Source organism: Physella acuta, unplaced genomic scaffold (genome assembly GCF_028476545.2).
Source record: "Physella acuta isolate Inbredline_101_S28 unplaced genomic scaffold, ASM2847654v3 ptg000250l, whole genome shotgun sequence".
Classification (NCBI taxonomy): Eukaryota; Metazoa; Mollusca; class Gastropoda; family Physidae; genus Physella; species Physella acuta.
The window spans coordinates 33,844-93,880 of NW_026731769.1; the positions used below are offsets into that span (position 1 = coordinate 33,844).

The 60,037-nt window shown below is 32.3% G+C and overlaps 3 protein-coding genes across 9 annotated transcripts; 2 read left to right on the plus strand and 1 right to left on the minus strand.

Annotated features, from left to right (window-relative positions):
• Window positions 1-529: 529 nt before the first annotated feature.
• Window positions 530-16,931, plus strand: LOC131938580 (ankyrin repeat domain-containing protein 36B). Of its 3 annotated transcripts, XM_059296678.1 has the most exons (24): window positions 530-870; window positions 3,181-3,295; window positions 4,035-4,208; window positions 4,567-4,673; window positions 4,849-4,943; window positions 5,243-5,359; window positions 6,063-6,175; window positions 7,265-7,351; window positions 8,553-8,639; window positions 10,478-10,540; window positions 10,646-10,738; window positions 10,851-10,946; window positions 11,052-11,147; window positions 11,931-12,026; window positions 12,132-12,227; window positions 12,341-12,436; window positions 12,542-12,634; window positions 13,266-13,361; window positions 13,467-13,559; window positions 14,034-14,129; window positions 14,242-14,322; window positions 14,463-14,522; window positions 14,976-15,077; window positions 16,430-16,931. In XM_059296678.1, the coding sequence occupies exons 1-24, from the start codon at window positions 635-637 to the stop codon at window positions 16,466-16,468; spliced, it is 2,427 nt and encodes an 808-aa protein (XP_059152661.1). In that variant the 5' UTR covers window positions 530-634; the 3' UTR covers window positions 16,469-16,931. The 3 variants fall into 3 exon arrangements, with proteins under 3 accessions (XP_059152661.1, XP_059152662.1, XP_059152663.1); XM_059296679.1 differs by lacking the exon at window positions 13,467-13,559; XM_059296680.1 differs by lacking the exon at window positions 12,542-12,634.
• Window positions 16,695-25,791, minus strand: LOC131938582 (zinc finger C3HC-type protein 1-like). 2 transcript variants are annotated; one of them, XR_009386309.1, is made up of 9 exons: window positions 25,548-25,791; window positions 21,094-21,217; window positions 20,767-20,917; window positions 20,357-20,440; window positions 20,147-20,274; window positions 18,809-18,915; window positions 18,519-18,675; window positions 18,030-18,151; window positions 16,695-17,900 (listed from the first exon to the last, which is right to left on the minus strand). XR_009386309.1 is itself a non-coding variant. In XM_059296681.1 (9 exons), the coding sequence occupies exons 1-9, from the start codon at window positions 25,637-25,639 to the stop codon at window positions 17,811-17,813; spliced, it is 1,158 nt and encodes a 385-aa protein (XP_059152664.1). In that variant the 5' UTR covers window positions 25,640-25,791; the 3' UTR covers window positions 16,695-17,810. The 2 variants fall into 2 exon arrangements, 1 of the variants encoding a protein (XP_059152664.1); XM_059296681.1 differs by having other exon boundaries at window positions 18,030-18,254.
• A 1,713-nt stretch (window positions 25,792-27,504) lies between these two features.
• LOC131938583 (ankyrin repeat domain-containing protein 26) lies at window positions 27,505-59,113 on the plus strand. 4 transcript variants are annotated; one of them, XM_059296682.1, is made up of 53 exons: window positions 27,505-27,783; window positions 28,103-28,217; window positions 28,322-28,495; window positions 28,835-28,941; window positions 29,133-29,227; window positions 29,522-29,707; window positions 29,921-30,030; window positions 30,434-30,487; window positions 31,404-31,476; window positions 31,727-31,971; window positions 32,369-32,428; window positions 32,789-32,885; window positions 33,205-33,219; window positions 34,612-34,811; window positions 35,416-35,487; window positions 35,624-35,728; window positions 35,874-35,969; window positions 36,750-36,836; window positions 37,265-37,384; window positions 38,121-38,306; window positions 38,578-39,324; window positions 39,459-39,494; window positions 39,712-39,758; window positions 39,976-40,117; window positions 40,565-40,731; window positions 41,110-41,291; window positions 41,526-41,658; window positions 42,033-42,113; window positions 42,735-42,833; window positions 43,152-43,236; window positions 43,516-43,635; window positions 43,910-43,987; window positions 44,152-44,256; window positions 44,701-44,835; window positions 46,030-46,109; window positions 46,348-46,432; window positions 46,533-46,589; window positions 46,988-47,107; window positions 47,288-47,334; window positions 48,130-48,265; window positions 48,854-49,042; window positions 49,348-49,563; window positions 50,353-50,472; window positions 51,312-51,383; window positions 51,808-51,840; window positions 54,449-54,499; window positions 54,586-54,659; window positions 54,860-54,929; window positions 55,334-55,453; window positions 57,457-57,642; window positions 57,977-58,155; window positions 58,489-58,652; window positions 58,907-59,113. In XM_059296682.1, exons 1-53 carry the CDS (start codon window positions 27,566-27,568, stop codon window positions 59,026-59,028), a joined length of 6,693 nt encoding a protein of 2,230 aa, XP_059152665.1. In that variant the 5' UTR covers window positions 27,505-27,565; the 3' UTR covers window positions 59,029-59,113. The 4 variants fall into 4 exon arrangements, with proteins under 4 accessions (XP_059152665.1, XP_059152669.1, XP_059152667.1 ...); XM_059296686.1 differs by lacking the exon at window positions 55,334-55,453; XM_059296684.1 differs by lacking the exon at window positions 33,205-33,219.
• Window positions 59,114-60,037: the final 924 nt, after the last annotated feature.

The window sequence follows — 60,037 nt, forward strand, 5'->3', positions numbered from 1 at the left end:
GTAATGGTTTCTCGTGTTATGTTTATTTGTATGTCTTTTTATATTTATGTAATTAATTTTAAATACATTTCCTTTCTATACTATGTCATTGTTTAGTATGTATTTAAAACATTAATTAAGAGAAGGAATTGCTTTTTAATTGTTTAGTACAAACCTATTAAATGAGCTTATGAGCACCCCTATTTGACTATTTAAAAAAGGGAAATAAGTCATGGAAGTGGTTTAAACGTTTGCCTATCTTTCACAGTGGTTTAAAAAAGAATAATTATACAAGAGCGTGGAATGGTTCCTATAGAATAAAGATAATCCAACCGCAGGTACAGTATTCTTTTAACAAAACAACCATCAAGTAAACCCCGCATTGTGGGGTCTGGTGACACTGTAGTTTCGCCCCTGAAGACAACAATACTTCTATTAGAAGTTTTATTAGGCCTATCCTCTAGCTTAGGGCGGGGAGAGGGGGTGGAAAAAATTGAGTTAACTCCCCTAGCGGCTGTAACAAAACATTGCACTACTAGGCCTAGGTAACTAGATTTCTAGATCTAGAGCTAGGTCTAGAATAGATGGCGGATGTGTTCAAATCAAGTTTATAGGCGGAAGTTTATTTGAATTCTAAGCATTCGTAATTTCAAAAATGAAAAAGTTATGGCATGCAATAAAAAAAGATGACGATGGGCATTCATCATCGCGTGCAGCGAGAAGTATATCGATACCATACCCTTCTTTTGGTATTAACCGTGACAGATCAAAAAGCATTGAAAATATTGCTTCTTTAAGTAAGCTACATATGGCTGCCTGGAAAGGTGATCTAGCCACAGTTTTAGAACTTGCCAAAGACGACCCCAACCCAATCGATAAAGAATTAAAAAGGTAAAGAAAGAGTAAAGCGTTAATCTGAGAGAGAATAAATTACTAAAAGTAAATTAAAATAGATCTTGATCTAGAGATCTAGATCTAATCTAGATATTTTTTAGATCCAGATCCCAGTCCTGACTAAATAATAAAAATAAATATTATTAGATCTTTAAACTTTAAGAACTAAGGTAATCTAATAAATAAATTTTTAAATTTAGATAGATCTAGATCTAGTAGATATCGTTTAGTCATTAGTGGTGTTAGGACGTAAAATCGGCGGAGACTAGATATAGATCTAGAATCTAGATCAGAGTAGATCTAGATCTAGAGATCTAATCTAGATCTAGAATCTAGATCCAGAACAGTAATAGATCAGTTAGATCTAGTCTAGATCTAGACTCTAGAATGTGAAAAAAAGGTGACTCATTACATTTTTAAAATTATTTCACATTTTTAGGAAGATTTTACCATTTGAAAGACAAAATGTTTGAAAGACAAAATGTTTCAAAGTTTCATTAAAGTACCTGTTTTTAAACAATTGTATTAAAACTTTTCAGTAAAAAATAAAGACTAGTGATGCAACCAAGCTCATTCACTTTAGACTTTAGCAGCCACCTTGTTTAATTTCTTTTTGATAAAATTATTGTTCGAAATTCATGGGAAACCACTCTAACTTACAGATGGCCACTGTTTATATCGCAAACACTGCTGTTTAAAGTTAATTTCTGGCCTAAATTGATATAGAGGTTTATATAGTCATTGATTTTGGTTTATTATTCAGTTATCTATAATATTTGACACAAATATATCACAATATGCTTCTATTAAAGCCTTAACAATGAGCAACTTTTTCGCACATTACTAGCTTCCGCAGATTTTACACACCTAAAACGATAGATTACCTTTGATTATTATGAACACCACACAGAACAGAGTATTGGAAATCAGTCTGCAAGATATATCAAGTATCTAGTCTAGTCTTATTTTATTTATTATATATATATTGTAATACAGTGGTACCTTGATAACTGGGTAAACGGAAAAAAAGTCACAGGAAAAAAAAACACAGAAAAAAGTCACAGTTTTTGCTAGGAAAAAAAATCACAGAAAAAAAGTCACAGTGGAAAAAAATTTTTGGAAAAAAAGTCACAGAAATAAAGTCACAGAAAAAAAGTCACAAAAATATTTTTAGAAATATTTTTTTTATTTGTTTAGAATTGTAAAATTTTGTATGTTTCTTGTTGTGGGTTGTATTTTTTATAGCATAAATTATTTATAGACGTTAAAAGCATTATGGTTTATAACAATTGTAAGTAAAAATACTCTAATATAATTTACACAACAATCTCAACTTTTGTTACGTATTTAGTTAAAAACGCAGTAGAAAATTTAACTATAAAAAAAATTTAGGCACATTTTGCCGTAGGCTATTCTCTGGTCGGCCTCTCCTCAGTAGGCATTGTCCGAACATATTTTGTGTTGTTGACGTCATGCGTCAATGACAGCATTTGAACCTTGTCGGCTTTCTTTTTTTATCCTAAGTGTTGTTATGTAATGAGCGTGATAAATGTGGGCAGTAAAGGTGGTTGAACTAAACATCTAAACATAACTATTGTGGCCATGAGTTGAGGGCAGCAAGTCAGATGAACTTACCATTTCACGGTAATTTAATGTTGGTATTTTAAAAAAAACAGATTAAAACCGTGGACTTTGGAGCATTCTATTAAACGCTACTAATCTAAAGTTTAAAATAATTACAATCTACATACTTCATACTAAATATTTTTAGATGAATTATAAAAATTCCTATGCGTATACAGCCTACACACATTACATTACATTTAATTAATCCTAAGTTAATTTGCACTCTCTGAATATTTAATACATAAAAGTATTAACAAGTATCATGCAAATATATATTTGTGACTTTTTTTCCTGTGACTTTTTTTCCTGTGACTTTTTTTCCTGTGACTTTTTTTCTGTGTTTTTTTTTCCTGTGTTTTTTTTTCCTGTGACTTTTTTTCCTACAATCGATAACTGAGCACCCAGACATACAAGATTTTTTAGAAATGAGCTTTTGAACAAATGATTTTTCACTTTGAGCAAAATTTGAGATAAAAGCCTCACGGGTTTCACAGTTCATTGAAAAAAGCAATCTTGAAAAATGTGCATCTAATTATTTAATGACACTTGTTTAACTCATTTTTGCTAAATTTTGAATGGGAGGAAGAGACAAAACCTCCATAATTACATAATTATTATAAGAATACCAGACTAAACCAGCAAATTAAAATAATAAATAACAAATAATAAAATCATTTTCAGAAGCCCATTGCATTTAGCTTGCATTCAAGGACATGCTAAAATTGTGGAAGCACTTCTCAATAATAATGCATTACCAAACCTTGAAGACAAACAGAGCAAAACTCCATTGATGCGAGTAAGATGTGCAAAATATATCTATAATATCTTATTCCTTTTATGATGTAAAAATAAATGCTGTTATTTCCTTCGAGTAAAATCAATAAATTTATTTATATGTGAATATAGTGAGTATAGGATGGCATAGCTTAGCCATAGAGAGCTATACAAGTAAAAAAGTAAAGTTTTATTTTCAAACCTGACGGTCTATAGGCCAAGTGAAGTAGAGTTCACTTGTTTCTGTGACCTTGGCATATGAAGAGATAGTGTGGTCAGCACTATGCCCAGACGCCTTTACTTTCCCTAATGTGAGTTCGGTACCCATCAAAGTTGGGTGGACTCAGGGATGGTCTGCTGACTTGAACCCGGATTCGAACTCGAGACTAACAGGTTAGCAGTCCAGCTCTCTACCGCTAGACCACTCCGTCACATAGAGAGCTATACTGCTAAACCAAAAGTCTTGAGTTTGAATCCCGTTTCAAGTCTGTAGAACGTCCCTGAGTCCAACAGCACTGATGGGTACTTAACTAAGGAAAACACAGGCACTTGAGCATAGTGCTGACCACACTACCCCTTCATATGCTGAGGTCTCTGAAATGGATGAACTCTACCTCATCTGCCCCATGTGTCTAGTGCAGGAACAGGAATATATGATATAGTGCATTTTGTCCAATTTTCAAATTACAAAATATATTTAAAATATCATTTAGTAAACTTCTTTTCCCTATATGTATTTGACTATTGTATTTTCTTTTTAGGCTATTGAGTTCGGTCATGAAACATGTGTTGATCTGCTTCTGAAGAAAAATCCTGACGTTAGTGGTACTGACTTTCAGGGATTCACTCCTCTTCATCTAGCCATAATAGCAGGAAATGGTAGCATTCTTAAAAAAGTTTTGAATTTCAGAGCCTCAGTAAATGCAGTTTCTAAGGTAAATGTTATTAAAAATGCACTTTAAAGAGCCTGCAAAAAAGAACATTTTATATATTTTGGAATTTTGGGTTGGTTTAGACACCATCAATTACTTACAAAACATATAAACTATAAATGTTACATAATATAACTATAATTTTTGTGTTTGCTACTACTGGGTAACTTCTTTGTCAGTTTGCTAATTTTCAGCTGGGCCACATTAGTGTATCTAAATAAGCAACTGGCCAACCATTGCTATAAGAAATTGACAAGTGAATTGTAGGAAAATGGGAATTGAAAAGAAACAAAGAAAATAAATTGTTGTGTTTCTTGTGTATCATAGACTATGTGATAAGTTGAAATTCATTAAACTGCAGGATGGCTTTGCCCCTATTCATTTGGCTATTGTCAAAAAGGAGCTTGGGAACTTTACTGAACTGGTGAAGAGACATGCAGATATTAACATTAAGGATCCAAATGACAGGTAGAATTATAAGTATATTTCTTAAAGGTTTTCTGACCTTTTTTTTATTAAAAAAATAAAAAACACTGTATACACTTTTTTTCTGAAAATGTAATAAAATATTCTTTGAATAGATTATTTTTCCCTTTACTAGGAAGATCAAAATTTCTAAAAATGATTGCAACTTTTTTTTCAGGACTCCTCTTATTTTAGCTTGCAAGGAGGGCCTGCTTTCATTTGTCAAATTGTTGTTGCAGAACAATGCTGACATTTTTCACAAAGATAAAAATGGTGGATATTTCACTTTTGACCTTTTTCCTTTTAACATATTAGTCTAGATGCACAATAGTTTGTTTAGTTATTTTTTTTAGAGATGCCATGAAAATTAATGAAGTTATAATTTTTGTGTACATCTATCCTATTAATAAAATGTTTTTAAAATTTAGATTATTTTTTTCTTAATCTCTAATTTGAATTAGAGCCAATGGTTTAATGTACCCTAACATTTTAGGCTTCATTTAAAATTATTAGTAGGATAACCGATGGTATTAATTCAATTACCTGCATTGAACTTTTGTCCATTTTGTAAGGTTTCACTGCTTTGGATTACGCTGCAGCTCACCCTGAGATTAAAAGAGTGATTGCTGACTTTCTGAAATCATATGATACATCTCAGTATTATGGAATGCAACACAACCTGTCTGAAGGTGAGGGTATTTAAGTTTATTTCTAGAATTATATGCAGTTGATGCGCTACTGTAATAAACACTTTACTATGCTTTACATTCGGCCCAAGACACATGATGGAGATGAAGTAAAGTTCATGTGTTTCAATGACCTTGGAATACAGCGAATAGTGTGGTCAGCACTATGCCTAGCCGTATTTGTTTTCTCGAAGTAATGCAGGTACCCATAAACAATATTCCCTCTAAGGGGGAAAAGCTAGTGTGCAAAATGTATTTCTGTGCGCACTGTTCTAAGTCTTTTACAAGGATTTTTTTTTTTACAAAATAACTGCGGCAGCTCAAAACTACTGTGCGGCCGCACAACTGCGCAGCTAAGAGGGAACATAGCCCAAAAGAGCTGGCTGAACTCAGAGATATCCAACAGACTTGAGCCCATGATCCAAACTCCAGGCTTTCAGTCTAGCAGTTTTAATCTTTACAATCCGACCGCGCTGTTCTTTGCAAAAAAGAATGCTTTATGTTGATTGAAATTAAATGTTACCTTTTTTAATGGTAAGGTAGCACGACATTTTGTCCAGGTATATTTTCTCTGTAAGTGGCTCTGTAAAAGTCAGGATTACGGTTAAGGTCTCTAATAGTAAAAAAAAATTACTGAAAGTAAATCTTGCCAATGTTAAATAAGTACCATATTATGTTCTTAAAAAACATGACTGTTTCTAATCAGGCAGAGAAGATTCAAATGAGGATATCAGCATCAAAACTCTTAGTTCAGATTCCTCCAAAGTTACTCCTGGAAGTCAGTCAAACAAAATTCAAAACCCTTCTCAGAGACAGAAGGTAACATCAAATTTATTCATAGTATGAAAGTCATGATGAACGACTTTTACCTAAACCTAATGTTAGAATTTTGTCCAAGTCTGCAGCTCTTCTGCCATTCGCAGCCAAGGCAAGGGATAGTAATGTAATAAAAGAAGAAAAGGAAACTGATAAGGAAACATTGGCGGAACTTTCTGCAAACATTTCTTTTGGCACTATATATATATTTAAAAAGTAAAATAAAAGAATCCTTTTTAGACCTATGGATCTACTGGGTGGATGAAGTAGAGTTTATAAGTTTCTTGACCTTGGTGTATGAAGGGAAGGTGTGGTCAGCACTTTGCCCAGCAACCTTTACTTTCCTTAACATGAGTCAGGTGGGTGGACAACTGGCTTGGACTCGGATTCGAACTCGAGACTTCCATGCCGTCCCATCCCAAGAAATGTCATTTATTAATAGTAATTGAATAATGTTCAATCAATTAGTTTAATAATGAATAACATTATTTTAAAAAGATTAAAAAAAACTTTCCTTGTTTTGTGTCTATGCAAGTAAATTAATATCTGCTGACTAGTGTCTGACAGAATGTGCAGAAGTAATGAATGCATGGTTGATAGTTCACAAACAATTCATTTATCTATTTGCTAATTGTGAGGTTAAAGGAAGGGGGGGGGGGAGCTGGGAAAAGAACTTGAAAAGGTTAACAAAGCGTCAATTTTGTCAACATCAATAGTGCCGAATTTGGGATGGGTGAAACTTTTCCAAAAACCCAAAGGTAACACATCTGTTGATTCTTGATTTATACTTCATACTACAAACTTCCGCACAATTGGCTGATCCAGTTTGGTCTCTTTTACTCTTGTTCATTATATATCTTCCATAAGCAATGAAGTGTCCCAGTTAGCTCTTTCTTTTCTAAATCTCAAGATTCTTACCATCAGTTATACAAGACTTTTCAAGAAGAGTGAAACAGATAAAACAACTGAGAGATAGAAAATGTGACACTTAAACTGAAGAGATAACATTTTATAATGTGTTCATTGTTTCATGGAAAGATAACTATCTTGAATAACATCCCATTACTAATGCTATATTTTTCCCTCTTCAAGTCCCCAGGCCCTAATCTTGATAAGGGATTAAAATCTTCTTATTCTTGGGGAAACGATGTAAAGAAAAGTGACAAGAAATCTTCCGAGGTAATTTTATTTTAATATTCTGCTTAGTATCTACCAGTGTATGATTAACCCCAGTCCTTCCACGGATACTTCAAGACTTGGTAAATGAACAAGATGACTATTGTACTCACTGTAGACATTTCAGACAACAACGCCTTTGCATTGTATGATGGCAAGTCAGTGAAAGTGAAAAATTGAAGGTGAAATCCTTTCAAGATTCAAGAGAGCATTATCACAAACCTGATAGGTGACAAATAAATCAGATTATACAACTATGTTAGAGAAATTACCTATTACCGTAACTTACAAAAATTTGACATCAACCAGTTTCATGGAAAAAAGCTTCAGGATAATTACTACATACACTGCACACAACTAGAGAACAGGAAGCCCAAAGCTTCAAGTGGGTACAACCAAGGTTACCAAATGGCAAGCAAAGTAGAAAACAAAAACCCAAAAAAAAACTCATTAGGAGGGAAAATGTCTACCCTGAGAAAACCATAGACATTCAACATTAATTTAATTGAATTACAAGGAAAAAAGCAATAAAGATGCTTCTTGCCACAAATCCAAATAACTACAGTAACACCCAGGTGAGAGAAAGAGGCAAGACTAGCAACAGATAGACAGAAGAGAGCAGCCATACCACAGCAATTATTCTAGAAGATGAGAGAAAGATACAAGACCAGCAACAGATAGACAGAAGAGAGCAGCCATATCACATCAATTATTCTAGAAGATGAGAGAAAGATACAAGACCAGCAACAGATAGACAGAAGACAGCAGCCATACCACAGCAATTATTCTAGAAGATGAGAGAAAGATACAAGACCAGCAACAGATAGACAAAAGAGAGTAGCCATACCACATCAATTATTCTAGATGATACATGGCACCAAAGGAAAGAGACAATCATAAAGTGATAAAAAATAGATAATAAAAAAGACAATAAAGTGTAGAAAAATTTCAAAAATCAAAGCATGTAAAAGAAAACATTGTAAAGAAAAACACAAAAGTTTGTTAAATAAATTGTCTTAAAGTTGCCCATTAATATTATGCCGTTAAAAATAATTTAAAAACATTTTCTAATTAAAGAAACAACACTCATAGTACAAAGGTTAGGATTTATAGTACTTAATCATTCCCGTAAAATATTTCTATTGTAACCAGTAAATATGCACAGGATCTTAAAACTAAGTTGGTTGAACATTTTATTTCCAAGTCTGCAGTTTCACTACCAATACCATCATCAAAATCTTTTAGCTCTACCGGTGTTGAAGTAAAGAAAGATGAAACCAAAACAGAAAAGGTAACTTAACTTTAATTTGCTCATGTTTTTTGTTGATTCCTTAAACAAATTTTTATGTATTATATTAAATGTCAACAACAAAAAAGTCCTCTCCTTTACAAGTCTACAGCCTTTTTGCCGTCAGAGTCATCAAAAACAACGGAGATTAATATTGATAACAGTAGAAAACAAAATAGTGAAGCGAAAGCTGAGAAAGTAATAGTTTTTTTTAAATGTGCAAAGGCCTACCGTATTAAAGGCTGTTTTATGTATCATACCTTATTACAAACTTTTATTTAACTTGCTTCCTCATAACTGGCGAATGAAATTTCGACCACTTTTTAAAGTTTCTTATATAAAGCACTATTTACCGCTCTATTATTCACTGCCTAAAAAGTTTTATTAACAAGCCTTTATTTGATGCACTTAAAAGAAGAAAATAAATGATTTTCTTTAAATGTTTAAAAACGAAATGCAATTTAAATAACTAAAACAAAAAGCGTGGTTCGCTTCTTAAATTCTAGTAAACGTATTCAAAATATAACTTAGTGACCCATTGCTTTTCTTTTTAGTTATTTAAATACATGTTCAATATTATTGTAAGGGGAGGTCAGTTGGTTACCTAGAGTTGAGAGAGAGAAGTAATAGTCTTATTCTCTCCCATCTGTGCATCCTTGTTGGTACAAGGAGGTTTACCAGACATGTTCAATGACAATGAAACAATACAAATCATACATGGCCCGTCTTTCATATTTAAGAAAACATCACTTGAATTTCTAATACAAGTAAAAAAGACAAAAATAATTAAACTTACGTTTCAATGCGGAATTATTCACCTTGGCTACTAACATTAATTCACCTGTATGTACACAACTCAGAATTCACACAGGTAAATGTCATCATCCCTAGTCCTAACTTCACTACTTGCACTGCTATGTAATCTAAGAATCACAGGTGTAAATTTTATCATCCCTAGTTCTAACTTCACTAGTTAAATCACGGTTAAATCCTTTCAATGAATACTCATTAGTACTTTCAATGATCGAGTTAGGCACATAAGCGGCAGGAAGATTTCCAAACACAGGAACAAAACATCGGGCCTTTTGTACAAACATCAGCCACATGTATAAACATCAGACCACAGATGCAAATATCTGCCACAGGTATAAACATCAGGATCAGGCCACAGGAATAAAGCACCTATTTACAGGAACAAGACTTTTGGCCATTGGTATAAACATCAGGCCACAGAAGCAAGACGTCGGTTTGGCCAATAAGCCAGCCTTAGGGCTGCCACCATCCAAGGCCTATACTGTAGTATCTAGCCCCAGCTATGTATCTTCCCCATAGGCACCCTTCCTCATATATAGGCTAGTTTTGCCCACCACTTATCTCCCCAGAGCCATAGGATCACGAGTCGGGTTCCATACCATCACTCGACATTTGAAATAACGCCTGTCACTATGTACTCACGCTTTTCACACCCAATAATTGACCGCTATAGATCTTCACGTTGTCTCAGATCTAACGATCGTGTCATGCGCCGCTCGAGATAATGTGGTACTCCCGCCGTGCATCCCACTGACAACTGACCACTACAGGTCCTCATGCTGACTCGCATCTAATGAACCGGCCCAGGCGATAATGTCTCCTTGTGGTCATCAGAATCATGTCTGGCGTCCACCTGCAGGTCATGAGTAATGATTCTGGCTTGATGTCCAGCGGCATGACCGGACTCCACCTCATCATTTTTCTCTTTTTTTAGTGCATAATTACATAAAAGCTTGTTATTAAAACTTTTCAAGCAATTTTTAAATAATATCTAATAACATTTTCTTTCTAATGATATGCTCTCAAAGCCTGCAGGCAATAAATCTTCCACTGGGGCTGAATTGCAGAAACTTGGAACCGTAACTGAAAAGGTACCAACTCTTTTTATTGGCAGCCAGAAATATTATTTATTACCTAAATCTAATTTGAGATGTGCCCATCATTTAATTTTATTATAAAATAAAGTTTTCTCCCAGTCCACAGCTTCTCAAGCTGCTGAGTCAAAAGCTGCTGCAGCTAGTGAAGCAGAGAAGAATGAGGCACAGAAACATGGAACCAAAACTGAAAAGGTACTAACCCTTTTTTATATTAATAGTCAGCTAGATGTATTATTTATTACCTAAATCTAATTCGAGATAAGCCTATCATTTAATTTTATCATAATATAAAATTTTCTCCCAGTCCACAGCTTCTCAACTTGCTGTGGCATCAAAATCTGGTACCACTATTGATGCTGGGAAGAGTGAAGCACAGAAACAAGGAACCAAAACTGAAAAGGTATCAACCCTTTTTTCATAGGCAGCCAGATATTATTTATTACCTAAATCTAATTTGAGAAATGCCTATCATTTAATTTTATTATAAAATAAAGTTTTCTCCCAGTCCACAGCTTCTCAACTTGCTGTGGCATCAAAATCTGGTACTGCTATTGAAGCTGGGAGGAGTGAAGCACAGAAAAATGGAACCAAAACTGAAAAGGTACTAACCCTTTTTACTTTCTCGTATATACGAAGTATAGAGAAAGTCTTGTAATCAAGCAAAAAAAAAAAAAATCGAGATTTTTACAAATCTTGACGTTTTACATCTCACTGATACGGAAAAACATAATTTTGCAATCTTGTCTGTGTGTAGTGTGTCTGTCTGTCTGTGTGTGTGTAAACACGATAACTTGAGTACCGTTACAGCTAGGTTGATGAAATTTCATATATAAGTATTTTATCAAAATCGTAGAGCAATTTGAGCAATTTCCGATAACCGGAAGTGGTACTTTTCCTACTTTGAAATTTTCAAAAGCCTATAACTTGAGTACTATTTCAGATAGATAAACGAAATTTCACATGTAAGTAAAAGATCTAATTCTCTACCTTCTGTTAAATTTTGAGTCATTTCCGTTGACCGGAAGTAGTAATTTACGCTACTTCCGATTTCTCAAAAAACGAATGTAAATTTTTATAGTACTAATAATATTGCGCACTATTATGCACTTTTTTTATTTAGCGTTCACTTAGTGTGCAATTCTTTTGCCTACGAGATTTTATTCTATTTTTAAAACTTTAAGTATTTAAAATGGATTAAAAATCATGTCTATAGCCCGAGTTCCCATCCCCTGTTATTTTATATAAAAATATTCGAGAAAGTTTTGGGGAGATCACTTCCGGTTTATTTATATTTATAGTCAGCTAGATGTATTATTTATTACCTAAATCTAATTCGAGATATGCCTATCATTTAATTTTATCATAATATAAAATTTTCTTCCAGTCCACAGCTTCTCAACTTGCTGTGGCATCAAAATCTGGTACCACTATTGATGCTGGGAAGAGTGAAGCACAGAAACATGGAAGCAAAACTGAAAAGGTACCAACAATTTTTTCATAGGCAGCCAGATATTATTTATTTCCTAAATCTAATTTGAGAAATGCCTATCATTTAATTCTATTATAAAATAAAGTTTTCTCCCAGTCCACAGCTTCTCAACTTGCTGTGGCATCAAAATCTGGTACTGCTATTGAAGCTGGGAAGAGTGAAGCACAGAAAAATGGAACCAAAACTGAAAAGGTACCAACCCTTTTTTATATTTATACTCAGCTTGATGTATTATTTATTACCTAAATCTAATTCGAGATATCCCTATCATTTAATTTTATCATAATATAAAAATTTTCATCCAGTCCACAGCTTCTCAACTTGCTGTGGCATCAAAATCTGGTACCACTATTGATGCTGGGAAGAGTGAAGCACAGAAAAATGGAACCAAAACTGAAAAGGTACCAACCCTTTTTTCATAGGCAGCCAGATATTATTTATTACCTAAATCTAATTTGAGAAATGCCTATCATTTAATTTTATTATAAAATAAAGTTTTCTCCCAGTCCACAGCTTCTCAAGCTGCTGAGTCAAAAGCTGCTGCTGCTAGTGAAGCTGAGAAGAATGAGGCACAGAAACATGGAACCAAAACTGAAAAGGTACAACCCTTTTTACTTTCTCGTATATACGAAGTATAGAGAAAGTCTTTTAATCGTGCAAAAAAAATTTAAAAAATCGAGATTTTTACAAATCTCATTAGTATTTTATCAAAATCGTAGATACGTATCAACTTTTCAGCGATTTCTGATAACTGGAAGTGGTACTTTTTCTACTTTGAATTTTTCAAAAACCTATAACTTACGTACTATTTAGGATAGATAAATGAAATTTCACATGTAAGTAAAAGATCTTATTCTCTTCCTTCTGTCAAATTTTGAGTAACTTCCGTTGACTGGAAGTACTAATTTACGCTATCTCCGATTTCTCAAAAAAACGCATGTAAATTTATAAAGTACTAATAATATTGCGCACTGTTATGCAAATTTTGTTTTGGCGTTCACTTGGTGCGCAATTCTTTTTTCTATGAGATTCTATTCTATTTTTAAAAGTTTAAGTAATTAAAAATCATGTCTATATTCCAAGTTATATAAGAATATTCGAGAAAGTTTAGGGGAGATCACTCCCGGTTTATTTATATTTATAGTCAGCTAGATGTATTATTTATTACCTATATCTAATTCAAGATATGCCTATCATTTAATTTAATCATAATATAAAATTTTCATCCAGTCCACAGCTTCTCAACTTGCTGTGGCATCAAAATCTGGTACCACTATTGATGCTGGTAAGAGTGAAGCACAGAAACATGGAACCAAAACTGAAAAGGTACCTACAAATTTTTCATAGGCAGCCAGATATTATTTGTTTCCTAAATCTAATTTGAGATATGCCCATCATTTAATTTTATTATAAAATAAAGTTTTCTTCCAGTCCACAGCTTCTCAAGCTGCTGAGTCAAAAGCTGCTGCAGCTAGTGAAGCTGAGAAGAATGAGGCACAGAAACATGGAACCAAAACTGAAAAGGTACCAACCCTTTTTTCATAGGCAGCCAGATATTATTTATTTCCCAAAATCTAATTTCAGATATGTCCATCATTTAATCATATTATAAAAGTTAATGTTTACGTTTGTTTATGTTTGCGATACGTTTACGTTTGTGTGTTTGTTTGCGTTCGCATTAGCTTTTATGTTTGTGTTTTTGTTTGCATTTGTGTTAATGATTGTGTTTGTGTTACATTTACTTTTGTGTTTTAGTTTGTGTTCTGTTTGGATTTAGTTAGGCTTAAGTTTACATTTAGAGTTAGGGTTATGCGTCCATATTTGCATATAGGCATTTAATTGGAAAAGGAATATATTTCTTAAACTCGGGCAATGCAGGGCATATCCTTCTTAAAAAACACACAAGTCATGGTCCTTTACAGATAGGTTTTTCACAGAGGCTTGTGCAGGGCCTGGCCTCGATGGCTAGTCTTATTATAAAATAAAGTTTTCTACCAGTCCACAGCTTCTCAACTTGCTGAGTCAACAAAAGCTGCTACTGCTAGTGAAGCAGAGAAGAATGAGGCACAGAAACATGGAACCAAAACTGAAAAGGTACCAACCCTTTTTTATATTTACAGGCAGCTAGATGTATTATTTATTACCTAAATCTAACTTGAGAAATGCCCATCATTTAATTTTATTATAAAATAAAGTTTTCTTCCAGTCCACAGCTTCTCAAGCTGCTGAGTCATCAAAAGCTGCCCCTGCTAGTGAAGCGGAGAAGAGTGAAACAAAAGCTGAAAAGGTAACCATAGATGTTTCATTCTATCCAAGTCTGGAATGTTGGTTACTTTAAACAAATTTGAATTAGATATTTTTAAAATATGGTTTTTACGGAAAGTAAAACTAACTTTTTTTTTCCTTCTCGGTTCTCTGTCTTCACAGTCAGGAGCAGAGTCCTCAGGGAATGATAAGGCGGCAAGCAGTGACACTAATAGTGAAAAGGTATGTGTATGTTTGAATTTGAAAACTATATGACAGTCATTTTTAAACCTGAAATCTGAATGTGAAAGTAAAAGCGTTGTTGCAACATGGGTTTGAGAAGTGTTTTATTCTTCATCCTGTTGTAATCTGTCTTGCTTAAGAGCCTTGCTTGAGCTGGATATGCTTGTACTAGAGTGATTCATTATCAATATCTTTAGTCTGTAAGTAAAATTAGTTCCTTTTTTTAACCTGACAGGGGCATATGGAAAGATAGTGTGGTCAGCACTATGTCCAGCACTTTACTTTTTTTCATAAAGGGAGTTAGGTATCTATCAGAGCAGGGTGGATTCAGGGATGTTCTACTTGAGACTTTCGGGTTAGTCTAGTGCCCTACCACTAGGCCATGCCGTACCACTTAGTCTGAAAGATATTACTTAAATCTGTCTTAAAATAAATTACTCTTTCTACTCCAAGACTTCAGTTTCTCAAACATCAGAGCCATCAAAAGAAACTACGGTTGAACCAGAAAAGCATGAAGAAAAAGAAAGAAGAAAAGAAACTAAATCTTATTATCCGGTAATATTATTTTATTACATTATTTTAGAGCTTGAATTTAGTATGAATGACTATCAACATTCGTACTTTCTACACAAATAATAATCATCTCTTGTCACTCTTAACCCTTGGTTCTCAACTTAGGACTAAAAGTGTTCCTTAACTGGCCTAATGGTAGCCAGTCTGCCGTCAATGGTCAGATTAATCATTCCATCTGCTGTCTGTAATGGACTAGCAGCAAAATGTTAAGTTATATAATTAGGTCACTTAAAATAATAGAATGTAGTTGCCAGTCACCTTATAGATTCCCTATGTAGGTAGTGTCTAGATTGGATTCCTCTGAAGCCATTGGCCTATTAGAATCCCATTAAAACGAAATCATCATATATTTTCTTATTATTTCTATATACCTCATCAACATCCTTGATTAAAAAAATAGACAGTGTAAGTTGTAAGTCATCAGTCTCATACTTTCATAGAATCAATAACATACATTATGGCCCTTTTAGACACAATGCTTTCTTTTACTGCAGTGCTCTAATAAATGAAAATAATTTTCACTTATTGATTGGTGCATAACTTTAAATAAACCGGAAGTGATCTCCCCTAATCTTTCTCGAATATTCTTAAATGAAACAACAGGGGATGGCAACTCGGGATATAGACATGATTTTTAATCCATTTCAAATACTTACACTTTTTAAAATATAATAAAATCTTGTAGAAAAAATTGCACACCAAGTGAACGGCAAAAATTATTATTAGTACTTTATAAATTCACATGCGCTTTTGAGAAATCAGAAATAGCGAAAATTACTACTTCCGGTCAACGGAAATTACTCAAAATTTGACAGTAGGCAGAGAATTAGATGTGAAATTTTGTTTATCTATCTGAAATAGTACTCAAGTTATAGGCTTTGGAAAAATTCAAAGTCAAAAAAATTCAACTTCCGGTTATCGGAAATCACTCAAAAGTTGATATGGATCTACGATTTTGATATAATACTTATATATGAAATTTCATCAACCTAGCTGTAACGGTACTCAAGTTATCGTGTTTACACAAACACAAGCTTGCAAAACTATGTTTTTCCAACTCAGATAGCTGTAAAATGTCGAGATTTTAAATCTCGATTATTATTTTTTGCACGATTACAAGACTTTCTCTATACTTCGTTTATATGAGAAAGTAAAAATTTGAAAGCTACAGAAATATTTTCCATACAGATGATTGCAAATTTTATATATGTGTGTGTGTTTGTGTATATATATGTATAATGTATATATAAATAATATATATAAGATAAAAGTAACAACTTCACATTAAGTATTGAATATTTGTGCTCAATTATATGTAAAATAATTGTTTATAGGAGGTCAAGGTTTGCCATATAAAGAGCCAGTATCTTTGATCAAGTCAATGCTGAATAGCTGGTGAAAATCAAGATAACTGTTGACATTGTACTCATCTTTCTTCCAATGCTCTACACTACACATAACTTTGTAAATTGTAAATATGCATGCATGCTTGGATCTTGTGCTCTTACATCAGTGAACACAGTTTTATTTTGTACATTTGCTATATATAGGATTTTATTTATGAACATACAAATACATCTTTAAAAGATAAAAAATGTAACAATTGGAAGATTTTATTAAAAGAACTACTACAACACATACATTTAACCTTATTCATTTCCATGAAAATGTATGGTTCAATACTTAAACAATAACTTTGTGCAGTTTTTAATTATAATACAAAAAAATTAACATCATAAATTATGTTGAAAGGTAACAATGCTGACCATTCATGTAAATATGCCATTGTAACATTTAACAGACATAATTTTAAAAAATACAAACTGAGTGCTTTAACTTTTTGGTTTCAAGTTTTTCTGTGTGAATTAAGTAGCTTTACATCACCGCAAAGTGTTGCAGCTGATTACATTGTGCCTAAACTAAAAATGGCTATCTTGTCTTGCTACTTTTTTTCTAAAAACATGGGTTATATGTCTAAGATGAGGAGAAGGGCTTAAGTTAATGTGTATGAATAAAGGAAGTGCTACATTAGCACAGCTGAAGTCAATAAGGTGAAAACATTTTTTTTAACATCCATGGATATTTCCAGGGAACATCTGCTAAGTATCCATAGCCAGGGTTGACTGACTAAAGAAAAAGCTTTGACGTTATTTTGAATGCACCTTTTTAATTTTCAACCAAAAAAAAAACCACCATGAAATACATTTTTTTTTTACTGTTAGAAACTAAATTTGTTTCCAGGGAGAAAAAGTAGTCTGTTACACCTGTATATTGAAGCCTTTATGATTTGTATCATATATAAATACACAGATTGTGTACAATATAGTACTGGTGCCTAACTTCATTGGGGAACAAGAAAGGCAGGTGGGGATTGCTCTAAACATGCAATCACTTCAATAATCCGAAATAATTACATAACATTACTGTTATTGCTATGATTAATTAAACAAAGTATGGTAAATAAGCTGTCACAGAGATACCATTTAACCACCTTTGAAATGTTTCAGACTCCAACTAAATTATGCTAGTTTTTACAGAAATGGCCGTGTGCTTCATCTTATGATTCAATTAAAAACAGAAATCACAATATAAAAGCATAATTTCAGAAGATAGCTTACATTTTTTTTAATATAAAACCCAAATAATACAAATACTTGAAAATAAGAATTGGTGTGATGATTAACAAATCTAGTAATTTGTCTGATGGAAATGAACCTAGGAGAATGAAGATGATGAATTTACTTTCGGTGATGACCACGTGTTAATAACTCTCCTAAAACAACGCAGCCCTTCAATCATCGGACTCTGAAGGGAAAAAAATAATCACATATTTAAAATTACTACAAGAAATTATACATACGAGGTATTAAGACTTAGTTTATTCAAATTTGTTGGTCACTTTACAATACAGTATAGTAGCAGTAATATACTAACAGTTTTCATGGCTGTGGCCAATCCTGTATTATTGTCCATTAAACCAGGGGCAATGACTCTAAGAGCTAATAGACATGCTGGTAATGTCCTTAAGCCTTGAGCTTGGGTATTCTGTTTCTCAGCTGAGGCAGAAGATAATGGCAATACTGAGAGAGGTATATGCTGGACCCATGGACACCAGTGGTGGTGTTCACTGAGAGGATCTAAAGACTGTTTTATCCCCACCTGCAGTGGCAAATACTCTTATAAATACACATGGAAAATTAATATGGTTCATACAGTTTTAAATCCAAGAGAGGACTTTTCACCAAGAAGAGAAAATCATGTACATTAAAATATAAGTTAATACATTTGGATCAAGTATTTAAAAAATAGACCCTAATAGAGTAAAAAGAGAATAAATCGCTCGTGAGAAAAAAAATGAGGACTTCTAATTTTATTTCCTGTAATTTACTGTAACTAAAAATAGATGTGACAAAAACAACTTACTGATACTCTTTTCTTCTTGGTTGTTGGTTCTCCCTCTTCACACTCATCTTCATCACTTTCTGTGGATAACCTATTACGTGAAGCAGAGGAAATATAGTTCCATAGACCTATTTGCCTGCGGCACATTGAGCACATCAGAACATCTTTGTTTGAAGGGCTAAAATCAGTTTATAAGACAAAGAATAATTAAAACATATTCCAAATAAACTGGTAGCTTAAAGCACAATTAATTAATTTACCAATAAGATGCCACAACCTGCTGTATCATTGAAATAGCAAAGCAACTTTACCTGCAAGTCCATCCAGTGAAAGCTAAAGTAACAAGCTGTGGCGACACATCAGCATCTGGCAGGAGATGCCGCTTACAATATGCACCTCCCTGTCCCTCATCATAACCCTGAAATGTTAGCAGCGAGCTGTTGTAGTGTTTTTTCAATGAGAGTACACAATATTTTTTGATACTTGAGAAGGTCAACTAAAACAATGGGGGAAAAACAACAAACAGGATAAAGAACCAAAATCCAAACTAAAATAAACAGAAGATTGATAGGTTTGGTAATATTTGACAAAGACTTCCATATAGACATAACCAGAAAAAAAAAGCCTATAGTATTATTATAAGATACTCAAAAATAAATAATGCTTTCTTTAATTTCCTGCATTATACTCTGTAGTCATAGCTGGGGACAGCCGCTCTTCTAGGAGAGACAACTCCAAAATTAAACAACTGCTGCCTTGTAGTTTGTTCTTGGTTGGACAAAGGCTATGGAAGCAAATCCAAAAAGAAAAGCAGGCTGAAATCGGAGTCAATGGCCTCAATGGCGCATAAACAGTTGACATGTAACGCTTAATTGTGTTGGAGGCGTGGTCGAGTCGGCAAAAAGCTCATGGTTGATAAATTCGAACAAAGTCTCGAGTTCAAACCCACTGGCAGATAAATCTCGATCCCCCTCAACACTAATAATTAAGAACGAAGAAGAAGAAGATAGACTTCTATAAAGGTAATTAATATTTTTTTATTTTTCAATTTAGGCAACCTACAAAAGGGCTTAAATACACTTTTTGTAAAAAATGAGTTACACCTGTTAACCACATACACAGTTACCATCTTAACACTAAATGTTACAGCCTCCGAAAGGGTACAAATGTTAAATAAACAACATATATGCTATACTTTTGCAAAAGGGCTTAAGTGAAACTGAAATTAACTTGCAAAAGGTTTTAAGCACATATGGACCAATGATATCTAATCTAAGTGTTGGTGGAATCCAATCATTAATTCTCTGATAACCCAAACTTGACACTGAATTCTAAACTGTGTTTATAGAAACCAGATGAACACTCAGGACAATTATTTCACAGATATTGGACCCCACCCTTAACAAAACCAGAGAAAAATGAAGCAATTACACAATTTAGTAATGAGAAAACTACTTTTAAATAAAAAAGCTATTTAAAATTTTTACGGTCCACATTTGACAAAGGAATTTCCAATATCAGCTCAATCACATTGGTGTTTTTTTTCTTTCAGAAAACGATTGTGAAGGTACTTAGGCCCCTTTGCACTTTCCCTCCTCAAATATTTATTCAAAAAACAAATTAGTATAAATTTTGTATGAGCAGTTTACCAATGAGCTTAAATTTTTATTATCAATGGAAGGTAGTCTGTCTTTCATATGGGTCAGTTCTGTTACTCTGTTATTAAAGTCTGTTATCAAATATGCAGGGTCATCAAGCGGTACATGACAAAAATGTTCTGAAAAACATAAGAAATAACAATTTTAAAAAATTAGCTTATTTAAAGATATTGATAGTTTTACTGATAAAAATGTTTATACCTGGACAAGGGTTTGCTGCAAGTACACAAAATTTATCATGGGCTGATAACAAATTTTCTTTCAGTTTATTACAGCTTACTTCATCTGAAACCAAACAAAGAATGTCAGATCCAAAAAGGCAATTACTGTAATTTTCTTAAGAAAATAAATTTGGTTGGTTATAAAAATAAAATTAGATAATATCAACAAAAAAAATTAATCAATTTAAATTTAGCACAAACTGCATACCTAATTGAAAAAAACATTGGGATAATTGAGAAAATAGAATAGAAAAGTGACTACAAACATGTAATATTTACCCTATTATTATAATAAAATGTATTACACAGTATTTATTGTGTGCATAAGTTGAAGATTATTTCTTGGAACTAAAAGAATATGCAAACAAAAAAGTTAAGATTTATACTCACAAGCTTGAAAATCTGTTTTACTTGGAAGTTGACCACTGAGAAAAGCTTTACAACAAACACACTGTAACATATCAGCATCTACATTCTCCCAACCATAACGTGCACATATTAAAGGGCTCAGATCAACAGGGCGTGCAAACCAGGTTAATGAATAAAGTATGTTAAAGAAAAGCAATACAAATATTTCAAAACAATTTTAATAATTTCAATGTTTGTTTTTTAAATCACCAATCTTTCCTGGCATCTGCTCAAAAAATGAGTGCATAGCACTAGCAGTGGTGAATTCAAAATAATACTAAGTAAAAGCTTATTATAACAAAAGGATACTGAAAAACTATCAAGTCTTTCTAAGAAACTAGCATGGCTTCTAAGGACAACAGAACTTGTGCTAGCTTTTGGGACCTCACTATCTTTTCCACTATCTGAATTACTCCCAGCTCCATCAGTTGATCTGAAAATATTTTTTTCAAAAGACTAATAATAAATTACATATCTCAAATGAAAAGAAATAAACCTTCACGATCATACATACATTATATATATATATATATATATATATATATATATATATATATATATATATATAAAATATATATAATATGGCTACATAGTCTATTAGTGTATTAGACCATTGGATGATGCACATTGGAAATCCAAGCATAATGCCTGGGTGATAAGATGAGGTGACAGATATTGTTCATATAACAGACCCCCTCTCTCCAGTTATGGACCCAGGGGACAAGACGTTACCTATACAATTTGGAATCAGCAGTGTCAAAGGAGCTGCAGAAAGTTGGTAATAATAATATTGCTTGAGAGACCCACTCCTATTTGTTTTTGGAGTTATCTCTCCTGGATGGATTGCAATCCCCTCAAACTTTGGACTTATGGGTTGGTAACCATGGGGGGGGGGGGGAATACTTACACATCTACACATGCCTATTAATACTACACATGTAATAAATTGGTTGGGAGAATGTTTACACCAGTGTCCAATAATGGAATCTTCTTTAAAAAGGGGTGTTAGGTTACTGGTAGTTAACTTAAAAGTTAATACACACATGGCTGATATCAATATGTTAGGCTTTTTGATGAGAATTACAGAATGATTTTTAATTAAAAATGTATCAATAATAGCTAGCACACTAGTAAACTAAGCCAATTTAGCATATTTTAACTTTCTGTGCAAAGTCATTATTACTGAAAAAAATTCCAAAGTCAGGTCAGCCTCTGGCACCCTCCACTGAACTTGACAGAAGGAAAAAAAACTTGACCTGTGACCGTCATTAAAACAGAATTTGCATTGGGGGTGATCGTTTGCCCACGAACATATCTCATTAACCCCATAAATTATTACCAGTTAATTGTAATCTGTGTTAAATTAATACTTTAAAGTTTATGAGCCACATAAGCTGGTTTAAGAGTCAAGCGATATCTCAGAGTTATTTGATTTAAAAGACAAGAATACATAGAGTCATAGAGCTATTTTCACTTACGCGCCGCTTGCAAGACAATCAAAGAAATTAGGTCAAAAGTACATCTGGGAATTCTTAAATAACAGACTGAAATAGAAACGGATAGTTCCGATGTCTAAAATTAACGATGGCCTCGTAATTATTAGTTTTATCCTTCTACCGTTTAGTGAAAGCGAAACTGGTCGCCATTTTAGTAAGCGCATGAGCCGTGCGATGCCACGAAAATGACAAACCCGGAAGCGTTGAACCGAACGGCCTACAATATGTCAATGACTCAATGCTAACCCTGTCCCTAACTAGGTAAAACTCCATTTCAGCGTATTTTATTCTCCGTTGCTTGTTTACCTCCAGTTGAGCGTATTTTATTATAACAACCGAAACACACCAAAACATTAGGAAAACACGATTTATTTTTTGTATTGTATTTTTGTTTTAGCAAATGAATAAAAATTAATGAAAACAACAATCAGGCTGACTGAAATGCTACACGATTTATTTATTTTTATTTTGTTTTAACAAATGAATAAAAACAACACAGAGACTGACTGAAATGCTTTGTTTGTTGGTTACAAAAAATAGAAATGCACAATTTGTACAAATAAGTGTTCAATTTCAACTAAACTGAATGAAAGGCATAATAATAATTAATAATGCTGCCGGAATGGGGGAAGTGGGGGGGGGGGGGGTAATTTTGTGATGATGTGTGACGGGGAGGGGGGGGGGGGGTAAAATCGTCCAAAAAAGCGTGACGTCATTTATGGATGACCCCACAATACAAATTTACAAATTTATTATATCAAATTATGACATTTCTTAAAGTTTTAACTAAACTGACAAGTAAAAAAGCACAATTTTTTATTTACATTTTAATGATTTTATTTTTAAGTCAGAAATTTACTCATACAAAAAAAACATACATGATAATTAAACCAAAATATTGGGAAGGATGGTTCTATGAATGTAAATAACATAAACTATACAGTATAAATATTTTTCAGTTTTTTTTTGTAAAACTGTCAAATAAAAAAAAAACACAAAGTTTGTACATTTAGATGAAATACAAAAATCATGAAAAATGTACTCATACAGAAACATACTTGATAATTATATCAAGATATTGGAATTGATAGTTTTATGAATTTAAATAACATAGTAAGATATAGCATAAATACAATACAAAACTATAATAAAGAATAATTAACAGTGTATCAGTTTCACCAGGAGACAAATGCCTTTTTTTTAAAAAGTAGGCCTACACAAAATAACTTGTGACAGGTTACTAAGCGTGACGACACACGTTTATGCAACAGAAATAGTTCAGCAATTCAAGTAGGAAGCCATTGGTCACTAGGTAGAAATCAGCAGAAAGATGTATAGCCCAACCAAAGAGAAAGTAGAACACTTAGATAGCAGTTGAAGTTTAAAACCGATAGATTTTTTATTAGGTTTTAGAAAGTAGTATTGAAGAATAGTGGATGATAGTAGAGTTAGACTGGATACAATTCAGCCAGCACCAAAAGGAATGAGCTGAAAACATTCCCCCCTACAACGGAACACCGAAATTCAAATTCTTTTAAGTACGATGGAAACAGAATTCGGCTGGTTCCGAATTGTCGTTTTAGCTTCCTTTTGGCCCTCATCAACAGATTTTCTATATTCTGAGTGTGGATGTCGGCATCGTCAGGGTCCACAAAATGGCGCTCATGGACCACCACTGAATGCGTATATATACCGTTCCCCAAATTGCCAATGTTATTGTATGAGGCCCAGCCATCAGATATGATATGACTTCCAGGCAGAATATGGTCTAATATGATTGGCTACAGAGTGGCAGCTGTCCGGTCCGGAACCTCTATCAAAAAACACTAGCCCGATCCTCTTTCTACCCCTCCAAAAACCCAATGGCCCTCATGCCATGCACCGCGATGATATTTTCTATGAAAATATTTTGACTCGTCTATCTCCACAATTATTGGATTTCCATCCTCGTCCATGCCTCCAATCTCAGTTCGCCGCCGCTCCAAAAATCTCGCCGAATCTTCCCGGCAAAAGTTAAACCAATCAATCACAGTTTTTTCATTCTCAATTTGCGCCTCATGTCTGCTAAGACTTTGGGGCATATCCTGTGCAAAGCAGTAAATCATCATTATAATCTGTTTCAAGGTCAAGTGGATTTTTGTGAAGAATGAACCTTCACGGACACTTTTCCTAAATCCGCATGGTTGACACGCCCACCTCTTCTCATCTATTCCTTGGCGATATGTCATTAGTTTGCATAGTTCTTTGCAGCTATCACAAATCATAGTATTGCGAAGCAACCTACGCTTGGCTAGCCATATCAAGGCAGACTCTGTCTCATTTAGGATTAGTGCCAGTGATGCGATGCATCAGATTTCATTTTCAACTAATGCGGCATCTAAAATTTCGGCAGGATCTACAATGGAAGTACGTTCTACTTTTGGTCTACCTGCCATGTTGCATAGTTCATAACAATTAAATAAATTATAAACAGAACTGATACGAAAATCAACCACAAATGTTAATATATATATATTTTTAAATACAGCACTTTTTGGATTTTTGAATAAGATTGGAACACTAAACAAAAATTAACCGGAAGTTACCGGGAGATCGGGAGCATGGAAAAATATATTTTGCCAACCCATTTGGGGTTTGACGTAACTGGATTCTACATGGCGAAGATGCAGATATATAACAATTTGAAATTAAAATCATCATTTTATATTTATTTATTTTTTGTTAAAAGAATATTATTACTATTACTTTTTGCATTGAATTGAATTTGTGTGACTACCTTTTTTATTATTTGTAACCAACAAACAAAGCATTTCAGTCAGTCTCTTTGTGGTTTACATTCATTTTTATTCATTTATTAAAACAAAAAATACAATACAAATAAATAAGTCGTGTTTTTTAAATATTCATTTTTAATAATTTGTTAAAACAAAAATACAATACAAATAAATAAATCGTGTTTTCCTAATGTTTTGGTGTGTTTCGGTTATTATAATAAAATACGCTCATCTGGAGGTAGCCGAGAAGCGGAGAATAAAATACGCTGAAATGGAGTTTTACCCCTAACTAACCCTAACCCTGGTCCTACCATACGGCATACACGCCTAACCCTAATTAACCTAATTTCTAATCATAAAATTAGTCGAGATTACAATACTACTACTAACAACTAACAAGTACCCAACACCCCTTTTTTAAAGAAGATTCCATTATCGGACACCGGTATCTAGATCTAGAGATCTAGTAATCTAGAAAAATCTAGTAACTTACATATTTTTTTCAGCAGAATTATTTGACTTGGCAAGAAAAGACGATAATAAATCTTTTACTTTCTCTGGGGTGACTATGTTAGTATGATCCATATTAACTACAATTAAGTAATAGGCCTAAATCTAGTAAAGCTCCAATTATATTTTAAAACCTAATCAATGACTGAAAATCTGAGCGAATCCTTAACTTCAGCAACTTGTAGGTCCTAACTGAAACTATTTATTTTCGTTCACAACTTCTTCCTAAATTTCAAAATAGGTATTACTAAATGCCAAAGATTAACGAAACCATCATAAATATCTTGGTTAAGAAAGGAAGCAGGCCGAGTTTGGGACGTCTGCGAACATAATCAGGGTTTCCGTATAAATAAGACATAAGACATTTTTTCTCCAGAGTGGGCGGATACTGGTTAAAGAATGTATTTTCTAAATTAATTTTTTTTCTGTTTCGTCCAAAGGACATTCTTCAGAGGGGGGGGGGGGGGGACGGGGGGGGGGGTCATTTGATACTTTTACTATCCACACCCCACCCCCATGATGCAATTCCGCAAATTTGAATTTATTACTATAACGTCTATAATGTCCACCTCAACGAAAATTGCCATGTTTTTTTCACATTTTAATTCTTAAGATAAAAAATGGCTTACCAAATACACATAGTATGACATAGGCATATGGCCTATACTCTATACTGTCTATACTCTATGATATTTTGAATTTTTAAAATCTCCCTCCCCCGCACATCGTTATAGTTTAAATACCTGAAAAAAAAAACCAGCCCTTAAATTTTAATTATATTTTAATTTTTAAAATTTGTGAAACATTAAAGTAAATTCGTATTTGATCAACTTTTTTTCATTGGCCTCCGTGCCTACTATTGTTACCGTAATTGAATAAATAAGTCAATAAATGAATGAATCACCTTATTATACCCGTTTGGGGTCGTCCATAACGTCACACTTGCAGGGGGTAGGGGGGTCCGTAATTTTGTAACGGTGTGTGATGAGGGGGAGGGGGTTCAGATGGTAGGACGTCACACTTTTGAAATTAACAAATAGTAAGGTAAGAAAACAAATTTTAGCCGTAATTTCGCGTTTTAGAAAACTGTTTTAATAAATTGTAATAGGAATCTATATATATATATATATATATATATATATATATATATATATATATATATATATATATATATATATATATATAATTCTCTTCTGGGAGCCGTTAGAAAACAAGCTGCAAGCGCCTCCTTGCAGTCCCCTCTCTTTCTATCTATCACTATCACTATCACTACCACCCCACCCCCACATTGTCTGGTGAGCTGTGGTCATACTAAATGTTTACAAAGCTAAATGTTTACAAATCGTAGAGCCGTAGAGCCGGGTTTCTATTAGGGGCAGATAATTTAATTCGATTTTAAACTTACAGGAGGTAACCAAGAAATAACTAAGAGGAGGCTGCTTTCACGGGGGGGGGGGGGGGGGTTAGTAGGGTCGGGGTTAGGGGAAAGGGGGGGGGGGGTAGTGTTTTAAAGCAAATATTTTCAGTGGCAGCATTGGTACTGTCGAATTCACAAATTATGAATTACTGAAAAGTAGAAAATAAAACAACTAAATGGCGGTGTATGATACGCTGCGGGTCGGCTCGTTGATTAAAATACTCTATGTTGAGAGAGTTCAGACAAGATTTTGGAAAAAAATATCAATGTTTTAAGAAAAAATCAACTGCAATTTTGAGCGGGGGGGTGTAGGCTGAGGTATGACGTCATTTAGGGGGTCTGGTTTTATGTGTGACGGAGGGGAGGGGGAGGTAAAAATCGTCAAAACCAAATTTCTGAAAATAAAAAGAACTTTGCAATATCATTTGTTACTTGAATATTTGTGGTTGTTTTCGGATGTTTGAGAAAAAAATTGTGAATTTATATTTGTTCGTAGCAAGTGAACTCCCTTTGCGGTAGCAACAAATGCAAAATGGCGGATACGGTATTCTTGTATTAAATAGACAGCGTTCATAGTTACGAGAATGAAAAAGCTATGGAAAAAATTAAAAGGTAAAGACAGAAGCGGCGAAGCATCTCCGAAATCCGGCTCAACTCGTGGATCAGTTGCTTCTCTTAACACCAACTTTGATGTGAATGTCAAAGAACTAGGTAAGCTTCATAAAGCTGCTTGGACAGGTGATCTGAACAAAGTTAAGCAACTTGCCAAAAAAGATCCGAATCCACTTGATAAAGAAAAAAGGTTAGCAAATATTACATTTTTTTTTTTAAACTATATGCTACATCCAAATACTTCACTTTGATATGAATGATATTCCGCTACTTTAGAAGGTGTTAGGGCTTTTAAATTAACTTTTTTAGTTGATAAAAAAAGCCAACACATTCTAGTAATTTTTACCTTAAGCTCTGTTCTTTTAATTTAAGTATTCAAAATCTATATCTGAGTTTGAGCTTAGTAAATTTTTTAGGTGGAGTTAGCAGCCTTGCATATATTCTAGTTTTGATTTTTGCCACCAAGCACTGTTATTCCTGATAACATCTTATGTTAAAATGCATTTCAGAAGCCCGCTTCATCTAGCTTGTATACAAGGATATGACCAAATTGTGCAAGAACTTCTTGAATGGAAGGCAAAACCTAATATTGGAGACAGTCAGTCAAAAACTCCACTTATGCGAGTAAGATATGATGTTTTCTAGTGTTTAAAAAAAGCTATTAAAAAAATTTGTATTAAAAACTAAACAAAGCACTCTTAGCACCACATCATAATCATTTATTTCAGGCTGTTGAGTTCCAACGTGAAGGTTGTGTTGATTTACTGTTGGATGAAGGTGTGGACGTTGACACCACAGACTTTCAGGGATATAGCCCTTTACACCTAGCAGTTGAAACTGGAAATCTTAATATTATCAAGAAGCTACTTAGTGCTGGAGTTTCACTAAATACACTTACTAAAGTAAGTTAAAGACCTATAAGTTGAGTCATTTTGGTTTGAATGGATTTAGAAAATGTTGTTGGCAAGCTAATTGGTCTTTCTTGCCATGTATTACAAACTCACTACTACTATTTTGACCATTTAATTTAGCTTCTATTAAAAGTTCAATTTTTATTGCTAGGATGCATGTAATTATTTTAAATTCAGATTTGGTTGATAAAGCTTTTTAAATATAGAAGTGCTATAATTAGTGTAGTTATTTAATCTGTGATAAAGAAAGAGCATTACTTAACTTTCTGTTAGATATATGGTTATAATTATTAAAATATAAGTTGAAATAAAGACTTTTTTATACCACAGGAAGGTTTTGCTCCTCTTCATTTAGCAGTAAAAAATAGACAACTTGAAATATGCACTTTGCTGTTGAACTCTAGAGCAGATGTCAATATAAAGGATGCAAATTCTAGGTGAGTTGTATTCACGCAGAATTGTAATGTTTTTAGTATGTATAATTCCAAATATGTTCATATTTTATTTAGTGATTTGAAATTCAGTAAAAAATTTCGTGCCCATTTTTAATTGTTTAAAAGTTTGATTTATTTTCTTGTATAAATCTGTGTGTGATGCACAAATGAGACATTTTACTTAATCTTTTCAGGACTCCACTCATGATTGCTTGCCAAGATGGATCTATTCCATTAGTCCGATTGTTGTTGGAGTGTAAAGCAGATGTACTTCATAAAGATTCAAAAGGTGGAAAGTTGATGCTTATTTATTCAAATATTAGAAACTGTTTTTCAATTAAAAAAAAGTTGTTTTGAGAATATTTGATTTTCTTTTTAGTAGTAGTAATCAGTACCACTAGATGCATATTTTTCTTCTTTCACAATACTTCAATTTTGTAAATAGCCTTATTTTATGTGATATTTTTAAAAGAATATGTTTTGAACATCCACAGTGAATTTGAGCTTTTATTACTTAGAAAGTTAAATTTTTTATTTGTTTTTAAAAAATCATTTTTAATTTGAAAGTTGTCAATGGTTACAGGCTGGTCAGCTGATGACCATGCTGGGATTAAAGGTCACCATGCATGCAGTCAGCTAATTTCTGATCATCTTCGATTGAGTTATGGAACCCCAGCCTCAACCCCGAGATCAACATCTCAACCCCCAAGTTCACTAAACACCCCAAGAGAGCTTGATTTGATGGGGCTTCCAGTGGCAGATGGTGGAGGTCCTTTATTTATTTATTATTTATTGGATTATTTGTTTCAGAATAAAAACTAACTTTTACATAAGTTGTACAGGAACTTGTCAGTTACTTAAAGTCTCAAAGAGAAAATTTGTTTTATACAAAAATGTAATTTAATCTTCAATGGTGATTTTGGCAAACAAGTTAAACTAATCAAACAAACATATATTGAACTGTTCCATTTTTAATAATCAGGTGAAGATTCAGACAATGAAACTATCAGCAAAGCCTCTGGAGCTCCTGGCTCAGATTCCTGGGCAGATTCACCAGATGTTTCTATTGGGGATGAAATAAAAAAAGGAAAGGTAAATCAAATTTCTTTTTTAAAATCACTCATAGTATATGCTAGTAACTGCTAGTAACATATCAAATTATTATGTTAGTCTAATATTTTGATTAACATTAATTTATGCAGCAAGAATAATCTACATAGTTTAACCCATTGATTGTAACCAAGAATATTCTTTCTATAAACACTTATGTGTATTTATAGAATACATTTGTCTTTTATGCTATATTTTTAGTTTTTCTTCCTTCTAATTAACTTTGTCATTTGTTGTAATATTTTAGTACTTCAATAATAATGTTAGGGGCTGGTGGTACATAGTTTTCCATGGCAGCGGTGTTTTAAAAACATACTGTAGCCTGATAATGATAGGATATGTTTTTATTACACATTTATACTATTATGCCACATTGGCCTCTCAGAAAGAAGATGATGATGGAACGGATGTAGGTGAGGAAATATTTGATGAACCTAAGGTTGGTGATGGTAACTATTTCAATCAACGTTGGCTTTACATGTTTATTGTTTTTGGTTCAAGATAAGTTCTTGTGTGGGCCTTCTCTGGGGATTGCATTGAGCTTGTGTTTATTTGAGCTATGTATTCAAATAAAACAGTTATCAAACAAATTCACTAAAATTATGGTTAACTAATTATTATGATAAGTAGTAATTATTTGAACCAGGACATGAATATATTGTTTTCCTAGGGAACACTTAACTTCAGGTTTATAAATTTTTTATGTAAAATATTAAGTTGAAAATAGAAACTTTATTTTTGAATATTTTTAGATGTTGCAAAAAAAATATCTTTAAAGCATTCTTCTATTTTTAGATGTTTTTAAATATTTGTATACATAATTTGCACAGCTTGCTTTCTTTTCAATGAAGTACTATTTCTTTTCATCTATCCTTTCATGAAAAGTTGGTTTTGCACATCTTTTATTATTAATGCCAATGAATCTGAGTATTACTGAAAATTTATTTTAGTTCGAATTTTTCACATTTACAAGCATAGAAAGTAATATAATAGATTTAAATCATACTGATAAAACATAAAATATAATAATAAATCTTGTTAAAGCATAAATATTGTTTTATTATTATTCCCGATGAATTTCTCTAATTTATACCCTTTTTCCATCACATTTTTTGTTTTGTATTTTCACTTGCTTACCCTTTTTTTAGCTGTAGCATAAAATTTCAAAAGCATTTATGAAGTAATAATTCAGTTTTAAAAAAAAATCATAAGGCTTTACACATATTTACTTCTGTTGAAATTTTATTTACTGCTGATAATATATAAAATAAATTTTAAAGATTTTTTTATAATAAGGGAGGTACTTACAAAATTGTATAGATCATACAATCAGTTAGCAAATTTTTGTACCCTAGGTGAGTGCACCGAAAATCAGTCTTGCCAAGTTTGCCACAAGTATCCACGTGTCTGAAAGTGATACTGATGGAGGTAAAGGGAGATCATTGTTATTGTTTGAATACATCACATACTTTAGTATAGATCTCATTTTCATATAGCTAATTGCTTATATTTGTAAATTCAGTTAATTTATAGAATATTCACTGTGGAAAAACATTTATCTCACTAATATTTTTCTGTTTTTAAATCTAGAAAATATATTTCAGTGATTTTTTGTTTTTTTTTGAAAATTTACCCACTTTGTCATATTTTAATAAAAGATACACTTTATTATTTAAAGAGTCAGTCAAAAGCTCAACCCCAAGAAGGAAAGTTTCTGTTGTTGACAACCCTATGGACCATCTGAAGGAATCTCTACACACCACAGAAGCAAAATTAGACAACAGGCGCCAGATCTCATTACAGTCACAAGTGTCTGGGGAAGATAACTCATGGGGAGATTCACCACAGACCCCACGCAAAAACATTTCAGCGCAAAGAGTTTCTTTCAAAAAGGATGAAGAACTCTCAGAGATTCATGACATTGTTAGTATCTCTCTGCTAAAAATTGATTTAGTTTTCAATAAGTATAGAATAGTTTACAATTAATTACAACAATAAGACTTAAGTAACTACACTGAAAGTCATAAAAATATTTTAATCTGTTGTTAAGTCTAAACTACAAGATAATCCTTAATATTACCATAATATAAAATGTGAATATAAATTTAGTCATTATTCTGTTATTGGAAAAGTTAGTTAATGTAAGTTATCAGATGTTGTAGAAAAGTAAGACATGGTTTTGTGTGACTAAGTGAGAGTTAATTTTAGAATTAACATGTGAAATTTGTTATCTAGCATTGCAAAATAGAACAATTCAAGATAACAAGATAATACTAAAATGGGCATTTAAAAAAAAAATTCTATTGTTTTTAATTTTCAGACTGTTTCTGACTCAGAATCTGATCTACCTGACAACAAAAATGGCGCAAGGAAGCTTGTTGTAAGATACTTAATAACAGTTTCAAACATATTTAAAGCTCCTATTGATAAACAAATAATAACAATGCTAAATTAGTTAGAAACTAAGCTTGCTCAAAAAGAAAGAAAATTATTCTAACTATTAGCCCTTCACTATTATTGATAAATATAAATGTGAAGTACTTTTCTTCCTCAATTTTCAACTGAACTCTTAATTATTAAATTTAAAATAGTCAATAAAAATATTTTCACATTATTGATACACATTGTTACATAACATTGCTTTGTTGGTTATTACATTCAATAACAATTTTCTTTACTTATCAATGATTCTTCACTTTGAAGAAAAGTAATTTTTTTTTTTTTTTTAAAATGCAATTAGATTACCTCTACTCCAATCAAGCCTGAACTCCAAGGTTATGTACCTTCTGCATCTGCAACTTCCAACCCTAGTCTTCCTTCCATTGATAAGATGAAAGGTAGTTGTTTTTTTTTTAATTACTAGAGCTATTAATGCAATAAAATTATTAATAATTCTCTTGTTTGTTGGAATCTTATATAAAATGAGATTAAAATTTTTATACAGTTAAAAAATAGATATTTATTTACTTTTAAAATTCTTACATGTAATTAGCAGGTAAAAATCTCACTCAAATAATAAAAAAATCTGATGGGTAGTTTGTAAAAAAAAAAGAATATGCAGCAACAAAAAACAATTTTTGCCATTTCCCTATTACCCCAGCATGTATTACAGAATGTCTGTGTGATACTTTGTGTTCTATATTTCCTTTAATTTAGGGAGTGTTGACCCAGGTTTGTAAATTGATCATTCAATAACAATTTTTTTTTTTTTAAATTGAGTTTTAAGAACATTTTAATATTTGTGTTTCTATTCTAGAAATATTATCATTTAAAAAAATATGTTTTGCTGTGGTTTTTTTTTGTTATATTTTTTTATTACTAATCTTTGTCACTGACATCTAGATGTTGATCACTTGACAAAACTCTGTGTGTGTGTGTCTCATTGGTTATGATTGCCGTTACTGGTTTACAAGTGTATAGCATTATTATATTCATACTTCTTTAATTATTGCAGTAAATTTCTTTTCCTTTTTTTTATTTATGCCTTGTATCTTCCTAGTTATGAAAAAGAGCTTTTAAAAAAAGTAAAATAATTAATATATTCCATAATCTAAAAATGAGTAAAATAAACAAAATAGCTATTTTATGTTTTTAAATGAACCATTTTTTATATATTTTTTTTTTTTTGTTGGTTTAACTTTGTCTGATTTTTATCTTTTGTTTATTACCTGCTAGAAAGATCTATCATATGTATATTTGCCTGTGTTAGATAGAGCTCTCATTTCACATACTTTTTAGCCATCCATCCATCCATCCCTGTGGTGCTGCAGCCCATGGAGGGCTTTTGCCTGCTTCACCACCCATTTGCCCTCGTCCACTGTCTTCTTCTTCTTCCATGCCACTTTTAAAGTTAGCTGTCAAATTAGTTTTTTTCTTTAAGTAGTTAGCTACACAATTTTAATTTTTTTTTATCCCTATATAAGCCCATTTTTAAAAAGCTTATTTATAAAGGATTTAAAAGTGTTGGATTAGGGATTTAAAAATAGATTCAATTTTTGTAAAAATGTTTAGAAATAAAATAAAGGCCTCCATAATTTTATTTCAAACAAATTGATTGGGCATATTTTATGATACATTTCTAGTTTCCAATTTTAAAAAAATAGGCTTAAATTAACTTTAAAAAAATATTTACAAATGCAATAAAATTAATTGTCAAGTCCTTATAATTAAGGCTTTTAAAATGTTTTAAAAATTATGATTAACTGTAGAACTGTAATAAAATGTGTGTACATTTAAAACTAACCTTGCAAAATATTTTCTACGCTACTATTCTAATACAAATACTTAGTAATCCATATTAAAAATGCAGTAAGTATTTTTATATATCGTAAAACTAGTTCTCTTCATAAGTTAAGTATAGCAGAACCTAATGATCCTTTGTTATGTGCATGCAAAAACTTATTGCCAGAAGATAACAATAAAAACAGAATGTCAACCTTCACTTTGAGGACACTCTTGTTGTTTCTTTTATTTCACAAAGTCAAATATCTTGATTGTATTATGTGATGATTATTTCACCAAGCCAAATATCTTGATTGTATTATGTGACGATTTTTCTTACAGCTTTGATGGAGGAGCTGGGCATTGGTGATGTGGACGACATCAGCGATGTATCCGATGCCTCTCCCCCACCCCCTCTGCCAGCATCCCCTCCCCCTAATGTCACACATGTCAACCAGAAGGAGGCTGACAGTGACTGGGATACATCAGTGGTTTCAGACTTGACCACACCCAGGCCTGGTATCTTAAAAAACTGGAGTTCTGTAAGTTGGCAAACTTTTTGTATATTTTTCTGGTTTTTATACAACAGAGAAATCATAAGCCTCATAGGAGTTGCCTTGGTCGAGTCGGTAAAGCTCATGGTTGCTAAACTGAAAAGTCTCAAGTTCAAACCCTTGGGCAGATGAGGCTCGTTAGGAGAGACAACTCCAAAATCAAGCAACTGCTGCCTTGTAGTTTGTTCTTGGTTGGACAAATCCAAAAAGAAAAGCATGCTGAAATAGGAGTCAATGGCACATCAGTTGACACGTATACTTAATTGTGTTAAAGGGGTTCCCTTCCAATACTAAAATTAAGAATGAAGAAGAAAAATATAAGCCTTATCTCCTTAAATTATTTTAGTAATTATTATAGTATTAATCGAAGAAGAAGAAATCATTATGTAAACCATCCGAACCATTCAGCATTCATTCCATTTTTTTTCTCCAATTTTCTCCATGTTTTTAATTTTCAAGCACAATTGTATATTGTTTAGACTCAGATGCTCATTACTTTTTAACTTTGTATGTTTTAACTGTATAATAATTTTGTTAATTAGTACCTTTACAATTTTCATAGTTTTTAACATTTTCTGTTTGCTATTTTTAGCCTGCAGATTCTGGCAATGCAGGCCTCAAACTGAAACCACAGACATCCAATCATGTACTAAAGCACTCTGCTGTAAGTTTGTTGCCTTTAAATGCTAAAGTTTGAAGTAATAGAGTATTTTGTAATGCTTTTTGTAAAACAAAACCAAAAGATCCATCCTATAGTAAGTGAGATTAAACTACAATAAATTACTTGCATTTTTTTAAAGGCTGTTGATTCTGGAGATGAAAATAGTGACTGGGACTCAACAGAAACTCAGAATGTTCCATCCCACCCAAAATCTCCTGTACAACTGAAACAGAAAAAAGACAGTGTAAGGTCCATTTGTTGGGCAGGTTTTAGGTTTCTTTTTTTATATCAATCATTTCACACTGAATATTTTCTTACATTTAAATAAGGTACAAACTTTATCAGCTAAAAAGTAAAGGCTTAAAGTAAAGGCTTAAAATTATTTTTAGATATCGGAATGGGACAGTGAAATTGAAGAGAGTGTTCATCCTGCGTCAGCATCCTTGCCTGCACCACCACAAATAGCACCACCAGTCACTGCCGAGGTGAGTTGGTACAGCACCATCATAGAACAGCTTTGTTGAGAAACAATATTACAAATCAAGTATATTATCAAAGCAATTTAGCTGCAAACAAAATTATTCTAACTCTGAAAGAAAAAAAAATGATAGTGTATTTGTTTAATTCAAATGATTGTGCTTTTATTTAATTCAAAAATATTCTCATTTTATAAGAAAAAAAAACCCTCATATTTATTATATGAATGCCATTATGAGTCCGTCTTAATTGATATAGTCTTAATGTAATAATAATATAATGCGTTCTATAGACATATTCTCCGTATCCTCCTGTTCACTTGTACTGGATGTGTTATTCTATTTTTATCAAACGTAGTGTCAGCAACAAACATCACTCGCATCTGTCTCTGCATGATCCATAACTTACCAGCGTATAAAAGATTTTGAATTTAGTTAACCTTATTATCATGTTTCAGAAACAAACATCTAGATCAATATAATTTCATACTCATAAAGTTAGGCACCCTTCTGAACCTGGCAGTCTTTTGAGCGGGTGAAGTAGAGTACACTTGTTTCTATTACTTCTGCATATGAAGGAATAGTGTGGTCAGCATTATTGCCCGACACCTGACTTTCCCAAATGTGAGTTAGGTACCCATCAGAGCTGGTTGGACTCAGGGACATTGTGCTGACACAGTGCCAGATTTTGACTCGAGGCCTTCAAGTTAGCAGTTGTATGTTCTATCATCTAACCACGCAGTCCCAAAATGTTACGCTCATACGTTATAAAAGATATTTTTTCCCCAGACAAAATTAAAAGTTAACCACAATGAGCATGATGATTGGGACACTACTGAAGCTTCTAACCATGATGCTTCTCTACCAGCAGCTACGGTACAGTTTACCTTAGAACATTGTATTGTCTATCCAGTATGAACTGTTGAAAAAATATTTTGGCATTCATACCCTTGAAAACTTATGATTGTTGTTTGTTGGTGTTGTTTATTATTATTTGAGGAGGTTTTTAAATCTTATATGTCTGATCATACAATAATTCCCTTATTTTCATCTAAAGATTTGTTGTTAGAAAGCTTGGCTTATGAATGGATAAAATAACCAAAACTTAGCCAAACTTAAAACTATGTTAAAAATATAAAAGTACAAGATTAGCCACTAGCTGTTTTCCAATCTCATTTCTTATCTCCCTTTTCTAAACAAACTTTTCTACTTTTAACTTAGTATGATATTTATCAACAACTACAAAATTTATATTTCTAATTATCCTGTGTAAAGTAAATGTGTATTTGTAAATATTTTTTTAGGAAACAAATAAAGTTGGTAGCTCTAAAAAGAAGAAGCGTGGAGGATTTTTTACATTTGTTGAGGGGAAGTCAGAACCTCGTGAGGATGATGATGATTCTGAAAGCAGCTGGGATTCTGAGGTAGGGACAGTATAGTTCTCATCAGTACATTCAGCTTAAGATATGTGTTATATTTAAGGCAACTCAACAAGAGAGCTTAAGTTATGTGTTATACCTATGGTAACACCACAAGAGAGCTTAAGTGTTATGCTTATAGGCAACACAACAAGAGAACTTAAGAAATGTGTTCTACTTATAGACAACACAACATGAGAGCTTAAAATGTATGTTATACTTACAAGCAATGCAACAAAAGAGCTTAAGTTGTATGTTGTAACTATAAGCAGTACAAGAGCTTATCTATTTGCAGCAGATTTAGGAGAAGTTAAATTCTAACTACACAAATTTAGATGTAACTTGGAAATTGGGTTGTATTGATTGTTGCTCTAGACTTTAATGGCAAGAACAATCACCACACCTCCTATTCTATTTTAGTACTTGCCTCATGTCTGTCTCTCAACCTGTGGAACTGCTACAAATATTGTTGGTTTAATTTCTTTCCTGTAAATGACAGAAATTTAAATATATATATATATATATATATATATATATATATATATATATATATATATATATATATATATATATATATATATATATATATATATATATATATATATATATGTCTAGTAATTTCACTGTTTTTTCCCCTTATAACAAATTGATACATCCAAATACAAAGGGAGTTACAAAAAGGCTGTTAGTGTAATTTATGTCTTGATTTGTCAGACATTTTGAAAGAACTCTTTAATTCCAGGCTGATGAGGTATCAGATCCAGGTACAGTCCCCGCTGTGTACAACTTTTTCCAGGAGACCCAGCCTGTTGTCCAGCCAAAAGTGTCGCAGACACAAGTAGCAGCTGAGGTCAGCAAAACCAAAGAAGACAGCTCAGATGAGGAGGAATCTGAGTCCATTAGTTCCTGGGAATTGGAAAGAAGAAAGGTAAACTTAAATAAAATAGTGCTATTAACCGCTGGCTAGAGTTTATTGTCTTAATCTCCTAATGAAAAAAATGGTCACTCATAGGGTTAACAATTGTAATTAATGAGAATTTATGAATAGGTTATTATGCACTTTTATTTGGATGCACTTTTATTTAGCTTTACTTTATACACATAAATTAATTTAAGATTATGATAGTTGGATTGTTAAAGTTAAAATAGGTCTACTTTCATGGGTGTTGGAACTATATATTTTTAAAATTAATTTTTAGCAAAAACAAGGTGTAGTGGATGTGTTGGCGGAAGAAGTGGATGTGGATGTGATGGAGAATCATTTGGTAGAGCAACAGCTGTTTGGTGTACAGGGAGAAGGGGAGGATGATGAGGAAGAGTTTAATAGACAATGGGAGGAGGAGAGACATATACAGCTCATGGAGGAGGAGATTAAAAGGGAAGAAGAGAAGAGGAGAAGGGAGGAGATGGAAGAGGAAATGGAGGAGGAGAGAAGAAGAGAAGAGATGGAAGAGGAGGAGAGGAGAAAAGAGGAAATGGAGGAGGAGAGAAGAAGAGAAGAGATGGAAGAAGAGTTGAGGAGAAAAGAAGCAGAGAGAGTTAGGCAAGAAGAGGAGTTGGATAGAAGACGTAAAGAACAAGAACGTCTTTGGAAAGAGGAGCAAGAGAGAATTAAACTCGAGAGAGAGGAGAATGAAAGGAGAAATGAAGAGTTAAGGGAACAAGAGAGGATAAAAGAAGAGCGGGAGAAACAAGAGAAATTGAGGAAAGAAAGAGAGGAGCAAGAGAAACTGTGGAAACAAGAGGAAGAGAGAAAAAAGAAAGAGCAGCAAGAAAGAATGAGGAGGGAGGCTGAGGAGGAGAGGATTAGAAAAGAGCAGGAGATGGAGTGGATACGAAAGGAGGAAGAGGAAAGAGAAAGGCAGGAGGAAATAGAAAGGCAGTGGGAGATAGAAGAAGAAGAAAAAGAAGAGAAGCTGAGAATAGATGTGGAAGAAGTCATTGAGGTAGGGCTGTTAATATTAGCAATAGTAGATGAAACATATATAATACTTAAGCTATGAACTTAAACTATGGTTGATTCTGCCACAAAGAAGGCTATAATATTAAAAGCTTAAATCAGTTGTTTTTTTTTTCTCAGAAACAAAAGATGGAAAAGTTTCATTATTCAAAAATGGTAACTATTTCATTTTTGCATAAGATGAAAGCATTTATTGGCATTTGTTACTATATTCAATTTTGTTTGAATTTATTATCATCATCTGTAAAAAGTTATTCCAAGTTATAACAAAAAATGTTTGTTTACAATTTTTTATTCTGATTGTAAATATAAGAAAATTAAAAAAGATTTTTTTTTTTTAGAAAATTGATTTTATATTTTTTATTCTTACTAGAGCTCAGATGTTCTTGAAGATACCATTACTAGAGTAAAACTTCAACAGTGAGTAGCTCTTAAATCTTTCCCAGTTGCTAAAGTTTATTGTTAGTTTTGTTTCTCTTTTCTTGCATCAACAGAAAACATAGCCACGGTTTTTAAAATAAATGTGTTTACATTAAAGTGTGTTGAGCTAGTTGAGCTAGTTTTTTTAGAGTATTGTTCATTGTGAACTAATGTTTAGTCATTTTAAAAAAATGTATTTGCTGATATCCCTTTCTAGGGAAGAGCTGATTCATTTTGAAAATGATGAAGTGGATTTCTACAACAATGAGGAGACAACTCAGGAGAATAAAACAGAAACTATTCCCCCTCCTGTAAAGTCTTCTTCACCCAAACTTGGTGTTGGGTTGAACAAACCAGCTGTAAGCATCCTTTGAGAGTGCCTTATGTGACATATTATTTCCTCAACACCTGACTTGACAGTGCCTTATGTGAGGTATCATTTTCACAGAACCCCAGTGATTTTAAAAATCACTACAAGGCTTGAAAGTTTTGTTTTCCTTTATATTTTCATACTAAGAACTCATTGTGTAATAATGGTGAGAGATATGGAGATCAAATTTTTGGCCATGATGCTTTATAAATCTTGGGGGAAAAATGAATAATTGAACAGCCAGGTTTAGGGGAAGTGATATGTTATATATGTTTCCACGACATATATTGTGATGTATTGTATCTCTGTGTTTGAAGGACGTTAGGATTCGCTGTGTTTCCGAGTTTCTAAGACACATATTGTTATATGTTGTGTTTCTGTGTTTGACTGCTGTATTATCAATAACATTGCCTTGATCTCTTGACTCCCCGTCCAGGCTTCTGGAATGTACGCTGGACTAGGCAGCTCCACAGTTGTAGAAATAAAACAAAGACTTCAAGTCCCTCCTGTGTCCAGCACGCCCCCACCTTTACTGAGTGCCAGTCTACACCCTTGGCCAGACCCTTATGATGATAATGAGTCCATCTTCTCAGGGGATGAAAGGTCAACAATCACTTCACTTTTTATGTGGTACTTAATGGAAAAATGGAAAATCCCTTAGTACTTTAAAGCACAGTAATGGTTTATTGACTTTTGACACTAAGATAATAGTTCCACTTTTTTCTATTTTTAAAAATCACCAAAAGAAAATTAGACAGGTTTTAGGGGATATTACCCGTAGTGATGTTAAATACTCACTGTGATGTCATTTTGTTCTTAAACAAAGTGCACAGCAATTTAAATTGTTTCATAATGTTCCATCAACATTCATTTTATATGTGTAATTTTCCATCAACCTTTCCTATTATAGGGTTAATGATCCATTAAATATTGATATTATAGAGGTAATGTCCCATGTTCCATCCACTTTTGTTCCTATAGGGGCAATGTACCAACCACCTCGTACTACCAAGGCCTGCTGAACTCCCATAGCCTGTACAGGCCCAGTGGTCCCCTAGATGATGATGCCCTGAGTTACACATCAACAGAGTTTGAGGATCAGGTCCATAGCACACCATCCTATGGCAAAGACAGGGAGATCCTTACCAATATACAAATTGGAGGTGAGAACCTTTGATCTTTTTATCTTTATAAAGTTCATTAAAGTGAAGCAGATAATTTTTTTTACTTTGATTTGTTGAAAAACTAATTTTGGAGAAATTAGGAATAATGCAGCCTAAATTAAAAAGTGTACCTGAGTTAGTCATGTGTGCTGTGACATGCACTCAGTAAAAAACTTATAAATAAGAAAACTAATTCGCATAAGTTGTAAATATTTTGCGTTTGATTACGAGTAGATCCCAGCTCCTTACTGAAAGTCCAGGAGTATGTGAGAGACACAAGGCGTCAGCTGGAGCAGGAGAAGAACTACAGGATTGTGCTGGAGAACAAGTTAAAAGTGGCCACCAAGGAGAAAAATGAGCTGAACAAGTAGGCCATTGAACTTTTTATTATCTAAGTTAACTAGATTGTTCTACAGAACAAATTAAGTGGCCACAAAAAAACAATGAGCTGAACAAGTAGGCCTTTGAACTTTTTATTATCTAAGTTAACTAGATTGTTCTAGTGAACAAATTCAAAATCATGGAGAAGAATAAACTGAACAAGTAGGCCATTGAACTATTTTGTGTCTAAGTTACTCAATTCTACTGACAAACAAATTAAAATTAAATATTTTTGTTATCTACTCAATTACTTTTAATGTTGAAATTACTTTCAGTTAGTTTAAGTATTACTAATACTTTCTAAGTGTTAAAAAAACACCCACTGTTAAAGCTATGCATTATAATCATAAACTTTTGCAGGAAATTGGACAGCATCTCACAGCTGAAGACAAACCTGGAACAAGAGAAGCTTGACCTGGAAGTAAAGATCCGCTCACTGGAGTAAGGCTTTATTCACATAATTGTTCTTGTTCTTTGCTGTGGTATAGTAACTTTGGTGGTCGATTCATGTATTTATTGTCTAGCCTACACATTCCAAATATATTCCAATTTTTTCCTAAAAAGGAACATTTCTATGCCTTCTCTGTTGACAATTTTTTTTTAAATCTTCCTAATAAAAATAAAAGCAACTCATGACAGAAAATATATTCCAAACAAAATTTAAAGAACAATTATTTTATCATTTATAAACTGAGTCATCATCACAAAATCATATCAACGTTTCTCATTCTTCTTATACACTTTGACTACATATCCTAACTTTTGCTTTATAAATAGCAATTTCTTCATTTTAAGTATTACCATATTTATATTTCTTTTAATAAAAAATATTTTAAATTTAATACAAACAACCAATTTAATTAAAAAGTCAGAGTGAATACTACTGTCAACATACAAAAATACAGTTTATTATTACTATTATTATAAATTATAACTTAATTTAAATTCTCTTTGATGTTTGCCTGAAGTTGTGGGGGTATTTTATTAGATTTTCCAAATGTAAACATCAGCTAATAATTTGTATCAAGCATGGACACAATTTAATGGATATTTAATTTTTAGGTATGGCCTGGCAGATGAGGAAGAGAAGAGAAAGAATGCTCAGGTGCTACTCAATAAAACAAAAGAACAGCTCTCCAGAAAAGAAACACAATACACTAGGTAAAGAGATATTTATAAAAATGGGAAAACTGGCAAAGTACTATTTCAATATAAATAATAATAAGAAATTTACTAATCTACTGTGCCAGAAAGTTTAATAAATGATTGATACGAACAGTTTTTTGGCATCTTCATTTCAATTTTATTTTAATACCTTTAGTCCCTTTTGTATTAAAGATGCATTTCTTTAAAATAATCCATTCATTGCAAATATTATCTTATATTAAGTCCATCATAACATTTTTATTCAGATTAAATTAATTTTTTTTTAAAGCTCAATCTTTATGTATGTATATTTTCCTTTGTTTACTTTATTAGTGAATTAGAGGCCAAGCAAAGAGCTGAACTTGCTGTAAGGAATCTGCAGGTTGAGTACAGGACAGCTGCTGCTACCATTAAGGATGTAAGTCATTTTTTTTATTTGTTGTATTTTTTAGCTTTGTAAAACAACACTTTCATTTGTTTTGTATATATGTCGTTTGTTGTTTATTTTTCTGTTGAAGTTGTTTTTTTTATACTATAATTTCTATTATGGTCTGATTTTATCATTAAAAGATAACAATTTGTTTCTAATTGTTGGAAGTAAAGAAAAAGTATATTGTAATTGTTTGAACTCTAAACATAGAGAAAAATTATTAAATTAATTATTAAATTATTTTTAAAATAATTTTTTAACACATAGCTGGAAGAAGAGAGAGAAGAGCTCCAAAGGCAGGTCAACCACATGAGCAATGCCAGACAACTGCAGGAGCAAATCAATGAGGATCAGCAGAAATTTATTCTACAGCGCCAGAGCTCTCTGGTAAAGTCAATTTTAATTTTTTTGCAACAGTTAATGTTGTAACAAAAAATATTTTAGTTTGTACAAAATATAACTTAAAATTGTGTTTCTTGATTAGTAATTTTTTTTTTAAGTAAAATATTATTTTCATTAGTAAATTTTTTTAGTAAAATATTTTTTTCACTTTTTTTTTCAACAAAATTTGTTATGATAATTTTAAAATTTCCTCTATTATTACGAAAGTTTGAGTTACGGTTACTTCAGTTTGTTTATAACTTTATTTATAACTTTTAAGGAGAATGACCTTGAAGAATCTCCACGTGAGTTCAGTCCTGATCCAGGCAAACACAAGGCAGAAGTTTATGCATTGAAGGTAATGTTATGTTGGTCAGGTTGGTCAGTAGTTAGTTCAGGTTTAAAACTAAAGAATTTTGTTGGTCAACACAGGCTAATCATTTATATTTAATCAATCTAAAGGATTCTGGTTTATTTTATTTGTTCTGAATACCTGTTATAGAAATGAGTGTTTCTCCTCAGATGGAAATGGAGCGCCAGAGGTCAAGGTTCAAAGATGAGATCACCTTTCTGGGGGTGACAAATGAAGAACTGGAAAATAAAGTGGACGAGCTCAGAAATGAAATTGTAAGTTATTTTTCACACCACCTTTCTTTCTCCTAATAATTATTACTACCTTGTCTTAATTTCTAACCAGATGCGTAAACCATTTGATTTTTTAATTCTGTTTTCTCCTGATCATATTTTGACATAAAGTTTTATCATGCAGTGAACTGCACTTGGTGCTTTAGATTTATCCTGATATTAATTTAATTTTTCTGAAAGAACGATATAAGTAGAATTACCTAATGAAAAATTGGAAAATGAATTTGAGCAGAATTTTGCTCCAATACAAAAACATTTTGCAATATATCTTTTTTCTATTTGATTCCACAACTTTAAATTCTAATATAAGTGTTTTTTTCTTTTGACATTGGCTGTTATTTATTTATTTCTGAGATGCAATTGTTGTTATATATCTTACTTGCATTATATATAATATTAAAATAAATTCTAAAATATTAATGACAGAAACTCAATGACGAGGCTTTAGCCCATGCAACGATGCAGTACAACATGCAGTTAAGCTCATTGAGAGCTGACCTGAGCTCAGCCCATGGAGTTCTGGAGAAAGAAAGAGCAACTAAAGAGAAGCTAGATGCTGAGGTACTTTAAAGATAAAAACTAATGTAATGACATATGGTTAATGCAGTTTTATACATATAGACAGCTTAACCCTTAAGCCAAATTTGGTATCCAGACTCGCGATCAAACAACAATGCAGCAAGATTCTGAATTTTTTTTTTTTTTACAACGCTTGAACAGAACAATGTATATAAAACGAACACATAACTATTGTTTTGATAGAACATAGAAGAAACCAATTTACATTTAGTAATTGTTTTGTTATTATTGATACCTGGCCATACTAGTTCATAGCCAGAAGTCCACTTTTGTGTGATAACTTTCAAAAGTTATCACTGCCGGACCCGATGCAAAGAAAAACTTTGCATGTTTTGCACCAGTAAACAGTTTTTTTCGTTTCTGAAAGTCTTTGCCCTTAGCACCATGTGCATTAGAACGTACTTGAACAGTTTCATTGTCACTGTCAATTTCAATTTCACATTGTTCAGTCTCAAATTCAACGTGACTATCATCACAGTATAGATCAAGAATATTATCTTCGTCATCAGAATCAATAAGTAGTTGTATTGCCTAAGATGCAGTCATTCTACTTCTTTTGTTGATATTTCTGTCTTTTGCTTCATCTTTTGCACCAACTTTATGTGATGAAGTCGACGGATGTAGCTCAGCTTTTCGTTTCGGCGGCATTGCTACGAAATGTAAACACTTTCACTTTCACTGTTCCTTAAAATCTATTTTTAGAATCATAATCCCGCACTCAAAAGACATATGCGCAGTTTTAGTCAGTCTCCCGCTAATTATACTTAATTAAACGGTATACCGGCCGCTAGGAATATTCCGCTAGATCATCGGGCCGGAAAACCGGCTTTTCGGACATATATGCCTAATGTTGAAGCCGGTTTACTGGCCTGGCGGGCTCAAAGGGTTAAAGTGTTGCTGACTTTGCTTTATCAAGCCATTAGTTTGTATTTCACTCATATTATAGTTTTTTCTACATTTGAATTGTTAAGGTATTATTTTCTCATTATTTAGATTATAATGTTATAGTTTGCTTTTTTTTGGTTTGTAATGATATAGAAACTTCTTTTTTTATACTTAAATGGTATATTTATCTCTTTTTAAAATCTATAATAATATAGGTACCTCTTTTATTGATTGTCATGTTGAAATTACCTCAATATTTAGATTATGATAGTATATTTATCTCTTGATTAGATTGATTCTCTCAAGACCAGACTTGTAAGTACCAACCAGGAGATGGACAAGGCTATAAATGCTCGCAATGAGATTGAAAGGTAGATTTTCTTATAATAACCTATGTTTATAAATTCAAAAAAGGTTTTAAAGTATTTTGATCCTTTGATTTACTTGTATTTGCAATGTCTATTGTTTTATTACCCCATTTTAAGAATAAACTGGCACGTTTGGTTGTGGTTGATGAACCAATTCAGTAGAAAAAGCTTGTCAAATGCCATTTAATAAATGTAAATTTGAAGAAAAAAAATTCATTTATTTTGATCTTTTTTTTTATAGAGACTATCGAAGAGAAAAAGATGTATGGGCAAAAGAGATGGAAAGAAAAACAGGAGAAGTAACCAGTTTGAAAGATGAAAACCAAGTAAGAAAATAATAATTTTATGAACTTTGCCTCTTGGAATTTTTTAATACTAATTTTTAAAAAAAGCATTCAAATAACTTAATAACTTAATATTTTTAAGTTACTAAACCAAAGACTGCATGCTACAGAGGCCAAGTTTAACTCTATGGAAAATGAGGTAATCCCTGTTGAACCAAAATTCTTCTTGGTAAACCTAAGAATTTTTAGAAAAGCATTAATTCTATCTCTCTGTGTTTAGATGTGCTTATTAAAATTATTGTAAAATACTCTAAATATTGTGGTCATTCAAAGTTATAATTAGCTAATGATGAATTTCACTTTGTCACAAGGCTTCCAAACTATAACTAGGATTAAAATTAAAGCTTTTTTATTAAACTGTTTAAGATTTAACATACATCAAATTTATTTTATTATTTAAGGTATAAAACGTTGGTCAGTAACTTCTTCAATTAGTTTTTTAAAGAGTTAATACTGTTTGAGAAGTTACAAAATATTTTTTTAAAAATATAATGTGTTGATATTGAAAATGTAATGTATTGATGTTGTGTTGTACAGTTGCATGTGTCGAATACATCTTTACTGGAGAGGACTGCCCAGCTGCAGCAGCTGAAACATGAAATAGAAAGACAGAAATCTGTTCATGACACACTCGATCAGAACTACAGACATGAGAAGGTGGGGGATAAATAATTTTGTTATAATCATATTTATTTTTTTAGTGTTTAAAGTTGATCTAGGCTTTAAATTTTTTTATCTTTTTATAGATTGGGGGTCGGTGTATGATTTTGTAAAGTCATTAAATGTGATTCTTTTAATGATTAAATATGCAGTTTAATTTTGTTTTGGCTTGTACAGGAACAAGGGGCAAAACTCCAGGCTAAGGTTGAGAACTTGCAAGAAAGGTAAATACAGTTGTACAGAAACTCAACTACTGAATCCAATTTTATTTGCTAGTGTGTTTACAGGAAATTTTTTTTTTTAAAATTTGAATCAGAAATGACAAAAACTATTAGTGATGATTTAGTACTAGTAAATGTAAACCAATGTGAATTAAGATACCAGATACTTAAATTGAGAAACAACAAATTTAGTCTATTCAACTTTAAAAATCATTTATGATTAACTAGCAGGCAGTATAAAAACTGTCCTTTGCAATGGGAGTTAGGCAGAGACCAATAATGCTTTATAACTTACAACCTCAACTCGATTAAATACAAAGTCTGTATATAGTTATTCTTAAAAGAATGGGCCCCCAAACTCTAGCTACCATATGTCACTTCCCCCATGGTTCCTACACAAATGTTTAAAAAACCTTCTATATATAATTATCTAACACATTCTTAACACTGTCCTCATAAAAATACATATATAAAATCTGTTGTAGATTGACAAACCAGCAGCTTGAAAACCTGTCCTCATAAAAATAACTGTAAAATCTGTTGTAGATTAGCAAACCAGCAGCTTGAAAACCTGTCCTCATAAAAATACATATATAAAATCTGTTGTAGATTGACAAACCAGCAGCTTGAAAACCTGTCCTCATAAAAATACATGTATAAAATCTGTTACAGATTAACAAACCAGCAGCTAGAAAACCTGTCCTCATAAAAATACATATATAAAATCTGTTACAGATTAACAAACCAGCAGCATGAAAACCTGTCCTCATAAAAATACATATATAAAATCTGTTACAGATTAACAAACCAGCAGCATGAAAACCTGTCCCTGCGCCAACAACTGGACACACTGAAGCTCAGTGCTGGTGGGTCAGGTGAAGCCAATGAGAAACTCAACAGTATTCTTGCCAACCTCAGGGCTGACAGTGACAGGGTACTTACAATTTACAAATATCCCACTTGTACTAAGTTCATTTTATTTCATGAATATAAATGTCGATCAACCTGTAAAGTTGATTTTATTATTAAATATTCTATCATATGATATTTAAATTTTTGTATAAATCATCATTTATTCAATATATTCCACCAACTTAAAAAAAAGTAGTAGGGTGGACTCAGGGACTTCCTAGAGTCATAAGTCCAAACCAAGATCTGAACTCATGACCACTCAACCATGCCGACCACTTTTACTACATAGTATTTAATTACCTGAGTTTTACCGACCAATTAGCAGATTTCATATTTAAAAATTCTATTATACTTTGCTATTATTATTTACTAAATTTTCCAGTGTATATTTTAAGACTAAACCTCCTCTTCAACTTTTCCACTGAAAATATAGTTTGGAATATATTTGCGCCGAGAGTGTTTTAAGACTCGAGAATATTTTCCTGGGTTAAAAAAATTGTTTTATAATATACTTATTTGCTGTAAATTATGTATCTATTTTTTTTCTATGTCTAATTTTGTATATCAGTATTCATTTTATTTTTACTGCGCTTAATGGTTTTTATTTAAGGCTAAGACTAGCTTAGAAGAAAAGAACAGCAACCTGATTGAACAGGTGGCAAGACTGAAAGAGGAAGTGAGGGGATCAGAAACAAGGAAAGTAACTCTGGAGCAAGACTTGAGAAAGCTGAACGAAGAGCACAATGCAATAGTGAGAAAGTCATCAGAGACAGAAGCCACTCTTCACATCACCCTGAAGGTCTGGTTAAAATTTTTTTCATAAACTTTACAAGTCACAGGCTATTTATGGAAAATAATGTATGTTAATTGATTATCTGAAAATATTTATAAGCTGAGTCATTAAAGTTTAAAAAAAAATTTCTTAACTATTATATTTAGGGAAAGATTCACAGTTTAAAAATATTTCTGGAAGTTAAATAGCTATGATATGAATAAAAGGCCTAGTAACACAAAATTAAAACACTAAATAAAAATTGCTAGTGTTTATTGTTTTGTTCAAACACAGTAAAATAAAGTTTAATTTTTGCGAATCGACAACTTTAGGCCAAGGAACAAGCTGAGCAGGACAGGGCACGGCTGAAGTCGGAGGTGGAACAGCTGCAGCAGCGCTACCAAGCCACACATGACAAGCTGATTGAGTCTCAAGCCAGGATCTCTGAGCTAGTAGACAGGCTGGAGAAGGCTGAACACACATCTCTCTTCAGCAGTCAGCAGCTGGCCAACACCTCGGCCAACATGCACGGGCTGGTCAAGTCAAAGGTCAGTTAAATGGTGGAGGGGTGTCAAATCTAATCTAGTGGTCATCAAAGGTTAGTTGTTTGGTGGAGGGTGTGAAATCTAATCTAGTGGTCAAGTCAAAGGTTAGTTGAATGGTGGTAGGTTGTGAAATCTAATCTAGTGGTCAAGTCAAAGGTCAGTTAAATAGTAGTGGGGTGTGAATTCTAATCTTGTGGTCAAGTCAAAGGACAGTTGAATAGTTGAGTGTTGTGAAATCAAGTCAAAGATCATTTGAATGGTGGAAGGTTATGAAATCTAATCTTGTGGTCATCAAAGGTTAGTTGTTTGATGGTGGGTTGTGAAATTTAATCTTCTAGTCAATTTAAAGGTCAGTTGAATGGTGGAGGGTTGCAAAGTCTAATCATGTGGTCAAAGCAAAGCTAAGTTGAAAGTTGGAGGGTTGCAAAGCAAAGGTCAGTTTCATTGAGTTGTTAATTGTTTCTTATTTTCTGCTGAGAACTTATTTTAAAATAACAGTAGCTGTCCTTGATTCACTCCTGCAAGCTGTTACAGATATTTATATTTTATACAGATGAAAAATAACAAACTCAAAAAAAGATTTGTAGGTTAGTAGTAGTGGGCCCTAACACTCAACCATCCCATAATATCATCTTTAACAACTTCAAAAAGAGGCCATAAGCAATGAATTTATAGCCTTGAGATGACACTGGATTAGTGCTATATTTAGCAAGGATTTCTGTGTAGTTGAATTAACAAGATAGGTGAGGTAACTCCTTGATCACAGTTGCTTATTTCATCTTTTGTTTTCAGTCTCAGATGGATGAAAACATCCAACAGTTGCAGATAGAGAATGCTAGACTAGAAGCTGAGCTCAAGTATGAGAAACAGAGGGCTGACATGTTGAATCAGGATCTCATGGATTCTCAAAAGGTTGGCATAGCAACACATGGAGTTACCTTGTTTTTTTTGTGTGAAGTGTGAATATGTAAAGTGTGCATGCACAAAGCAAACCTGTTAAATATGAAAAAGTGTGTACATAAGAAGTTGTATCTGTAGGAAGTGTTTACAGTTAATCCAACCAGTTTGTATGAAATGTGAACAATTGAAGTGTGTAAATATGTTATATCTGTATAAAGTGTGTACAGTTACCAACCTGTTTATATTAAGTGTGAATAACATTAATTTGATACATTAACTTGTAAATGTTTTAAATTTGAAATTGTATCAACCCTGTACTAAATAATTATAAATGAATACAAACTATGAAAGCTGTACCATGAATGAATACAAACTGTAAGAAAGCCATACCATAAATGTATAAATACTGTATCAACCTTGAACTATGAATGAATACAAACTGTATGAAAGCCGTACTATGATTGTATAAAAACTGTATCAACCTTGAACTATGAATGAATACAAGCTGTATGAAAACCGTACTATGATTGTATAAAAACTGTAACAACCCTGCACTATGAATGAACAAAAACTGTAAGAAAGATGTACCATGCTTGTATAAAAACTGTATCAACCCTGAACCATTATTGTATAAAAACTGTATTATGAATGAATACAAAGTCTGAACTGTATACTTTGTATCATAGTACTATGATTGTATAAAAACTGTAACAACCCTGTACTATGAATGAACAAAAACTGTAAGAAAGACGTACCATGCTTGTATAAAAACTGTATCAACCCTGAACCATTATTGTATAAAAACTGTTTTATGAATGAATACAAAGTGTGAACTGTATACTTTGGTGCAGGTGAGAAGCAGCCTTGAAGCTCTCTGTGCCAACCTGAAGACTACGTCTGCCCATTTAGAAGATAGACTTGGTGTAAGTAGAAACATTTTTTAACCACCTCTCCCAGATTCCTTCAATTTATATTTTTTTACCACTTCTGTATTTCATTTACAGTAAAAGAAAATTCTTTCTTGCATCAATGTTAGATTGTCCTGTTTCGGTACAACACATTAGTATAATACAATTTTCAACATTTTAATTTAGTGTTATTAATTAAGTATAATAGCAATAATAATTATGTTTATAAAATTAATAAAGTCAATAATATTCAAGGTATGCTCTTACTTTGGTATAAAACCCTAGTTTTCTTAAAATATAAAACAAAGGTTTTATATTCAACCCTTTAATAAAATTAATTTAGTAAAACATTTCACACAAAAACTGAAACTCTAATAAAGAAAAAACTGTGTGACATTTTACAGAATTTTTTTTTAAATAGAAAGATTTACTTTTTCAGTCAGAAAATGGATATGAAGATACTAGACTTGATGTGAGTTTCCCTGCAGTGTAGCAAAATTATTAATTTTTATTTCACTGATTTTTTTGACTGCTAGAAAAGTATTTTCTGTATGCGAGTGGGTTATAATAGCCAGTAGCTACGTTTCTTTTTTTCCCTCTTTTTTGCTGAAACTTACCTTATACTATAGCTAACCTTTTATATTACGCTTTTTACTAATTATAAATTTTTAAAGTTATTGTTTAAAATTTAAATTTGTATTAAATATCTTTATTCTTATCTCTTAGCAATGCAATGTAGCCTTGTAAATACATTTCTGTTAAAATCAACAACTAGGTCATCCAAAATATATTTTTATGTTTAGTATAACACATGCTGCGTTCAACATGTTATCTTGAAGTTTTGCAAAGAACCCGTATCTTTGTCTCATCAAATGTCTTTACTTTTACTATGCAGTGAAAATAAATGTGGGTTGTTTTTTTTTTGTGTTTTTTTTTGGCTTATAGTTATAGGTTTGGAATGCTGTGATCTTACTTTTCTGATCATCTACCAGCAAAAAACTCTGCTTTACTTTCATTTTAACATTTCTCTCTATACATGTTACATATCCTTCAGGAGGAGACAGCAGCTCGTGTCTTGTACGAGTCTGAGGCACGAGAAAACAAATCTTTGTATGACATTGAGCTTAAATCACGCTCAAAGTTAGGGTTAAGGGTGAGTCCGCATGACAAGCAATCACAAAACTGTTGGTTTTAGTTGCTCTTCACTGGGTGTAAGCATGAAAAGCATTCACAAGACTGTTGGTTTTAGTTGCTCTTCACTGGGTGTAAGCATGAAAAGCATTCACAAGACTGTTGGTTTTAGTTGCTCTTCGCTGGATGTAAGCATGACAAGCATGCACCAAAGTGTTGGTTTTACTCACCTTCTCTCTTGTTTCTAGTAACTTTGTTTTGTATTTTCACAAGCAGGAAATCAGCTTCATCTGATGTCTATGATGATTAAAGCTATTTGAAATCAGAGTGTATATATTTTTAAGAGCTCTTTTGTTTTTAAACTAAATCCAATCCTGTTTGTACAAATTTGTTTAGGAATAACCAAATATTTTCTCTCTCTTGCCTTCACCCGCATATGTATATATTTTATTCACTTGTGCAAAATTTAATCTCTTCATATTATCTGAGCTGTGCCATTATTACTATACGAGCCGACCCGCTGCGTATCATACGCCGCTATTTAATTGTTTTTTTTTCTTCTACTTTTCAGTAATTTATAATTTGTGAATTAGACAGTACCAATGCTGCCACTGAAAATATTTGCTTAAAAACACTAAACCCCCCTCCCCCCCCCCCCCCACGTGAAAGCAGCCTCCTCTTAGTTACCTCCTCTAAGTTTAAAATAGTTTCAAACTAAATTATCTGCCCCTAATAGCCGTCACCAAACCCGTCTCTATGATTGTAAAATGTAAACAGCGTGAACCACAGCTCACCAGACCATGTGAGGGTGTGGGGGGTGGTAGCGATAGATAGGAAGAGAGGGGACTGTAAGGCGCGCTTGCAGCTTGTTTTCTAACGGCTCCCAGAAGAGAATTATATATATAGATAGGCTACACATTTTCTGCAGACTAAGAAAATATTTGTTTTTACCTGCATAACTCCAAAACTGTTATTTTTCTTAAAATGATCCTTTCCAAAAACATCATATAGAAATGTTTTATTTTATTCTAAGACTAGCTCACTTTTTTTATTGTATTCACATTTAATTATTCTATAATAGCCATTGAATCTTCAAGCCTAGAAGCCCAATAGATTGACCAAAATATATGACTGCTATTGCTTTACAATTTCAAATTTTCACATAACCAGTTTTTCAGTTTTAGTAGTGCTACATTTATTAGTAGAACATATAAAAAGCATGACTGCAATGTATGAAATGTGATTGTGGACAATATAAAGATAACATAACAAAATGGTTGTGTTAGCCAGCTCATTGTGTAAAGTACATGAGATACAATGTGTAACCAGTACACATATCTCATTTCACATTAAATCAGACTGCTTGATGTGGGTGACTGGCACATTGGAGAAGACTGAGTTATAGTTATACTCGCTTTTATAAAAAAGTTAGTGAATTGTTTTGAAATAACCTTACATTGACAGCTTTCATGATTAACTAGCCTTGGTACTTTAAAAAAATTCTGGTCAGATTTTAATTTAAAGACTGATTTAATAATATTGGCAAGATGTTTTTTTTTTTGTTGTTTTTTTTTGTAAATGCTATCCCAAATTTTGTCTGTTAAGAAAAAACAAAGAATAAAACATTATGTTCTGTTTTTGAAACTCTTTATAAATATGGGATGTTAATAAAAACTTCCACATTTTAAAAAGCTCAGTTATTTGAAGATACCCAGTTCTTCTGTTGTTTTTTTTCCCACAATTTTAACCTAACTTGATGCAGCATTTGGCATGATGTTGATATGTTTTGCTTAAATACTAAATTACTAATACCAATATAAATTTATAAAACAATTTAACTTACCAGTATTTAACATAATATAGGGTGATTGTACACTCTTTTTGATATTTTAGAGGATGTTTAAGATTCAGTGACCAAAAATGTTGATAGACTAAATATAATATTACAGATAGCTGACCTAGAAAGAAATAAAAATTCCTCCGAGTCAAAGCTTGGAGAGGTAAGTTTGAAAATTGTATTGCTTAATATGATAAACATTGTTAACAACAAAATAAAATATTAATTATTTGACCCTTTTTATGTAAGGAATCATTTAGGGCAAAGATGGCAGAAGAGGAAAGAAGATCTTTAGAGGAAAGACTTGAGGTTGAAAAGGAAAAGTAAGTTCAGCTTTCTGCCATATGAAATTGAAACAAAATTTATAAGTTTCACATTATGTTTAACTTACTTGATGGTATTAAAAGAATAACATTTAAAATGAAGCGTTTGATATTGTTTCAAATGTTTTAAATACCTGCATTCAAAATAAGATATTGGAAAGTAAAATAAGAATGTAATGCTATGAAATTTGGTCCTTTAGAAATCACCAACTTCAGAAAGATATCAACACTCTAAAAATGCATCTCAAGTCAGCAAAGACCAAAATTAAGGCAAGTAGCTGAATTTTGTTTGATTTTAATTACATTTGTTGTTTTATGAAAAAAGTGATAGTGACCTCCATAACTGCTAAAATTTTCAAGTATGTTTACTCCTTAAAAGTAAAAGCTCTTAAAATATACAAGGTTGCTTTTGCAGCCATTGTACCAACAATTTTATATTTAAACGGATTTAATGATCTATTTTACTACATTTAACTTACCATGATTTTTTACATTTCGTTTGGTCTTTTTTAAAAAATATTTTGATAAATTGTAAAATTGCAATGAACTTTCAATCATATTTTCATGAATTATTTATGGACATTTTTATGTGGCAATAATGCATGTCTGAAAAATTAATTGGATTTGGTAAAACAAGATTTTAGATGTGTTTTTATGAGTAACCTGTTTATTAGGATTCTGGAAGGCTTGCTCAGTCAGATTCTCAGTACGCAGACTTTCGTCAAGAAGTCAATAATAAAGAAACATTTGTTTCCACACCTCGTCAGCAGTTTTCTAGCAGTGAACCTCAGCAGGTACCCCAGGCACACAAGACAGCTTTAGTAGCAGAGCTTGTTAGTTAGTTAGAATACCTGTTGTTGTATTTTTTTTCTTTATTTTCAATCCTTATTTCATAAAGCAATATTTGTTAGTGATTGGCAGCCTTATAAAAGATGTTACATGTTTGCGGTTGGAAATATCAATAGGCTTGTGATGGGGGAAGGTTGGTCTTAGAAAAAGTGATATTTTCTTTTTCTATGCAAAGGTCATTTAGAACTTCTGTCTTATACTATTTTTTCTATTATTTCTAGCTCTCTTCAGTAATATTCCTATCGATTTTAATTTCTCTGGCTAAGTGATTTTAGGTCTCCCACTTTTTCTAGATCCTTGTGAATTCAATGATATGCCTTGTCTGGTAATACTAGTTGCCAGTTTTCTCCTCTCTTTCTGGATTTCATTTTCTACTGGGTTTAGTCCCGCCCTTTCCCTGTACTTTATCAAATCACTTAAAAGTTAAGTTACAATATTGTGTCAAGGTCTGCCCTGTACTTTATCAAATCACTTAAACTTAAAAGTTAAGTTACAATTGTGTAAAAGTCTGTCCACCAAAATAGTAACGGCAGATAGTTCAAATTTCATCCATGATATTTTTGTGCAAACAATAAAAGCTAGAAAAAAAAAAAAACTTTTTCTATTAAGTTGTCAGTGTTGCTAGATAAGTGATGATAAAAATCCTTGTTAATTCAGTGACATGAAATAGGTAGGGGGCTGTGTAGTGTGGTTTGACTATTAAGTCATTTAGTTAAATGCATAACATCATTTATCAAAGCTGTCTATAGACATCTCATTAGTAATGATTATTTTTCAAATAGAGCTTTTTTTCTTTTCTATGTTGTAACTAGAAAACTATTTTTTTATTTTCATTCCGTCATTTGAAAGTCAAGTTATCTGATTTTTAAAAAAAATGTAATGTATGGAAACACATAGCTAGTACTATTCATGAGAATATATCTAGTAGAAAGCTAACAAACATTTCATAAAATTAAGCTGAAGGGTTTTTCTGAAATCATTGTTAAATGTATACACATTTGCTCATTTAAAAAAAAAAATGTAATTTAATTTCAAGATACAATAGATTCATACATAAACTTTATCATTTATAAAGCAACAAAACGGAGTGCTCACATGCATCCCTAGGTCACGTGTCCAAAACACTATATAAATAGGGCCTAAGTATTTAAGCACTAGTATTACTGAATGTTAGTTTTCTACTCTAAAACATTATTGTCAGTCTGCTTAGAAAATGCACTGATTAAAAACACACAGAAAATCTTTTATGTTGTAATTCCTTGCTTATGAGTATGATTTTTTTAGAATAGTTTACTTAGCACTCTTACTGATGTTATTGTTGTTTAATTTTTTTTTTACTAGCTCTAGTATCATTATTTATTTAGAATAATTCAACAGGTGACTGTTAGGAAAAATATTGAACAGATTTAAACTTTACATTTTATTCCATAATCCAGTAGAAATACATTTTTATATAGCTGTTTCATTTTTAGTTGTGTACAAATAATCCACTAGTTTAATTATTTTTTTTCCATTTTTAATCTAAAATTTTCTTTGCTCAAGTTGCAATAGTTGACTGCAAGAGTTGAAAGCAATTGTTTTATTAATTTGAGAGAAAACCTTTATTTCTTTTTTTTTAAATCAGTGTGCACATGATTTAATATGGCTTGAAAAAATTATTTTAACAATTTATTTCAAAATTAGAAAAATTCAACTTTTACTGAAAAGACAACAAAATAAATTGTGTTATTTACCAAGTTTTCATCAAGTGAAAAACAAATTCATATTTGAGGTTTTAAAATACAGCACTGTATAAGATAAAATATTACATGAATACTATTTCAATAACCTACTAGGCAAATTAGCAAAACTACAAAAGGATTTATACAAACTATTATTTAAAGTTTCACTTTGAAAAAATATTTTAATGTGTATTAATAAAGATGTTTTGATATTTAAATGGATTTAGAATCACTCAGGGCAGAATATTGACCTCATGAGATCTGAGATTGAAGCTAAATATCGCATGGAGCTGAACCGCAAGCTGGAGGATGTAAATAGATTCTTGGACTCTCAGTCTCATCTTCGGGACAGACTTGACACCTCTAGAACAGATTTAGAGGCAAACTTACTTTTGGACAAAAGAAAGCTAGAGGTAATTACATTTAAATACATTACCTTGATGATTGTAGAATTAAATGAATATGTGTATCTTTATTATAAGCTAATAAGTGATATTGTTTTAACTATTTAAAAAAAAAATCTTTTCTCTAATGAAAACAAACTTTATGTTATAATGGTAACAACAGTAGCCACTAGCATTTTATAAAAATTAAATTAAACACATTCAAAGAACATAAATAATAAAACTTAAAAGTTATGGAACAAATGCAGAATTACAAAATCTAGACACACAAAGATATAGAATTTAACGAATGAGAATTATAGATTGACATGGTTAATGTATTGAACTTCTGTATGCTCTACAGGAAGAAATAAACAATTTACGTATAAAGTTTGAACAAGCCGTGGCCCAGAGAGAGACAAAGGAAATGGAAGTGAAGCGGTTTAAGGAGCTGTATGAATCAGAGATGAAGTGGAGGATGAGGATCAGTGACCAGCTACAACTGGCCACTGAGAAGAGTTTTAACCTCAAGTCAAAACTCAGGTCAGTTGCCTGCTTGCCCAACTAGCTTTATTTACATCAAGTTTCTGCTGAAGAATGATATTTTAAGCAACCGGACATTTGCTATATCTTATAGTTTTACATCTTTTCACACTAACATTTACTACCTTTTTACATTGACTTTAATAATCAGTATAAAAATGTTATCAAAAAACATTAATGTTTCTTTAATTATATAATGTATTTCTAATTATATTAAGAGGGTGTTGTAGTTGCTTCATGCTCCATTTGGAGTGGAAAAAAGCGAATTAGGAATAGAACGATCATATTAAGATATTATTTCTAAGAACTTTATTGATTATGTCCATTCTGCAGTAATGAACGCCACTTTAGGAATAGCAGGCTAACAGGCAGTATTGGCAGTGTTGTGGGAAACAACAGCTTTGACGTCACCAGAGTCAATGGCTTCCATGACGATGAACTGAGCAGCAAGATAAAAGCAGAATTGGATCGAAGCATAGCTAAACACTTGGAAGCGGGTATGAAAAAAAATTAATTTAATTTTTTTTTATTGTTATGTATTGACCACATTAGCCATTTTAAACATAAGCATATATAGTTATTTTAGGGCAGTGTTTTCAAATGATAGAATGTTCGACCACTAACTTGAAAGTCTTGAGTTTGGATTTTCACTTATATAATTATTAGTTTTTTTTTAAAAAAGGATCTTGCTACCACCACAGCTAGTTGATGATACTTTGCTCATTAGCTTCTTGTGCTTGTCCATCTACAGCCCCTCATGATTACAAGAAACCAGTGATGATTCCAACCAAAGATGTCCCACTCTTTTCCTCAACACTCACACAATCCAGCAATGACTACATCGAAATTTTGAAACGCAAATACTGTGTATAATTTTTTTTCTTTATTGACTGCATTTTAGCATTCCCCTCACTGTTTGTGTTTATAGTAAACATAATGGTCTTTAGAATTGAACTGTGTAAACTGCCATTTGGTAATGTTACTGTTAGAAAATTGCGGTAAGTAGCCTAAATGGTTGTTTTAAATAAGCTACTGAAAAAATACACATTTTAGTTATAAGTAAGCCTCTCTTTTTCTGAAGATTAGCAATTAGTAATGTTTTGTTTTTGGATTTTAACTGCTGCAACTATTTATAGTATGTGCATGCAATCATGTTTATTTCTCAGCCATTTTATCTAGTTTTAATTTTCCCCCACCTGTTTTAAAATTATCCTGCACTTGCATATAATGAAAATTAATAAACCGCTGTTTAATATTAGCAGTGGAAGGGTACAGGTAGTTCAAAGCATATTTATTGTCATTTCGATATTTCGTTTTTGTCCTCTGAGATAAGATTTATGCTTTAAAGGTAACCACCATTCTCCCCTTCCCATATTATTCTGATTGTGATAAAAAAAAAACACATTGAGACTGTGTTAATACTTAACATCCCTGTTAGCAAAAATTCCATCCAATTTACTCTGTGAAAATACAATAATTTTGCTTTGTTTGTATATTATATATTTTGTTACAGTTGTATTTACAAGTTTTAAGATCTGCTTTTAATGGTGATGTTTGTTTTGTTCAATTTATTTTTAAATGACCCGTCCAAATATACATGCTGTTTACACATTTCTTAATTATACTCTTGATTGGAGGATGTGTTACAACTGCTAATCAAATTTTTCACAAGTGATATTCACCTTGTACGTCTTCTTAAAGTTGAATCAAATATATACTTATTTTTATTAACCACTTGTAAATATCTGAATGATTGGATAATACTATTTTTTTTAATACAATTTGAACTTAGATTGTAGTCCATTTAAAATATTCAGGTGTCATATCTAGTTATGGGTTGTTAGTGTGAATTTACTGAAATGTAATGGATGTATCTCACATT

Coding starts and splice junctions, on each gene's coding strand:
- LOC131938580 (XM_059296678.1), top strand. CDS start 635: ATGAAAAAGTTATGGCATGCAATAAAAAAAGATGACGATGGGCATTCA. Junction 10,541..10,645: donor TTGGAACCGTAACTGAAAAG/GTACCAACTCTT, acceptor GTTTTCTCCCAG/TCCACAGCTTCTCAAGCTGC. Junction 14,323..14,462: donor GTGAAACAAAAGCTGAAAAG/GTAACCATAGAT, acceptor CTGTCTTCACAG/TCAGGAGCAGAGTCCTCAGG.
- LOC131938582 (XM_059296681.1), bottom strand. CDS start 25,639: ATGGATCATACTAACATAGTCACCCCAGAGAAAGTAAAAGATTTATTA. Junction 20,918..21,093: donor AAAGACTTGATAGTTTTTCA/GTATCCTTTTGT, acceptor AACATACTTTAT/TCATTAACCTGGTTTGCACG. Junction 20,275..20,356: donor TGCAGCAAACCCTTGTCCAG/GTATAAACATTT, acceptor TATGTTTTTCAG/AACATTTTTGTCATGTACCG.
- LOC131938583 (XM_059296682.1), top strand. CDS start 27,566: ATGAAAAAGCTATGGAAAAAATTAAAAGGTAAAGACAGAAGCGGCGAA. Junction 37,385..38,120: donor AAAGCAGCTGGGATTCTGAG/GTAGGGACAGTA, acceptor CTTTAATTCCAG/GCTGATGAGGTATCAGATCC. Junction 50,473..51,311: donor ATCTCATGGATTCTCAAAAG/GTTGGCATAGCA, acceptor ACTTTGGTGCAG/GTGAGAAGCAGCCTTGAAGC.